The following is a 60,948-nucleotide window of genomic DNA, read 5'->3' on the forward strand; positions in this document are numbered from 1 at the left end:
ATAGTGCTGTCCTTAAGGGCGTAGCGTGGGTGATGACAGGGGAAACTGGCAGGGGACACCAATCCCAGCAACCTCCACAAACCCCCAGCATCTATTACCGCTCTCAAGTCTCCCCCACTCCTGCTGGATCCCAAAGAGATAAGGAAAAGCATATGCGAAGATCAGTTTCAAATGAAGACCATTGAATTTGTCCAACCCAACGTCCCTATTGACCTTCGGAGGATATAATTTTGCAGGTTAATGAAAACGGAGTAAGTGGTGAATCCAAGGAAGGAATAAATGTTGAATAATCATTTGAGATGTTCAGCTATGCGTGAGAAAAAGAGAGATGGGTTGGTGCGGTGGTATTGAACAAATATGTTTTCCACATTGGAGGGTCCTGGTTGTATTGAAAGGAGGAGAGGAAAGAGCCAATGGAAAGAGCTAGGGGATAATTTTGGAAAAAGAAGAGATGACCGAGGTCCTTAACGTCCCTGTCTAGGATGGAAGGGAGAGAAGGCTGAATGCCACGGAGGGGATAGTTTTCCCATGTGGAGGAATATTCGCTCTGAATTTCTAAGAGGCTCTGAGAATGATGACAGTGTTGGTAGTGTGTGTGTTAGGAGGGTGGGCGTCTTTGATCTGATGGAAGGAATGTCTGTATGGAGGATTATTAAGTAATGATCAGCCTGAAGTTGACTGTAAAGGAAAAAAGTACCAAAATTTGTTCAACTGTCTTTCCTCTTAAATGACTTGAAGTTTCAAGGAAATTGCCTGGAAAAGCAGTCCTTCTCCTCTCCCATTGAATATATTGTACTTTACTTTAAAAATCCAACAAAAAAGATGCACCATTTCTTTTATGAAGAATCTCCATGGAAAAAGGAAAGATAAGTGACTGTTTTCTTGGTCCATTTCCCTGCATATTTATTTATTTATTTATTTTTGGCTGCGTCGGGTGTTCGTTGCTGTGCGTGGTCTTTCTCTAGTTGTGGCGAGCGGGGGCTACTGTTTGTTGCAGTGCACAGGCTTCTCATTGCGGTGGCTTCACTTGTTGCAGAGCACAGGCTCTAGGCATGCAGGCTTCAGTAGTTGTGGCACATGGGCTCAGGAGTTGTGGCCCGCGGGCTCTGGAGCGCAGGCTCAGTAGTTGTGGCGCACGGGCTTAGTTGCTCCGCGGCATGCGGGATCTTCCCGGACCAGGGCTCGAACCCGTGTCCCCTGCATTGGCAGGCGGATTCTTAACCACTGCGCCTCCAGGGAAGCCCTCCCTGCATATTTCTTGATAAGGCTTTTCCTTGATGCTCAGCATCTGCACTGCCAAGAACTTTAAGATAAATGCACTTCTTGGATGTGTGTGTTCTACGGCAATTGCCAACATTTGCCGCTTCTAATCACTGGCCACAAGTGCCCAGTGGCTATCAGGGATAGAACTGATGGTATGAGGAGGAGACCTGTGTGTGAGACTGTGCGTGTGGGCAGATTGTGGGTCGAAGAGGCGCTTACTTACCAGGGACTGGAGTTCGGTAGGTAACTGACTGATAGGAGGCCTGAAGGGAGGAGTGGGTGTGGACATGGCCTGCATTTGCTATCAGGAGTGGTAAACATTTAATAAATAGGCAGAATTGACAAGGAAGAAATTCTCTCCTATCTTCACCCTCTTCCTTCTTTTGGCCACCCCGTCTTCAGATGCCCGATGGTGTCATTAAAATTTACTTGGAAAAAAGAACACCTCTGAATATTTGAATTTACTGCAAGTTAATATACATCAGCTTTGGAGCTAAAAAGGTTAGTGGCATGTCAGGCTGCATTGCAGTAATAGAGCAGCAGAAGAAAGGAGATGGTAATCCTACCTTCCATCTAGAGGACTAGATACTGTCCCAGGCGTCCCATTTTTAGAGGGATACTGACCAACTTGGATCACAAGCAGAGAAGAATAGCTGGGGCCACCATGTTCTCCGAGGAATGACTAAAGGCCTGGAAAACGGAGACCCAGGGAGTATCTTCAGATACTTGAAGGGTTGTCTGCCATGTAGAAGAACAAAGTAGTTATTATTCAGTGTTGTTCTGAAGGACAGAACTAGGAGAAATGGGAGGACGTGACCAGGAAATATATACTGGATTAAAATAAAGGAATTTCAGCTAATGAGAGGTGGTCAAAAGTGGAACGGGAGAAAGTCTGCAGAACAGCATTAGCCATGGATCCCATTTTAGTTTGCAATTGTACATGAAGTCTTTGAGCAGCGCAGGGACAGAAAAACCACACCGGCAGCAGATTAGAAGGTGCGTGAGAGAAGTAGGCAAGGATGGCCAGTTAACAGACCCCTGAAATAACCCAGAGCCTTATTTCAGTAGCAGCGGGCCTTCCGAGTCACAGATGACCCAGCCATCCACTGACGGATGAACGGATCAGTAAAATGTGGTTTAGGCATACAGTGGGATATTATGCAGCCTAAAGAAGGAAGGCAGTTTTGACACATGCTACAACATGGAGAACCTTAAAGACTTCATGCTTAGTGAAATAAAGCAGTCACCAAAGGGCAAATACTGTCAGACTCCACTTACATGAATTACCTAGAGTAGTCAAATTCATAGAGACAGGAAGTAGAATGCTGGTTACCAGGGGCTGGGGGAGGAGGATAATGAGGAATTGGTGTTTAACGGGGACAGAGGTTCAGTTTTCGAAGATGAAAACGTTTTGGAGATGGATGGTGGTGATGCTTGCACAGCAATGTGAATGTACTTAATGCTATTGAGCTGTACACATAGAAATGGTTAAAATGGGGCTTCCCTGGTGGCACAGTGGTTGAGAGTCCGCCTGCCGATGCAGGGGACTCGGGTTCGTGCCCCAGTCCGGGAAGATCCCACATGCCGCGGAGCGGCTGGGCCCGTGAGCCATGGCCGCTGAGCCTGAGCGTCCGGAGCCTGTGCTCCGCAACGGGAGAGGCCTCGACAGTGAGAGGCCCGCGTACCGCAAAAAAAAAAAAAAAAGGTTAAAATGGTAAATTTCATGCTGTGTATGTTTTACCATAATTTTTAAAATACACTTCTGAATTTTTTAAAAAGGGAGAGAGAGAAATTTGAGAAGGTTTAAAGGTGTGAAGAAGGAGGGCTGAAGGTAGTTACGAAGCTATTTAGCTTAGCTGATCAGGTAGATGATGAGGCCATCAACCAAGAAAGAGAACATTAACCAAAGAGAGAAACAGGCTTGGGAGGGGAAGATTATGAGCTCAGTTTAGAAACGTGAAGTTTGAGTGGCCTGAAGAACATTCAGGTGGAGATTTTGTAAATAACAACTTTATTGAATTTTACACAATAAGTTGCATCTGCTTAAAGTCTACAATTGAAAAAGTTCTGAGAGCCACATGTACCCATGAATCCGTCACAGCCAAGATACCGAACATTTCCATCATCCCATCCCTCCCCCAGACAAGGACTGGTATGATTTCTGCCACTTACAGGTTAGTTTGCATTTTCTAGAGTTTTATACGATGGAATTATATGGTATGTGGTTTTTCTGTATCTGACTTATTTCACACAGCATAGTGATTCTGAGAACCACCCACGTTGTTGTCTGCATCAGTAGGTATTCCTTTTTATTACTAACTGATGCTCCACTGTATGGGTATTTCACAGCTTGTTTATCCATTTATTAGTTATTGGGCATTTGGTTTGTTTCTAGTTTGGGGCTATTACAAATAAAGCTACTATGAACATTCCAGTGAAGTCTTTGTGTAGACACCTGTTTTCATTTCTCTTGGGTGAATACCTTGGAGTTGAATGACAGGGTTGCATGTTTACCGTTTTAAGAAACTCTTAGTAGGACTTCCCTGGTGGTGCAGTGGTTAAGAATCTGCCTGCCAATGCAGGGATCACGGGTTCAATCCCTGGTCCCGGAAGATCCCACATGCCGCGGAGCAACTAAGTCCGTGCGCCACAACTAGTGAGCCTGCACTCTAGAGCCTGCAAGCCACAACTAGTGAGCCCACACGCCACAGCTACTGAAGCCCTCGCACCTAGAGCCCGTGCACCACAACAAGAGAAGCCACCACAATGAGAAGCCCGTGCACCGCAATGAAGAGTAGCCCCACTCGCAGCAACTAGAGAAAGCCCACACGCAGCAGCGAAGACCCAACACAGCCAAATAATAAAAATAAATAAATAAATAAATTTGAAAAAAATTTCTGGTTTTGGACTTCCCTGGTGACGCAGTGGTTAAGAATGTGCCTGCCAATGCAGGGGACACGGTTTCGAGCCCTGGTCCAGGAAGATCCCACATGCCGCAGAGCAGCTAAGCCCCCGCGCCACAACTACTGAGCCTGTGCTCTAGAGCCCACGAGCCACAACTGCTGAAGCCTGCGTGCCACAACTACTGAAGCCTGCGTGCCACAACTACTGAAGCCTGCATGCCTAGAGCCTGTGCTCTGCAACAAGAGAAGCCACCACAATGAGAAACCCGTGCACCACAATGAAGAGTAGCCCCCACTAGCCGCAAGTAGAGAAAGCCCGCGTGCAGCAACGAAGACCCGACACAGCCAAAACTACATACATAGATACATTTTTTTTTTTAATTTCTGGTTTAAAAAAAAAAAAGAAACTCTTAGTTTTCCAAAGTGATTGTACCATTTACATTCTTATCCGCCGTTCAGCATCTTCCTCAACACTTGGTATTATCAACTTTTTAACCTTAGCCTTTCTAATTGGTGTGTAGTGGTATCTCATTGTGGTTTTGATTTGCACTTTCCTGTTGCCTAATGATGTTGACCACTTTTTCATGTGCGTATCAGACATTGATGTAATTTCTTTTGTGACGTGTCTGTTCAAATCTTTGCCCGTTTAAAATATTGCCTTGGTTGTCTTCTTGCTGAGCCATAATAGTTCTTTATATATTCTGGATACCAGCCTTTTATCAGATTTATGTATTGTAAATATTTTCCATTCTATGCTTTATCTTTTCTTTTTCTTAACAATATCTTTCTAAGAGCAAATTTAAAATTTTGATAAAGTTCAGTTTATCAATTTTCTTTTGCATGAAATTTTGTTTTTGTGTCCCTTGTAAGACACTTTTGCCTTCTTCAATATTGAGTAGATTTTTTTCCCTCTGATTAACTCTAGGCCTTTTCTAGTTTTACGTTTCGCATTTAGGTTTATCACTCTTTTTGAGTTAATTCTTGTGTATTATGTGAAGTAAGGGTCACTGTTCATTTTTTCCCCAGTGGGTCTGTAGTTGTTTCAGCAGAATTTGTTGAAAAGATTTTCCTTTCTGCCACTGAACTGTCTTACTACCCTTGTTGAAAATCAGTGACCATATACATGTGGGTCTCTTTCTGGAGTCTCTGTTCTGTTCCAGGTGGAGGTATCTAATAAGATGTTTGAAATAGGATATTGGAGCTTTTTTTTTTCTTTTTTTTTTTTTTTTTTGCTGAATATCAGCAATATATCTTTGCCCAGCCCACGGAGAAAAGCATCTCTCTTCAGGAAAGCCTACCTACCGCCATCGAGTTTGCTCTTCAATTCTTAAATTCTGGATTGAAATACATATTTCTTATGGGCTAGAATTAGAGCCAAGACCTACAATTATAAGGCAAAGGAAAATATGAAAACTTGGGTTTAGACTTGGTCAAATGCACAATGGCACCAAGTATTTGGGCTCCCTAATTGTTTACTAAACTTATTCATGTGTTATTTCTGTGGGAAAACTTACAGGAGAAAGAAATGAAGATGCCTGGAAAACACCTTAAGGATCTGGGAGCTGTCTCTGCAAAGACACTGAGGAATCCGGACATTAGCAGACTACTCAGCTTTTTCTTGGTCCTATTCATGCCACATAAAGTCATCTTCCAGGGCACCAGGATCACCGGCCGGGTTTCCCTGGCACTGGTGTAGGTGTGTGGGCCTTTCTGTCTCTAGACTCCGAGAAAAGCAAATCCTTCACAGACATGGATTCAACCACCATCTGAGAATAGGGCTTCTCCCACCTCACAGAGGTTCAAGAAATACTTTCGGTTACCACAGAGGTTCTGTCTTATTTCCCTCCATTTATCTAGGTATCAAGACCTGAGGAAAGAAGGAAACTGGTCCAAGATATTAAATTTATTATAAACAAGAATTTTAAATAAATATGAGGGCAATTTTGAAGACATAATAGAAGAGACTATGAAATTCAGTTTTAGTGGATCATTTAAAAGGAGAGAAAGATGGCTGAAGAACATGGATTCAGAAGTATGTGACCCAGTGGACCCAGGGGATCTAAGTTCGTATTCTGATTTCCGCACACATCTTAGAAATGGTCACCTCTGTCCCGTATCTTAATGAGAGCTACACGTGCTATTAGGAGAACTGCATGATGTCTGCTTACCTATGCTTATGTAATAACAAGTAAATTTAAAATTATATTCTAGACAAATCCTTTCCCACTTACATATGCAGTGTTTTGGGTTTTTTGTTTTTGTTTTTTGTTTTTTTTGCTTTTACAGCTTAAATTGGTAAGAAAAATAAAGTCAGTCAACTCAAGAATCAATCTTACGTCCTCCAACAAGAGTTTCTGAAAGTGCCTGGAAATTAAAGTTATAGGGTTTTGAACTGCTGAGTTAATGAGCTTCCTGAAAAAAAAGTGTCAAGTTCACCAGTTGCTAAACCTGCCCCTAAAGTCACTTAAAAATGTATTTAGAAAAAAAAAATGTATTTAGATTCCACGGCAATAAACAGAAAGGGAAAAAAAAATTTCCCCAACGTTTGTGATTTTGAGTGTTTGCCGTGGCGTATATTTGCACTGAATATTCATGTTTAACCTTTTGTCTAATTATTTGAATTCAGGTTCTCAAGGTATTATCTATAAATCTATATCTATAGATGTGTGTGAGTGAGTGTGTGTGTGTGTAAGACAGTATAAGACGTTTTCTATAATTTCTATAATTAGAAAAGTTGTTAGCTGTCTGAAATCATGTTAAGGTAATGGATGCATTTTGAACACTGTCTATCCACTACTAGTTCTTGATTTACTTCTTTGGACCTTTTGAGTCTGAAACTTTTTATAGTTACCTCCATAGCAGCAATTCTGATCCATTTCTTGATGATGCTGCAATTACTAGCTTAGCATCTAAATTAGAAAATTAAAATAAGAGTTTGTTTTGTTTAGAGTGATAGTTTCCAATTTTATTGCGTTTTTATTATTTAGTTTATCAGCAGTAGATATAACTACTTCCATCTAATATATAAACATAAAGTTTGCACAACCACCTGGTATATTTGCTTGTGTCCAAAGGTTACACAACAATTCTGTAACTCTTTAAAGACTTTGGCAAAGTGCCTTCCCTCTTGATTTTAAAGCATTATTTTGTAAGGAAAATTTAATTAGAAAAAAGATGTTTCTTTTCTAAGTGCAGGCCAGTCTATTGAGCCAATAAAGAATTTGTTTGAAAATAATTCCCAGCTTCTAGGATTACTAAGAGAATAATTTTTTTTTCCTTTAATTAGTATTTTAGAATTTTTTTTAACGAATGCCAAATGCAATGTGGGCTCAAGTTTTTTAGTTCAGTTCTAAACTTAGAACCCGTGATTTTCAAGTGGGTTCTAAATTTGGCAAAAATGTCTTCTCTCTGCCATAGTAGCTGGTGTTTTCCCATTCTTAAGGGTTCATACATCTTATTTTCTAAGCAAGCAGTCCTGTTTTTCTTCATTTTTTAATAATTTTTTCCGTTTCCTCTTTGTGGAATACCAAATGTGATACAACTGTTTTTAGACCATAAAATAAAATAGATATGGTAGCTTTTGCAAAGAAAATGGGGGGGGGGGAGGGAATGGTAAGAAGGAAAAAAAATCATTTAGCTTCTTTCTTACAATGAAAAGATAAGTACCTTATGTCTTAGATATTGAGTTACACAAAGTTTATATATAGGTTGTTAGAAATCACCAAGTCAGAATTCAATTTGAATACTTATTTTTTCTGCAAATTTCTGCATAAATGCACATGAATCCCAGCCCCTCCCTGAGAAAAATGTGGGGGAAAGAGCATCCCTTTTGGTCATCACCTCTAGAAGTGTGTCCAACAAAGCCATCTCCTGTGGTCTGCTCTTTGCTGAATGTTTAATCCCACTCCTTGCAGGTGAAGACACAAAGGTAAAATGATAAACTCAAAACTCACTGAGTGGGCTTCCCTGGTGGCACAGTGGTTGAGAGTCCGCCTGCCGATGCAGGGGACACAGGTTCGTGTCTCGGTCCAGGAAGATCCCACATGCCGCGGAGCGGCTGAGCCTGCGCGTCCGGAGCCTGTGCTCGGCAACGGGAGAGGCCACAACAGTGAGAGGCCCGCGTACCGCAAAAAAAAAAAACACAAAAAACCTCACTGAGTGCAGAACTCAGGCCTGGTGAGCCGGGGACACAGGCCTCTTCAGGGTAGAGGTTATTAGTGGACAGATGTTCTACATAGTTGAAAACAGCCACTTCCTAATTCTGCAGGTTGTCAGAGGAAAGGATACCGAGATCTCTCCCCAAAACGGGCACCCACACGTCTCTCACTCATCTGCATTTCTGTCCTTCAGCCCCGCACTCATATCTTTCTCTGTCCTCTTCCTCGTATCCCATTTTTCCCATTAGAACCATCTTTTCATTAACATAAAATGACCCAGAGGAAAGAAGACCAGCATTTCAAAAGGTGAAATGTTTGTGTTCTTTCTTTCCCCCCGAGACAAACTTTTGGAATCTGATCCTCAGTTGCACATCTCTGCCGAAGTATTTCTCTCTCTGTTCGAGCTGCTTCCTTTTCTCCCCACGACGATGTTGTTTGGGCACTTGTACGGGTCACCCCAGCCCGGAAGGACCAGGCTCAAGCTTGGTCTCTCACAGCGAGCATCGCCCAAGCGCTTCCCTACACATCTTGGCGAATCGGCATCGCGCTCCCTTGCTCGGGTCTCTCTGGTCCTCACTCTCTTCTCCGCTCAGAAGGAAGAACCATCAGGCCCCTTCTAGCAGGTGGTGGCCGCCAACAACAAGCCAGCGGCCTTGATGGTCTAGTCCAACAGGTTCCCCTGCTTTATTTTCTCTTGCTTCTGCAGTGCCAAGAGGGGAGAACTGGAATACTTCAGATATTTCCCGCTCCCAGGCTTACTAAGGAGCGGGTACTAAGCATTCTGACCACCAGGCTCCCAGCAGAGGCAGCAGTCGGCTTTTCTGGGATGTTTGGCCCTCCCGTCCTCCATACCACTTCCACTGGCAGCTGTCTCCCCTCCCCACCCTGCAAGTGTTGGTAGAATTCCACTGACCTCAACATTCCTAGAGGGGCTGGGATTGGCATGGACATCCAACCTTGAAGGGAATGCAACAGAGTGAACCATCTTGGGCACTGCCCCTGTGGGCAGTGTGCATCATCAGAGTTCAGAGAATACGTGGTCTGAGTAAGCAAGTCAGATGGGTTTAGCTCAGCAGATCAGCCAGGCCAGTCTCCTGCCTCTGACAGTGGCACAAAGGGCTACTTTGTGAGAAAACATGGTTGCCCTCTACCGCGTCAACCTCAAACGTTGAGGGTTACTGCACACGCCATTCTGGTTTTCCTTAACAGTATGTTTATCTGGCATTGTCTCCAATTTCTCTATTTTGGGCCTCAATCATCCGTCGCAGAGTTTTCGTATTAAATAATCTAAAGGAAAGAATTAATTAGGCTCGGAGTCAGGAGTCGTGGGTTCTTTCTGTAGCTCTGTCATATGGTAAGGTATGACCTTGGGCATTTACCTTCTCTGGGCCTTCCTTTAAAACATTGGGGTCTGGATTGGATTACAACCGTGTTCTAAAACACCATGAGTCTTCTTTAAACTCTACTGAATAGTACAGTAAATAGAAAATAGTATTTAAAATAATATCATATGACACAACTAAGGAGCCCGTGAGCTGCAACTAAGGAGCCTACCTGCCGCAACTAAGACCCAGCACAACAAAGTAAATAATAAATAAATAAATAGTAAAATAATATTGTATGATACTATTTCCCCCACAATTGCCCCTGCATTACTTTGGTTCAACTTTAAGGAAATACCTCTATTTCTACTCTTGTAGGTTTACCCCATGATTACAGATCTATTGTCTTTTTTTTTCTTTAATCTTTCTTTCTTTGGCTGTATTCGGTCTTTGTTGCGGCTCTCTAGTTGTGGCCTGTGGGCTTCGTTGCCCCGAGGCATGTGGGATCTTAATTCCCCGACCAGGGACCCCTGCATTGGAAGGCAGATTCTTAACCACTGGACCACCAGGGAAGTCCCTTTTTCTTCTCTTTATAAATCTACATTTGTAAACTTTCCAACAAGGTCTGAAGATGCTCTTATTTTTGTTACCTATCTTTAAGAGAGAACTCAGCCCTGAAGGAAGTAATCCGAACTCAAGGCAGGATAACGGTGTTTACTGTTTACCCCACAGTCGGGTGGCTTTGTGCCGGCAGCAGCATACTGAGTTTGTGTCTTTGGGGGGCTGCCACAATCCCTCCCAAGATGCCTTTCCTGTGTTATAAATAGGAATTCAGAGTCCATCATCTTATAAACATTTGAAACTTTCCCCCCAATATTTTACTGTTTGCCACGTGAGTACATATCTCCCACTTTTTGCACATTCACAGAGCTTTGTGAGATCTTTTGGTTGTTTATCCCCTTGAATATCACCTGGAAGAAGAATCAGCTACAGAATTGAACGTTGTATCACATATTTCCACTTCCATTTTATTTAAACATTTTTTTTTATATCTATTTAGTTGGTTACACCAGGTCTTAGTTGCAGCTAGCCAGCTCCTTAGCTGTGGCATGCATGCAGGATCTAGTTCCCTGACCAGGGATCGAACCCAGGCTCCCTGCATTGGGAGTGCAGAGTCCTGTCCACAGCGCCACCAGGAAAGTCCTTATGTTATTTTTCCAAATGTTGAAAAAAAACCTCTCATACTCATCCTACTCCCTGGGAGAGGGTAGCAGTTGGTGGGGGACGGTGGGTGAGGAATGAGATGCAGATCCTACCTGAAGGATGGGAAAACTTAGCATTTTGTGTGTGTGTGTGACTCAAAATTTTTATAGATTATACTCCATTTATAGTTATTATAAAATATTGGCTATATTCCACGTGCTCTACAATATATCCTTGTGGCTTATTTATTTTATACAGAGTAGTTCGTACCATTAGCATTTTGTTTTAACGTGAATTTTAGTGGCAGGTTATACAGGAGTTGGTAGCAAAGTCATGATTAGACTCACATCTCTTCATTACTTTCCCCACTCCGTCACATTTAAGCATTTACTCATGGATTGAGTGGCTCCTATAGGCCAAGCACTAGGCTAGATGCCAAGAAAAATGGTGAGTAAAGCTCACCCTGCCCTTGAGAGATTTGCAGACGAGATGGCTACACACATGGGCAGCTGCAGGCCTGGGTGAGGATGCTAGGGGAGGAGTGGGCTCAGAGTAGGGCGGTCAGGGGAGGCTTCTCAGAGCGGAGACGTTTAAGCTGAAAGACAGGCAGGAGGCAGGTCAGCGGAGAATTATCCTGATTGAAGGAATAAGTACCTGAAGAAGCACACAGTCTAGGACCTCCCGATGGCTCAAGACAGTGGGAGCTCAGAGTGTGGGGCTGGATCTATCAGCAGATGCTGAACACGATGTTTGAACGTTCTCTTGAAGGCAGTGGGAAGTCATAGAAGGATTTTTAAAGTAGGGGAATATCATGATCATATTATCTTATTTACTTTAGAAAAATCACTTGGCGTTTTCTAAGGCTAAGGCCCAGAGACGTTAGGTACGTTGTTGAAGTAAACCAAGCAGGAGACCATAGGTTCAGCTAAGATGGTGCTCTTCGAAAGGAGGGAAGTGGGTGGATCAGAGACATAAATGAAAGAGGTAGAGACCACAGGACTCGATGATTTGTTGATTTGGCAGTTAGGGAAAGGGAGGAATCAATGATGCAATTCAGGTTTCTGGGCCAGGCTGCTGAGCTAGAGAGGGCCAGGAGAGGTTTCTACTGATGAGTGCAAAGCTGGATGAAGCCTTGATTCTCAGGGCCACCTTAACGCAGTGCTGAGTTTCCCGATCCTGGAGGACTCAGAATGATGAGGGACTATTTTAAGAATGAAGTGGGTTTTCTGTGCCTACGTGGCCCACTCACCTTTGGGTCAAGAGTGCTGGGGCGGACTTCCCTGGTGGCGCAGTCGTTGAGAGTCCGCCTGCCTGTGCAGGGGACACAGGTCTGAGCCCCGGTCCGGGAGGATCCCACATGCGTGGAGCAACTAAGCCCGTACGCCACAACTGCTGAGCCTGCGCTCTGGAGCCCGCAAGCCACAACTACTGAGCCCCTGCGCCACAACTACTGAAGCCCGCTCACCACAACTACTGAAGCCCGTGTGCCTAGAGCCCGTGCACCGCAACAAGAGAAGCCACTGCAGTGAGAAGCCCGCACACCACAAGGAAGAGTAGCCCCCGCTCGCCGCAACTAGAGAAAGCCTGCGCGCAGCAACGAAGACCCAACGCAGCCAAAAATAAATAAATGAATAAATACATTTATTTAAAAAAAAAAAAGAGTTCTGGGGCGCTACCCCTTGAGGAGATTCTCTGACCTCTCAAATGTTCCGTTGAAATTTCTCAATAATCGGTAAAGAACATGAGTTTTCTCACTTCCCACACAGACCCTAGAAGGAAGCAGTACTGCACAATTTTGGCTACAGCTGTCATTTTGCTCCCTTTGGAATGTATCTTTTTGAGATTGTTGGTTTTTAGCGCCAAAGCAGAGACCATAAGGACACATCCACGCCGGACGTCATGTAAAGGGGTTGGGCTTTGGAGTCAGAGAGACTAAGTGGGTCAGCCTAGGCGACCTTAATTTCCTGCTCCGTAAAATAAGAAAAGTAGCACCCACGCCAAGGACTTGCTGCGAGAATTACAAGGAGGTAAAAGCATTTTCGGTGCCCAGCACGTGTAAATGCCCGGTAAGTATTAGCTTCTGCCCTCCGCCCCACCCCCATCCATGGACACTGACCCCTGAACATCATTGCCTTCTCACTCTGATGGGAGAAGCCCCGCGCTGCCCTTCCCTTTACTGGCTCGCTAACAAATGCGAGGGTTTGGGAGCTTCCCCGGCGGTCCAGCGGGTAAGATTCGGCGCTTCCCATGCGAGGAGCGAGGAGGGGGCAGGTCCGATCCCTGGTCGGAAAACTAGCATCCCACGTGCTGCGCAGCCAAAAAACAAATAAATAAATACATACTTTTAAATGGGTGGGGTTTTTTTGTTGTTGTTTTTTAAAATTTCTTAGGCAACAGAGAGAAAGGAAGAGGAAAGGCAAGAAGAGAGGAGGGGGAAGGGATCCGAATTAAACTTGGGAACTTTTCTAAGTGTAAGTTTTGCCTAAAAGCTTTTTCAAGTGTCTAACATCGGTTCTTTCTCAACTACAAATGATAACCTATGGCTTGTGACAATCGTATGGGTCTTTGGTAGCACCGTTAAGAATAAGAATACTTGAACTGAGCGGGAATAGCAGGCTCATGAGTAAGACAGTGGCTTCCCTCCCTTCGTAGGCTGACTCGGCTCCACCTGTCTGTCCTTGAATCTTAGAGTTCCAAGCTATGATGCGATCGGCAGCTCACTGTAGAAAAATGTGGGTCTTCTGCCTTGAGTCCTCTTCAGATCTTTCTGCTTTGGGAGACATGCATGTACATTCTTTCTTACTACTCTTTCTGGTTTTAGATAGCATCTAAGCCCTGCGTTTAGGGCTCACAACCCGCCTCAGGCTAACTTTCTTAGATGTTGGATAGATTCAGGGAACATTTGTGAGTGGAACACTCTTTGACACTGGCTTCTACTTTGGTAGCCGTCCGCCTTCCTCTCTTTGGCATTCTTTCCTTCTGTGGCTCTAGCAGTTCCTCCTCTAATCTCATTTGTGTTCTTTTGCTCCATCAAAAAAAAAAAAAAAAAAAAAACCCTTTGAAAAAGATAGGAGGCTCGATTTTAGCCATTGAAGAATTTATAGCCACGTAAAGATATTCTTTGAGTCTTCTAATTATCTTTAGGAAACATGTAGCTTTTAAAGACACCTTGTTACCATATAATATTTAGGTCAGGATATAGTTTCTATCTGCAAAAAGATTACATTTCTTTAGGTAAGGTAAGAACACACAAGACGAAAAAAGATTCAAGAGACTAATATTACGCTTCTTTTAAAAGATGGGCAGGAAACCGTAGAGATAGCCTGACAAAAATCCATTCTTCTGCTTCAGATGAGATTATTGATTTTCTTAGTTACTGTTTTTCCCTGAAGTGTTGAAATAAGTGCCTTTTGATGCCTGGGCTTGAGAAAAACTTGTTCCTCACAGCCACTTGGCAAGTATAAATCCCAGGAACTAGGTGCTTTAAGTACTGTGTTTGTGAAGCAGGAACTGCTGTTAGTAGGGCGCGGGCGGGGAGGAATGAGGCTGGGGAGGGAGGGAGCGCGGAGCGCTGGGGCTAGAAACACTAGCAGCGGGTTACAGGAGAGCCGGTCCCTGCTGGGGCCTTGCAGGTCCGCCTTGCTAGACTTCCCCTGTCCCACCACTGCCAGCTCCACCCAGGGAATCCTTGTCACCCATACTGCTCCCAATAAATCTGGAGTGGTTTCAGGCAAATCTGAACTGGTTTTACCCAAATGTAAAACCTAGATTGAATTTGTTGAATTCTTCGATGGTGCCCATTTTGGTGCCAAAATGAATTTGCTGCACAAGAAGGAGTACCATTTTGGGGGAGTTTATGAATTTTTGTGATATCTGGTAATACGCAGGAAAAAAGTGTGTTAACCTCAAAATCTGCCACATGAATGCAACCGATTAGAAACCTGGTGTTACTGTTTTGACTTTAAGGACTTTTCATGAGATCCGGGAATTTAAAAAATAAATATATTTACAAGCTTCTGAACTATAGCAACCTTACACAGTAAAAAGCAAGAAAGAAAATCTGTTAAAACAGCAGTTCATCAAACCATTGCCCCAGATCATCAGGATAGGGGCCAACCTGAATAGAATTTAATAACTACATAAAGTTGCCAATATCCACTGATTTTGACCAACGAAGATGACAACACAACAATGGGTTTTGCTCCATGTCGCGCTAGGATGTAATTCAATCTATGAAGGGAAGGGAATAGTAGACATGGTTTATTAAAATTGAGTATCAACGGTGTGATAGGTGTGGACAGAAAATCGAACCTAACCTTGACATTCAGCTATCATTTACTGAGTACCTGTGATGGGCAAAGAGTGCTGGAGAAACAAAGATGCGTAAAACAACATAATATGTAATATATTTATATAGGTTATAAAATATATAATAATCTATTGTCATTATATTTATAACACTATAAAAGCCATTAGAAAGGTACAACCAAAAGTGACAGAACTCAGAAATGAAAGAAGGCTCATCAAGTTGAGAACTGGAAACGGTTGGGGAAGTTTTAAAGGACAGGTTGGTTTTAGCAGCACAGGTGGGGGAAGGACGCTACAAAGCAAAAGTGTGGCCAGAAGCTCGAAAGTAGGAAAGTACAAGGTCCAGTCTGATTGGAAATTAGGAGAGCAGTGGGAGGGAAAGCAAGGGAGACCTTCTGCCTGACTAGGGAAGGCCTTGAAGGCCAGGTGAAGATTTTGTAGTTAATTGGGGAGAAAATGTTGCAATTAAATGGAAAGTTTTTAAGCAGTGGTGGAGCTTTATGCATTAGGAAAATATTAATAATACCAGTTTTTAAAATAATCTAAAATAAACAGCCAACATCTGGTGCTCATTTACAGAACTCTAAGCAATTTGCATGCTAGGCTCAGCTCTTTATGTATATGAGCTAATTTAAACTCACAACTTCCCTTTGAAAGGGGTACTATCATTTTACAAAAGCAGCTGAGCCTCAGAGAAGTTAATTCACTCTGCCCAAGGTAACACAGCTAGCTAGTGCAAAGGCCAGGATTTTAACCTAGTAGTGTCTGGTTCCAAAGCCACTATTCTTAACCACAAAATAACAAAGGCCAGAACTAGAGTTGGGGGCAATAGAAATGAAAATAAAGGTGTGGGGCCTTGATTCAAAAGTACTGTGACATAGATGTTACAGAATTTGATGTGAGGGAAGAGGAAGAAGGGGAATTAGACTCCTAGAATTGGAGCTGGTGTGGGAAGTCGGCAAGTAGGGAAATCAGAAAGGGGTCTGGCTTAGAGAGCAAACCTGTGAGCTTTGAGAAACTGGTACATGGTGGGGTCCAGGATAGAGCCTAAGGCTGGAAGGGAAACTTAAGAGTCATTTACATAGAAATGGAGGTTAAAACTCCACATGGAGTTGGTCACGGGGGTCTCTAAGAGAGCAGAGAAGCAGAGAGAAGATGACTCAGGACTGAATTACGGGAAAAGAAGGAATAGTGATTAAAGAAGATACAGCAGTAGTGATGAGAGGTAACAAGGTTTTCATGTAAACACTGATACTTTTCCTCCTAGCACATACCTGATTTTGATTTGTGTTAACAGGGTGGTTGTATTTGGATGACAGTGGAGACGCCTTAACTTTAGGGCCATGGTAAATGTGCATGTTTTTATATATAGTGTATATCTCTTTACAGGGAAGAATTTCTAGAGTAACGACGAGGTCTGAATTTCTTTAAATGATCTAAATCTTTCAGTCTTCTATTAGCAAATTTCTTCTCTTAAAAAATTGGAGTTGGGCTTCCCTGGTGGCGCAGTGGTTGAGAGTCCGCCTGCCGATGCAGGGAACGCGGGTTCGTGGCCCGGTCCGGGAAGATCCCACATGCCACGGAGCGACTGGGCCCGTGAGCCATGGCCGCTGAGCCTGCGTGTCCGGAGCCTGTGCTCCGCAACAGGAGAGGCCCGCATACCGCAAAAAGAAAAAAAATTGGACTTTTTGTTTCTAATTTTAGAAGTAGCATAAATTGTAGAAAACTAAGGAAATATTGAAGAGTCTAAGGAGAAAACCAAGCCTACCTTTCACCTGAAATAAACACTATTAACGTTTTTTAGTATATTCTTCCAATCTCTGCTGCATTCACATACACACCTTTCTTTCAAACCAGGGATCCTTCTGAAAATAGTTTTTGTCATGATAAGGTAATATGAATATTTTTACGTGGCATTAAATTTAGTATTCATAACAATTTGATAGTGGCATAATCCGTCATGAGGATGGACCCAAACTTATTAAACCAAGCCACTCTCATTGAACATCTGGGTTGTTGACACATTATAGATAATTCTGCAATTAATATTCTTATTCACATCTTTGTGCCTTTTACTTATTTCTGATTATTTTCTTAGCATTTTTTGAAGCAAAATCACTGGTCAAATGCCATGAATGTTTCCAAGGCAGAGTTCTGTTCCTCAATGTGACTATCAATTTGCTGGTAGTACTTTTGTTAGAGTATACTAAATCATGCTATCTCCTTCCTACTTCCTTATTTCCGTTCTTGGAAAGCAAAAGGAAACCTTAAAACAAGGATCAACAGCAACCTTTCAAAATAAGCATACAGGTTTTTCATTGTTGTTGATTTTTTTTTAACACCTTCATGAACAACAGGTATGGGTTGGCAGTCACCTTCTGTTTAGCCCACAAGCCATTTTGGGTGCTGTGTTTTAAACAAAAAGGCTGTCTTTTGGGGAGCTGAGGCCATCTTCCCATCGATGCAGCTTCCCCTGGCAGAGAGACTCCTGCTGTCTGGCCTCTGACAAAGACAAATCCAAGGTGGTGAACCCCACCCAGGTGAGGAAGGTGTTTATCAGGTCTGCTAGGATTTCTCTCCTAGGCCTCGGGGGATTTTCAGATGTCTTCTTTGCATTTCCTGGAGGCCAGGAGCGCCTGATTTTGTCTTGGTCTCCCAGGCAGAGCAAGGCACTCCCCTCTCCTGCCTCCAGACTGTTTCTCTGGACTTGGGATGGTCCACAGCTTTGGCACCAACCTCCTTGAGTGTGCTCGGGAGCTCTGGCTGCAGGTCCTGGATTCCAGGTATCTGTCCTGGCCTTTCCTCCCTTCAGTCCCATCCCATCAGCTGGCAGCACCCACACTTGTCACTTAGGGCTGAAGTTACCCTTGATGGGAAACGGGGCTTCTTTACTCGGGCTTTAATGCAATGTTTTGCAAACTGCAGAGCCCATTGGCAGGTTGGAAAGTAAACTTAGGATTTTAAGAAAAAAAAATGTCAGACTCCATCACAATGGTAGGTATTGTTTCATGAAACTGTTTTCAAGTTTGTTTGTTGTTTTTGCCACACTACTCAGCTTGTGGGATCTTAGTTCCCTGACCAGGAGTCGAACCCGCGCCCCCTGCAGTGGAAGCGTGAAGTCTTAACCACTGGACCGCCAGGGAAGTCCCATAAATTTGTTTTGTTTTGTGTTGGCCACAGCGCGCGGCTTGTAGGATCTTAGTTCCCTGACCAGGGATCGAACCCGGGCCCTTGGCAGTGAGAGCTCGGAGTCCTAACCACTGGACCACCAGGGAATTCCCATAAATTTTTTCAAGTTTTATATATGCAAATGTGTGTGTCCTATTCAGAAATCTTGAGAGTTGAGGCTGTAAACTCACGTCAGATTCCCTTGAGGATATGGGTTATATTTAGGTGGGAAAATGTGATCATTTTTTATTTTATTAGCTAGGCTAATAACTGCAAGGTCATGCGGCTTCGTGGAGAAAACTTCAGCTTTAGAGTCAGAACTGGGTTTACTATTACTCTCTCACTAGCAGTGTGACCTTGGACAACTTAAGGGATCTCTCTGAGCCTCCTTAGAATTATTTGTAGAAGAGAGGTAAGCATCCTGGCCTATAGGATCACTGTGAGGACCAAAAAAATTATCTGTGTACAGTGCTCAGCATATAGGAGAGACATGATAAATAAAGATTACTTTTGTCTGCAGCACAGCCAGACTCTCTGTTTCACATCAGGAGTACATGCTACCTGTGACAGCACCAAAAATGCTCTGTTCCTCACCTGAGGGATCCCTCTAGTTCAGTTTCCCACTCTGTGTTCTGTGTGATGATAATAAGAGTTTCCTACGAAAAGAGTCTCTGAGGAAGAACGTTTCAGAATCGCAGGTCGTAGTCCTGAAATTCTAAGGACCCAACTCAGGACTGGCAAAACTCAGATGTCCACAGGAGGCAGGCAGGCAAGACGGCAGGCCAGATGCTTAGGGAACAGTGGGGCTGCGCAGAAGACAGAACACACCTCCGCTGAGGGAGGCGGCCCCTGTTCACTCAACAGCGTCGTCACCCTGCCCAGCCATGGAGCCAAGGTTATCGGATCTCTGATTTTTCAAAAGAAGCCAAATATCTGGATTTTTTTTAATGTGAAAAAAAAAATCCAACTTTTTAAAAACACCATGTTAACCAAATGGCACATCTGAGGGTCACGTAAGCCAGAGGCCTGCCAGTTTGCACCGTCTGACCTAACACTTCATGGCTCAGCCAACAGTACAGTCACCTCAGGCGCTCGTGGAAACCTCCCAAGGTACACTTGGAGAGTGCTCTTTTAACATAATTTTGTAGCAAAAACACACTTTAAGCACAGAATATATAACTCCACTAATAGAAGAAATTTCCACCGAATGAAGAGGAAGAGCATCGTTTTCAGGAGGTGTTAAACACCAGAGGCAACAGGAAAGTACGGGGCAAAATTAGCAAGTGGGTAGCGATCCGTCATCCCTTTCTGTGTTTGTTTCATAAAACATTAATTCGTTTTTTAAAAGACAGCTTTGTCGAGAGATAATTCACATACGTACGAGCTGATGATTTTTGGTGTCTTCAGAGTTGCGCAACCATGACTATGATCTAATTTTAAATCATTTTCATCTTCTTAAAACAAGCTCCACACCCACCAGCAGTTACCCCCCCTTCCCCCCATCCTCCACCCCTGGCTACCCCTAATCTACTTTCCGTCTTTATAAATTTCCTCTTCTGGACATTTCATATAAATGGAATCTTACAATGTGTGGGGTTTTTTGTGTGTGTCTGGCTTCTTTCACTTATCCTAATGTTTTCAAGGTTCATCCATGTTGTACCATGTGTCACTACTTCATTCCAGTCTATCGACGAATAATATTCAATCACAAAGATACACTACATTTTATTCATCCCCTCAACAGTTGATGAACATTTGGGTTGCTTTCTGACTATTACAAATAATACTGCTATGAACATTTATGTGCAGGTTTTTGTGTGGACATGTTTTTATTTCTCTTGGGTACATACCTAGGAGTGGAATTGCTGGGTCACGTGGTAACTCTATGTTTAACCTTGGGAGGAACTGGCGGACTGTTTTCCAAATCGGCTGCCCCATTTTACATTCCCACCAGCAGTGTATGATGCCACCAATTTCTCCATTTTTCACTCATGCTCCCCATGTCTGTCTTTTCGATCGTAGCCATCCTAGCAGGTGAGCTAAGACATTTGTTTTTAAGGTTTATGGCACCTGAATTTGGCCTGTTGACGTGGCTCTTGAGATCAAGACGTAAAACACTGATCTTTTCTGAATTTAGATCACCATTTTATAAAAGCTTTTACTAATGAGTGTCCCCCTCTTCATGTGTACCATTCTTTGGTTAACCAGAGAACAGGAACCTTATTAAGAAAAGGTAATTTTTCTTCCTTACTCACCAGTGAAATATTACAATTCTAGAGATATTATTGGTATAAATTTGCTTCCGGGAATTCCCTGGTGGTCCAGTGGTTAGGACTCTGTGCTTTCACTGTGGAGAGCTGGGGTTCAATCCCTGGTCAGGGAACCGGGATCCCGCAAGCTGCAGAGCGCAGCCCAGAAAAAAAAAAAAAAAATCACTCCCATACCGTTTTCTTTGCCTCAGCCATCAGTGCTGCCCACAGCTGAAGCCACTGATTTCCCCACCTGCAAGCCACATTGGCACAGAAGACTCAGGCCCAGGCAGAAGTACTTAAGCAGCCCAGGACAAGGTTCCCCTTCCCCACGCCCTGACAGATATAATAACACCACCTCTCTGCCTTCCTCGGGTCTCTCTTTGTGCCCGTCTGTTTAATCCTGTGACGTCCTTGCAAGTGAGATGAAGCATCGCTACCTCTAAGCAAGAGTTGGGGAAATGAGCACAGACCTTAGTGGCTACCCGAGGGCACACGTGGTAGATTGAGGGGTGGGACTCAGTGTCCTAGGTCACAACCTGTACACTTTTCTCTACCTGAATTCCTCTCCTTTATTGTCAGCATCCAAAAAAGAAAGAAAGAAGAAGAAGGTTTTAAGTGTACAGGACCCTTAGTGTGGTTGGCCTCGTCAGACATTTCGGTTTACAATTTCTATTCCTTTTCAGAAACTGGCCCTTTTTAGGAAGGAGAGACAACAGAGAATTCATATAACTTGACTTTAGGCTTCATTGCATGAGGAGGAATCAATATCCTCCAGCCAAAGACTTACAGCCCCCTGTCTGCTTTTTGTATTTTTTTACGTTAGAGTTGTTTCACAGGCCCACTGGAAACAACCTTTGGGCAGACATTTTTGCAGTTTTCTGTGATAAATTCTTATTTGGCTTGCCGTAGTTCACTGTATCCAACTAGGAATAACCTTGGCCTAGTTGGGAGCTGGTAAATAACTACAAATATATGCGTTTGTCTTTCTTTGCGATTGCCCCTAGCCCCCAACTCCATCTTCCTCTTTTTAAGTTATAAGAATGAGGTGCAGTTGACATCTTTCCTCAATATTAATCCTAACATTTACTTATTGTTCTATTTTCATGCCTTCTGATTTAGAAATACCCCAATGTTTATCGCCAAAGATGGAAGAGGAAGATTAAAACAATAATTTGCAGTAAGTACTCTTTCAGCTGTTAAATCATTTATTCAACAGACTTTATTTACTGCTTGCTGTATGCCAGGCACCCTGCTAGGTGCTTGGGTTGCAAAGATAGGATTCCTGCCTTTAAGGGGTGCATTGCCGTGGGACAAACAGACATATAACTGGATAATTACAATTGTGAGCACAGTAATTAACGTACAGAATATTTTGAGATTCCAGAAGAGAGGCGCTTCTCCTATCCTAGAGGCAGGCTCCAGGAGGGGTATAACCCATATTCATGACGATCTGTAATTTAGTCGGCTAAATTGGGCATGGGAGAGAGTGTTCAGGCTTTTTGAATTAGATAACTTCGTAAGTTGGGATTAAAACACCCAATAACCCTAAAGTAAAATATATGCCAATTTGTGGCTAATGATTCATGTTGAAGAAGGAGAGGGTCTAATATAATAAAATAAGTGAACGTAGGTTCAGGGTTGGGTTAAGGTTGCAGGTTAGGTTAAGGTTGCAGGGTTAGAGCTAGAAGTTGTAGAGTTTACTTAAAAAGTTTCTCTCCTTTTTATGTTCCTCCCTTTGTATCACAAAAGGCAAATAAGAGAAATGTGCCTAGAAGTGCAGGTTTTAATGGTCTGTGACAGGGCCTCTGTTATACTTGGGAATAACTGAAGGCACCATCACTAGACCGGATGAGGATTTAGTGCTGTCTGAGGCTAAAATTAAAAAAAAAAAAAAAAAAAACTTAATTTGCAACCACTGCCCTCATATAAAATTAAAATATGAAGAAAAACTCAAGGCTAACTAACTGCACTTGATGTTTTCTAAGTCATGGGTTTGAAGAGGTCTGCATAACATAATTTTAAACCTTTGAAGAAAAAGTTTAATCTTTACAACAAGCCCGTGATCACTTCCATTTTATAGCTGAGAGATTGGAAGCACAAAGGAGTAAAAACAAAAAAAAAAACCTTGCCAGAGATCATACAGCTAGTAAGTAGCAGAGCTGGGATTTGAACCCAGGTCTATTTAAATCCGGTGCCTGTAATTCACCATACCATCCTGCTGAAATAGACACCTGTGTGGACCCATTGCTCTTGAGTTGTTCTGTGACCATAAACTTACCCTAGCAGGAGTAAGCTATTAGAGACAACTGGTAAAAGAACCTAAAAAAGTGGTTGTACCAGGGCAAACCCAACACTGCTCCTGGAAAATACCGATTAGTGCTATCTTCAGATAATATTCAAATTTGGATATCACGGATGCCATCTAAAGTGTGGATAATTCTCATGAATATTTTGTAATATAGTCATCGAGAAGATAAAACAATTGAAATAAATACCTAGATTTAAAGTAAGCATAAAATTTGATTAATAGAGGGAAGTAAAGGAGAGTAAATATGTGTGAAGGTAACAATATAACAGTTAACTTTAGATGTTTGCTTTTTAAACGCCGAGTGTACATTATACTAGTTTATATAGTCTTAATATCATACTTTTTCATGTTCATATGACATGCATTGTCCATTCACCAAGACTATAATCCTTGAGACCAATTATGTATTTTTTTAATAAAAGGAATAAACATTAACATCAAAGGTCAGGAGAGGTTATCTCTAAGTCTATTCTCAAATAGCTTAATAAATTTGAGCAAATACATTATGTTATGGATGCTTAGACTGGATATATGAAATAAAATTAACATAATAAAATGAGTGATTTTAACTTTGGTGTGTTACATTTGGAGGAATTGGCTGGTGGGTTTAGAAGTGTATAAACATACCATCAGAGAGTGAAAAAAAGGGAAGTCTGTTATAACTGAATAGGGGTGTGGTCTGCTCAGGCTACAGAGGAATAGATAATAGTTTCATAAAGGGCTGATATAACCGTAGAGTCTTCAGAACTGGCTATTATAGCTAGCAGATTTTTCTTTACAGACATAATAAGTATGGCTGTTAATACCGCCAGCTTGGTGAGTTAGAGAAACACACTCTCTGCCTCTATCTAATCCTCCGGGTAACAATATACCTACAACTCCTGTAATCCTAGAGCAGTTACATGGATGCACTAAGTGGTGTGATGGGAGGGAAAGATAGCATCACAAGGATTCGTTTGATTATAACAGTAATCCACACCGAGTCAAATAAAACAGCCCAACAGTTAAAAAGGTGGTCTCTAATGAATTTGCTAATTCTAGCAGGCCCTCGCGAACATTTCCTGCTAGAGTACCCCATATCAAAACGAAGTGGCTGTGTGCTTTAATTACATGGAATAATCATTTGATTTCCAGGAAGTTGAGACCGTGCTTTGTATTTAAATAAAAAGTTCTAGACGAGCTGTGAAACTCGATCAAACCAAGAAAAAGGGTGAAACTAAATGCCTGTTCGGTGAGTCAAGGTTTCAGCTGCTCAGCAAGCCTGACGGTACGGGTTTAGGAGCCCAGAAAAGGGGTGTTTTAAAGCCGGCTGACTGGATCGTGTCACTTTCTTATAGGAAAAGCCCTGCCTTCCCAGAGATCTAGAGTGTAATGCAACCATATGTTGCTGAGGAGCTCGAATCTTGGCTGCCTTCGCCCCTCTGCACGAGCAGAAACCCCGGTTTTCAGGGGCCGTGATCTCATCGTGTCGCTCTCACTTTTGAAGGTCTGTTAAAAAGTCTGGGGCCTCTTATCTTAACGGCTTTGGAAGTGAGTTTGGGGTGAGAAGGGGGGGAGGCCTGTGGGTGTCTCTTTTGCCTGAGGAGCTGGAGACACTTGTGGAAAAGTCAGGCCCTTTTCGCTCGGGCGGCCGCTCGGGCGTGGGGCTGGCTTGGGTTAGACACATGCACACATACACCATAGAGCTCTGCTTTCCCGTAGCAGCTGCTGCCTCTGCCTCTGCCTCTCCCGCCTCAGCCTCTTTGCCCGGCATACACACACATTCAGATTTGCGCGCTGTTTCAATCCTTGATGACGTGTCCCCGGAGACAGCCAATAGCAAACGGGCTCTGGTCAGGACAATGGGAGGTATCGGGCCAATGAGCGAGCCCCGTGAGTTGGCGGTAGCCAATAGGAGCCGCGCTGGCTGGAGAGTAATGTTACAGAGCGGAGAGAGTGAGGAGGCTGCGTCTGGCTCCCGCTCTCACAGCCATTGCAGTACATTGAGCTCCATAGAGACAGCGCCGGGGCAAGTGAGAGCCGGACGGGCACTGGGCGACTCTGTGCCTCGCGGAGGGTGAGTCTGGGGCAGCGCCGCGGCGGGGAGAGCGCCTCCGGCAGCTCCCCAGCCCGCGCGGCGGCCGGATCCCCGCGGCCGGGAGCCGGCGGGTCAGGATCCACACAAAGGCAAATGAGGGGGGACCGTGGGGGGAACTGCGCACGGAGCGAGCCTCCCCTCGGGCGCCGGGAGCCCGGCCGCGCGCCGGAGCCCCGGCCCCCGGGCCGCCGGAGGCGCCGCGAGCCCCGAGCCCCGCGAGTTTCCACCCCCGGCGGCGTCCGCGCTGACTGGCGCAAAAAATTTTTTTTTCATTAAAAAAATTTTTTAACGTGTTTTCGGCCCCCGGGCCGAGCGTTCGGGCGGCCGGCGTGCGCGGGGGGCGGCGGGCCGCCGGGCGGGCGGGCGGCGCTTCACGGCTGCATTGGCCGCCGCAGAGCCGGGCGCCGGCGGCGGGCAAGCGCGGGCGGCGGGCGCTGCGGGCGGGCGGGCGGCGGCGGCGCGGGGCCGGGGCCGGGGGCGGCGGCGCGGGGCCGGGCCCGCCGGCCTGAGCCCGAGCCCGAGCCAGTGCCCGGGCGCGGCGGCGGCGGCGGCCCGGCGGCGGGGGGAGCGGCGCCGCGGCGCTCGCTGGAACATGGCTGACTCGGCCCGGCGCTGCTGGCTGGAGAGAAAACAAGGCGGGCGGGCGCGGGCGGGGGAGCTGGGCGCAGCAGTTCCGAGGCAACTTTTTTTTTCGTCTTCTCACAGCCCCGCGTCGCCCGTGCGGGGGCGGCGGGGCGCGCGGCCCGCGCGGAGGTAGAAGGGGAGCGGCGGGCCGGGGGCGCCTCCCGGGGCGGCCCCCCCGCGGGCGGCGGGCGGGGGGAGGGTCCGGCTGCGCGCCCCCCGCCCCTCCCCCCGGCCGTCATGGCCGAGTGTGTGCGCCAGAGCGCGGCGCGCACCCCGCCCGCCTGCGCTCGCACTCACACTCTCACACACTCACTCGCGCACACACACACACAGACAGACACACACACATACACACACACACAAAGGGAAGGAGCCATATTCTCGCTCGCGCTCGCCCTCGCGGCGGCGGCGGCGGCGCAGGCGGGGAAGACGCGCAGCGGCCATTCCGTGCGCGCCGGCCCCGGCGGCCGCGGGCGGAGCCAGCCCCCATTTCGAGCGGGGCTGCTCCCTCCGCCGAGCCGACAAAATGGGGGAGGCCGGCAGGCCTGCGCGAGCGGCGGGCGGCCGGGCGCACGTGGCGGCGCCGCGCGGGGCGGGGAGCCGAGCCCGGAGGCCGGGCCGCGGCCCCGCCGTCCCGGGCGGCCTCCCCTCGCGGCCCCGCAGTGGGCGGGCGGCCCGGGGGGGGCCGGTGGCGGGAAGGTGTGCGGAGCCCGCCCCGCGCGTCGCCCCGATTTCCACGGCTCGGAAAAAAAAATACTGCCCTGGTGGGGGCGGGGGGCAGCCCGAGCAGCGAGCAGGAGTGGCTTTTGTCCCTCATCCTTGTTTACTCGAAGAAACTTCAGACCGGACGTGTTTAGTCAGAACCGAAATGCGTCTCGGGGCCAAGCCGATAGCAAAGGAAGCTGCCTGGCGGTGGCAGCCGCGCAGATAGCGCCGCCATCCCCCAGCCCGGGCCCGAGCGGGCCTCCCGCTCCCTCCCCCCGGCAAACTTTTATGCCGAGAGTATTTACAGTGATCCCTGGGACAGCTTTAGGTGAGCCGCGGACTTGGCCCGCGATCCGGAGAGGTCTGCCCGCTTTGGCTCTCACCTATTTGTTCCTTACGTAGCGCAGAGCCGTGAATCGGCAGCGTCGCTTTTCTGACCTTTGGTTTTGTTGATTGAAAACGGGTTTTTTTGCATTTAATTCTTCGTTTCTTTTAAATGACCGGTTGGGTATTCACCCAGAACAGATACAGGCAGCGAAGTAACAAGCGCCGTGTGAGTATACCACTGTGTGTCCACTTTTTGGAGATCACACTCAAGGACCGGTTTTCGCCTGGTGTAGCCTTTCCTAGGAATTGACTATCACTGCCATTTTCTCTGGTATTATGAGGGGTTAATGCCACTGCCGGGTTAAACAACCAGTGCCTTGCTTTTCATTCCCTCCCCAAGGAGTTAGAGTGCTCTTAAATGCCGTGAATTGCATTGTTAACATTACACTTTCATTTATTTTTTAGAAAAATAATTAAGCATGGGCAAAGGAGATCCTAAGAAGCCGAGAGGCAAAATGTCATCATATGCATTCTTTGTGCAAACTTGCCGGGAGGAGCACAAGAAGAAGCACCCAGATGCTTCTGTCAACTTCTCAGAGTTTTCTAAGAAGTGCTCAGAGAGGTGGAAGGTAAGAGGGCTTAACACAAATACTAAGGAGGTACTAAAGGGTGAAGTCCAAATGGGGATTTTTAAAAAGCCTCGGTGCAATTTGCATCATGCGAGTGGTGGTGTTGGAACAGGCTGCTAAATGTTCAGCAAAGGACACTGGTTTTGTTCATTTTAATACTTAAGAGTACAACTTGTTAAAACTTCGTTGTCGAGTTAAGTTTACGAGTTATTATTTTATAGACCATGTCTGCTAAAGAGAAAGGAAAGTTTGAAGACATGGCAAAGGCGGACAAGGCCCGTTATGAAAGAGAAATGAAAACTTATATCCCTCCTAAAGGGGAGACAAAAAAGAAGTTCAAGGATCCCAATGCACCCAAGAGGCCTCCGTAAGTATCTTGCCCGTTTTTATTTTCAAGGAGTGTTTTGCAGTAGAATCAGACAAATTTAGCAAGCCACCTTGTGGAGTCCGTAATCAGAGTTTCTTCGCTAACTCACATTGGTATGTTTAAATTTTGTAAATAAAATTCCTGTTGGATGGCAGTTTTAGTTAGAGCAGTGGAATTGGATTCTGGCCTCCTTCACCCAATATATCTCCTAAGTGTAATTTTAATTCTTTTCTTTCCTGAGAAATACCATCAGTCTGAGAGTAATTTGCAGAATGTTCTTTTGGAACGCTAATAAATAGTGTATGTTCCGCTAGTGGTGTCATAAGTTAGATCATTGTGTAAATTAAGTTTAATGAGGGATATTTAGCGTTTCATAATATTTATATCCTGTGAAATATGTGGTAGAAATTAGAAGCAGCTTTTATGCAGCAATACAACATAGTTGTTAGTAAACCTACAATTCTAAAATTAAATCTCTCTTTTTAGTTCGGCCTTTTTCTTGTTTTGTTCTGAGTATCGTCCAAAAATCAAAGGAGAACATCCTGGCCTATCCATTGGTGATGTTGCAAAGAAACTGGGAGAGATGTGGAATAACACTGCTGCAGATGACAAGCAGCCTTATGAGAAGAAGGCTGCTAAACTGAAGGAAAAGTACGAAAAGGTAAGTATGGATTGGCTTGGTGTCCTGATGAAAGGGTGTGCCAGGTGTTAGATGGATGACTGTCCTTGGTACTGCATCTTAATCTCCTATTATGATTCCTAAGAGTTGGAGGTGTAATGCAGTTTTAAGTATAACAGCTATTCAGCGTGCCATTGGCTGTACTCTTAAGTCCCTTTCCATGTTTTAAAGAATGTAGAAGATCAAATAAATTGTTAGTGTTGTTTGACTTAACATTATTTGACTCGGGTGGTTTTGTTATTCTCCGGTATCCAGATTTATGAAGATTTTGGTAGTCACTTTGAGTCAAATGATTTAAGTATTTTAAATGATCAGGCACACAACATAAAAATAGGCTGGACCAAGTAACGTAACCTGTATTGTTCATAAACACCCTGAAACATTTATGTTTTCCCTCCCTTAGATTTAAAAAAAAAAAAAAAAACTTAGAAAGTTATGAGTTTGTTGATCTGTATAGTAAATTGATATAATAAAATAAGAAAAAGCTGTAGCCTCTATACTTTGAATTGAAATATTAAAAGTAAAGTTAGAGTTTAGCGTATTTAGTCATTTTGGAGAAATGTATCTATTTCTAGATGTTTCTTAACCTAATTGCATGCTCAGTGGCAAATAACTTTTTTTTTTTTAAGACAAGATTTTCTACTATGGATTAGGGTCTGACAGTATAAACCTGTAGAATGCGTTTTTGCATTCAGAAGGTGGCAGTGTCTACCCTTTAATCAGTCTCTACATTCTAGTTTTAATAAACTGAACTTGGGATGTGGTATATGGTTGTACTTCAGTGAGGCATAACAATGCTAATGTCAAACCGTGTCATTCCATGAGTTACGGATTATTTACAATTATAATATTTTTACGTGTGTTTCTGAAAGTCCACAGATGTGAGTGCAGATAATGTGTTATTTTAGTGTATCTGAGTCCTTGTTTTTTCATAAAGTTTTGCCATGTTACTTTTATTTCTCTCCTTAACTGTTTTGTCTTTCCAACCACTTTCTTCCTGCCTTTATTTTGGAAGGATATTGCTGCATACCGAGCTAAAGGGAAGCCTGATGCAGCAAAAAAGGGAGTCGTCAAGGCTGAAAAAAGCAAGAAAAAGAAGGAAGAGGAGGAAGATGAGGAAGATGAAGAGGATGAGGAGGAGGAGGAGGATGAAGAGGATGAAGAGGAAGAAGAAGATGATGATGATGAATAAGTTGGTTCTAGCGCAGTTTTTTTTTTCTTGTCTATAAAGCATTTAACCCCCCTGTACACAACTCACTCCTTTTAAAGAAAAAAATTGAAATGTAAGGCTGTGTAAGATTTGTTTTTAAACTGTACAGTGTCTTTTTTTGTATAGTTAACACACTACCGAATGTGTCTTTAGATAGCCCTGTCCTGGTGGTATTTTCAATAGCCACTAACCTTGCCTGGTACAGTATGGGGGTTGTAAATTGGCATGGAAATTTAAAGCAGGTTCTTGTTGGTGCACAGCACAAATTAGTTATATATGGGGATGGTAGTTTTTTCATCTTCAGTTGTCTCTGATGCAGCTTATACGAAATAATTGTTGTTCTGTTAACTGAATACCACTCTGTAATTGCAAAAAAAAAAGAAAAGTTGCAGCTGTTTTGTTGACATTCTGAATGCTTCTAAGTAAATACAATTTTTTTTATTAGTATTGTTGTCCTTTTCATAGGTCTGAAAATTTTCTTCCTAAGGGGAAGCTAGTCTTTTGCTTTTGCCCATTTTGGATCACACGAATTATTACAGTGTTTATCTTTCGTATAGTTAGCTGATAAAAAGCTTTTGTGTACACACCCTGCATACTCATGATGAGGGTAATAAAAGTTTAATTGAGACAGTTTTCATCCATAACTGAAACTCAAATCTTGATCGGTTGATATCAGATTTCACATAGCCCAGGTTCATTTACAAAGTGAAGAGTAACCAATCTACTCACAGCACGGGATTATTAGAATCAAACATTTTGAAAGTCTGTCCTTGAAGGACTAATAGAAAAGTATGTTCTGATCTTTACATGAGGACTCTACATCCTTTAACTCCCATTACCATGTAATGGCAGTTATATTTGCAGTTCCCACGTTTAAGACTGAGAATGTATCCCCAAAAGCGTGAGCTTAAAATACAAGACTGCCATATTACGTTTTTTTGTTGTTGTTGATAATTAGTCCCAACAAAGGCTCTGGAGAAAAAGTGCTGGCTGTAAATGTCTTCTCCTATTTATCTAAATATGGATTGTTTAGGAAACTTGAGATCCTCCATTAAAGGTATTTTTAATGGGCCAACTTTTAAAATTGTATACCACATTTTAAATTGGGTATATTTTCCTATATTGTGGTTTGCCCCTTTATAAATGAAGTAGACATGAGGGAGGAAGACAAGCTTTGTATTTCAGTGTGAATTACCTGATTTATTTGAATTTGATTTTTCTCTACAAAACTCAAGCTCATTCATCAGGGTCATATGTTTATCTGCTTAACAGTTTAGGGAACAATTTGGCAATTTTGTGGTTTTTGAGATTATCGTTCTCTTAAAGTGCCAGTGTTTTAAAATAGCGTTCTTGTAATTTTACACGCTTTTGTGATGGAGTGCTGTTTTGTTATATAATTTTGACTTGGATTCTTTCCATTTGCATTTGTTTTATGTAATTTCAGGAGGAATACTGAACATCTGAGTCCTGGATGATACTAATAAACTAATAATTGCAGAGGTTTTAAATATTAGTTAAATGGCTTTCACTTAAGATTTTAAGGTTTTGTTATATACATATTTTAATCTTATTCTCAGTTAATACCTCTTAGCAACATCATTTAAATAAGTGTAAGGGCGGGCAAAGTTTATCCCTTAAAAAATACTCACTTTACCCTTGTAAATAGGTTAATGGGCTGATAAAAAAAGATTTTTGTGAAACATTCCATGTGTTCTCATAGGCTGCTGTTTACATAAATCAGGAAAAACTAATTTTGCTTTCAGAGTATTGGATTAAACAAGATCGTTTTCTAAAGCAAGGCACATGTAAGTAAAAAGCAGGAATAGTGATTATAAATCTAAACTTAAGTTTTCTAAGCTAAAGGAGAGGACCGCAGTAGAGGGGCTGAAAGTGTGTCAAAATTTATCAGGTTTTTTAGTCAAGGGGAACAAGTAGTTATCTCTCATTTACATGGAAGTTTGCTGTAGCTAAAGAATCATTGTTTATTGCTAGTAGGTGATCCAGTTAAAATGAATTCTGCCTCAAGGAACTTCAGTGGGTGTCTTGTGACAGCTACCGTTGAGATGTTGAGAGCGGGAACAGGTTTTTTTGGGTTAACCGGATTCAGATCTTGACAGGAAGACATGGACAAAACCCCTTTTCAATCTGAAAATATACTAGCTCTGTTTACTATTTCAACAGTATACCCTGAAACTTGGATGTTCAAAACTCAAGTAAATGGAGGTGGGAGGCATAACAGATTTTTTTTTAAGTTAATGCATAGGAACTATTTTAATGTCTAGAAATAGTTACAGCACTATGGGGTATAAAGATTTTCTTAACATCAAAAGATTAAACAGTATAAACTTTAGTATTAAGTCATCTGCATTTTAAAACTTGATATAAAATCGGCATACTGATTAACACTTAACCAAAGTAATTGTCTCCTAAAGGTTGGGAGCTGTTGCTGGTTAGTGCCTGTAATCGTTCTCATGATCTTCCATCAGGTGTTGATACTTGCTCTGTTTTCATTAATTTTCTAAGAGTGAAATCTGAAAAAAAATCTTTTGTGTGTGCTGTGCACCACAGGGGTAAGACTTAAATGATAATGATGGAAAGTGCCTGTGTGACAGAAGCTGTTCAAATACTTCCCTCGCTGCCTGGGGGATTGTAAGTACTGCTTAGACGGTAGGGTAGTATCTGGCTATGTTGAAAACTGCACTGGGAAGACAAGATGGAAATTTTTGAATGGAAAGTGTGGCCAACTCCCTTGCTTGGCATCACAAACTGTGACAGAAGTTCAAATCTAGGTCTGCTTGGTACAACAGGCCTTCTGAAAGGGCCTGAAATAGCTCTTTTTCAGTACCAGCCAGCTACTTTTTGCGAACGATGGTATCACTGTAAATTTGCACAAATTCAATACAGCTTAAATCAGGATTAACTGCTGCTCAAGTGTGAACCATTGGCCAGTAATTAGCTTGCTTAATAAGTTGTGGTAGGTTTATTTTTAAATTTTTTCATATTTGTGCTTTGTCATTTTAAAATGACTCTTGAAATGCTTTTAAAACAACGTAAAAGCCAGGAAACGGTTTGGATACCTGTGCAACAAAAGATGCAAGCTGGTTCATTTCTTGTCCCCCTCATAGCAAAGACGTGAACAGCAGTGCTAACACTCGCCGGAACCTGGGAAGTTCCCTGGGTCTAAGCCAAGTTGCTCCCTGCAGTAATAAGGCAAAATGTGGCCCTGTTCTAGGAATGCTGCTATTTAACGATACACCGTGGCACAGGACAAAGAATGACAAGCATAACTTAACAAGCCACACTCCAGAATATATAGCCCCACCTTCCAGTGGGTTTCAGTCTGAAATCATATCTACCAGCAGGAAATTTAATCACTTAGGTCTCTAGGCATGTCCATTGGTTTGAACCTTCTGTATTTATCGGTCACCTGCTGAAAAAGGAAGTGGTAATATAGATCTGGAATAAGATGAGGGATAATGATAGACCTTTAAGTTGTGGTGTGAGGTATGTGGAGACTGAAAGTAGTGGTGAGAAAATCAGTGAAAAGAGATTAAAGAGATTCTTGTAAATTTTTATGATGTACTTTTTTTTTCTCTTTAGTCACACAATTCAAACATAAGTGACATTTCATGGGATGATAGATACCCCATGATATATTTGATCATACTTTTACTGACGGTCATTCATGTTGCTTCCTATTTTTTGCTATTCCTAACAATACTGCAATGAACGTCTGCATACATTTTTGTTAGGCTTATGTAGGTCTAGATACCTTGAAGTAGAATTGCTGAGTCAACAGATAGGTGCATTTAAAATTTTAGCAGATATTGAAAAATTGACCCCTCCCCCAAGACTATCCTTATTGTGAAACGTTTTAACAATGATTTTTAAGATATAATAAATCAGGTTTTTAATGGCTATTTCTTTGGCTCCATGAAAGAAGTGTCCATTTTTAAAAGATAAATTAAAATACTGAAATACTGCCATTTATTCAGAGCCACCCAAACACAAGAAGGTAGAATTAGAACTGAAAGACCCTTGGGTTGACTATTGACTATTTAAACTACTCTAACAAATTATTTCTCTATAAACTTACTGCAGTAACTAAATGTTTAAGTAATCCATTGTGTGAAAATGAGGAACTTCCTATTTTGGCATCTTCAATCCAGTAGCTTTATCTGGGGAGGGCTTTTTCTAGCAGAGATTGTGTGTCAGTCTTTACAGAAGCTACAGCCAACGGTTTTGGAAACTAGTCAAGGATTGTGTGGGCTGGATTCTGGGCATTAGGAGATAGTTATTTGTAAAAAAGGAATGGATGCAGAGGATCTGCCTTAAATGGAATAAAACTGACCACTGCTTCACCTCCTTGCTGGAGATGGTACTTTAGGTAAAGGGCATACCCCAAACGCATTTATAACTGCAACTGTATTAATAGGCTTTAAAGTGGAATTAAACTTAGTTCCTTAGAGGTACATAGAATCTCTAGTTTCAGTCTTTACCATATTTTTGTTCACTGGGTTTCAACTACGGATCATCCTATAAAGTGTTCTGAACATAACCAGGTAAGTAAATTGAAAGTCCTAAAGCAAAAGAATTATCGGTTGAGGGTAAGAGAGTACTCAGTGTAATGCCCGCAAAGGCGTGAAGGGTAAGAACTTGCAGGCTACTCAGAGCAAGGACTCTCGGCAGCCTCTTCCCCACTCCCCAGCCTAAATTTCAGGGAAGCTCAGGTCTTGCTCTGCCGTCTGGAGTCTGCCTGGCTGGGACTTGGGCATAGGGAGTGGGCTAGGCGCACTCAGGCTGAGAAGGACCAGACAGACTTTGTTTGTTTTTACAAGAGGAACAAGAGGTACCATTGCTTTGGGGACTGACAACAGAATAAAGTAAGGCACCAGTGTAGGGTCCTAGCGCATTAGAGGTAAAAGGCTCTAGGCTCTAAGGCAGTCCCGCCTATGCATTTTCACAGAGCAGTGGGCAAAGGCCCATCAAGACTCAGAGGCTCACTCAAAGACCAAAAGCAGCATCACAACGATCTAGCAGTGCCAGGCTCACAGCAGGTGCAGAAAACTTTCGAGTTCCTTCCCCTTCTCTGTAAGGACAGTAACAAGGGGCTGGAAGGCTTCCTCCCTAGCCCTCACCTTCCTGCCTGGGTCCTCCTGCCTCGGCTACAATTGTGGATATTCGAGCAGGTCAGCACACTCCGCCATCACTGATTCCTCTCTGGCCTTCCTCCTTAGGTTTACTTGGACTCAGGACACTTGCTGACAAAACAAAACTAAAATACTGCCAATCATTTAGAAAGTGATAAGCTACCTGATTCTAACAGGCTGGGAAGCGCCAGAAGAATGTGTACTGCTTGTGTGTCCTTAGAATTGCAGCATGAACTTCCAGAAATGGAAGGATAGCAATACACTACAATCACTTTTGAAAAACTTGTTTACCATTATTGTGAATGAAATTTGCGTTCATTGAAAGAAAACAAATAAGCAGGGAAACAAAAATCTACAATTCTATTAGTCAGGAAAACTATTAACATATTGTGTGCTCTTCTCGTTTTATATATATAATATGATATATATATACAGATATATATTTGATTAATATATAAATTATGTGTATATAGATATAATTTTTTAATCTGAGGTGAGAGTCACATAACAAAAAACCATTTTAAAATTAACAATTCAATGGCATTTAGTACATTCACAGTGTTGTGCAACCACCGCCTCTAGTTCCAAACATTTTCATCACCCCAAAAGGAAGTCCTATACCCATTAATTCTGCCCTTCCCCCTTAGCCCTTGGCAACAACCAATCTGCATCATCTCCATGGATTTACCTACTGTGGCTATTTCGCATAAATGGAATCATACAGTATGTGACCTTTTGCGTCTGGCTTCTTTCACTTAGCATAATGTTTTCAAGGTTCATTCACACTGTGGTATGTATCATACTTCATTCCTTTTCGTGGCTGAGTAATATTCCAGTGTGTGTGTGTGTGTGTGTGTGTGTATATCACAATTCACTTATTCATTCATTGATGGACACTTGACTAGTGCTGCTATGAACGTGCATGTACAAGTATTTGACTCCCTATTTTCAGTTCTTTGGGGTACATATCTAGGAATGGAATTACTGGATCATATGGTAATTCTGTTTAACTTTTTGAGGGACCACAATGGCTAAGATGACCCTTCCACAGCAACTGAATCATTTTACATTCCCTCTAGCAATGTATAAGCATTCCAATTTTTCCACAACCTCGCCAGCACTTCCTATTTCCCCTTTTTTTTAAAAAAAAAATAATAGCCATTGCAGTGGGTGGGTGTGAAGTAGTATCTCGCTGTGGTTTGGGTTTGCATTACCCTAATGACTAATGATACTGAGCCTCTTTTCATGTGCTCATTGGCCATTTGTATACCTTTTTGGAGAGCTAACTCAAGTCCTTTGCTGATTTTTAAGTTAGATTGTCTTTTGGTTGTTGTATATACATGTCCGCTTTACAAAAAATGGCAATATATTTACAAACACTCTACTTGAAAACTACTTTTACTGCTAACAGTCTATCTTAAACAAAACTTTATGTCATCATATATTCTTATTCTGCTCTGCACTGAATCGTTTTTACTGCCTGCATGTTAGTCCACTGAATAAATGTAAAATACCATAAATTATCTTGTCGATCCCATCTTATTAGACATTTGTGTAGTTTCTGATTTTTTAATTAGTTTTATTGAAGCATAGTTGATTTACAATGTTGTGGTAATTTCTGCTGTACAGCAAAGTGATTCAGTTATACATATATATACATTCTTTTTCATATTCTTTTCCATTATGGTTTATCACAGGATATTGAAATATCATTCCCTGTGCTATACAGTAGGACCTTGTTGTTGTTTATGGATTTTTTTTTTTAATATTATGAACAAGGCTAAGATGACTAGACTTTCCTTATACCCATACTTCTGTGTCCATGATTATTTTGTTAGGTTATAAATATATTCCTCAAAGTGAAATGGCCAAAATTGAAGTCAGTTTTTTTTTTTTTTTTGCTGTACGCAGGCCTCTCACTGTTGTGGCCTTTCCCGTTGCAGAGCACAGGCTCCGGACGCGCAGGCTCAGCGGCCATGGCTCACGGGCCCAGCCGCTCCACGCCATGTGGGATCTTCCCGGACCGGGACACGAACCCGTGTCCCCTGCATCGGCAGGCGGACTCTCAACCACTGCGCCACCAGGGAAGCCCTGAAGTCAGTTTTTGATTGAAGTGAAACGATGAATTTGGTGAGTGCTACCAAGCTGCCTTCAGCAAGTTTTCATCCAAATGTAGTAACTTTTTAAAAGGCTATTGAGACAATTTTACATATAAGGGATATGTAGGGTCATGATTTCTAAGATTTCATAAAGGTTTGAGCCTATAGCAGTGGGGGAAATCGTGAAAGGGATAAACCTTCAAAAGAGAGCAGATGAAAAGCTTGAAAAAACTGGAGAGCCATTGGGTTGAAATGTCCATTCCCCTTTATGCTTGTTATTTTACTACTTTTCAGGTTGAAGATTAACGGAAAGAGCTTTTATATACAAGTAATTGCAGCACTGCAAAAAGAGAACGTGTAGATGAATTGGAATGGGTGAAAAAACTTTGAAACTTTTGCAAAAGCAATAGAGCTTTCTTGCTTTTCATTTCATTGTATTATTGTTCTTCATAATAATCTACATGATTTCCAAAACTTATTAGTCATTTGTATCAGAATTTTTTTCTTTAAATAAGGTTAACTGTGTTTTCGTATATGATTTAAGACCAAGATAGTCTACAGTTCTGGGGAGTACATGTCTTATCAAATGGTGGCCAACAGGTCAACATGAAATTGGATTAATTATAAAAAAACTTATCTTCTAGTCAGTCCCATAGGGACCTATTTCATACACTGATGAGTACTGGATTTTACACTATATAGATCAAACCTGAAAAGCAGTGTAAATTTCTCTTTTTTTTTAAGGACCTAAATTTTAGAGGTCAACATTGCAAAACTTTATGTCATGAATTTATATACACTGAGATTTTACAGATCATTATAATGAACCATTAGAAATAATACTGATTTTATTTTTTTTAATTAGGTAAGAGATATGTTATTATAAATATAATACTTGAAGTTTTCTTTAAATGTTAAGGTCTTGAGGGTTTTTAAAGAATTATAGTTAAGAATCAAACTGACTTGAAAAAAACAACAACAGAGGTGCAGTTTTATTGTTATTGTTTTTTGCTATGTCTTCATTTTTAGGCCAAATCTAACTTTTTCTCACCTTTAAGACCAAGGAGTCTTAGTAGGCTATTATTAATAGTAATGTTTAAAACCTCACTTAAAAAATCATAGAAACATTTCTATTTTGTTTTATTATAAATCTCTCTTTTTAAATGGGAAAATTATTAAGAAACTGCTAGTGCAAACAGAAGTTAACCTCAAAATATATCTTTACTAGCTTTCATGCCTCCACCATCAAATAGGACAAAAGGATGACCAAAAAAATGAATAAATGCTGATGTCAGAGCTTAATACATGCTTTACTTCTTTTTATTTAAATCTGTAGACCAAGAGTAAAGCATATGATAAATGAGTGGACTTACCCAGGAGCCTGGGATACTGTTTGGGAGTTTGATGATGTTCCAGTCATGCTTTGGCAAGTTAGTGGACAACACCTGGGCCAAGGATGGCAGCTAGCATGGATGGCAGGGTAACTGACCCAAAGCTTCAGCAGGAGCTCCCAGGTGACTGGGTATGGAGGACCTGTTCTAGGGAACTCTGTTTACAGCGGTTGACATTGCCTTATTGAGGGACCTACTGAGCACCCAATCAAAGCACCTCCTTTGAAATGGAACAGCCTCTCTGGAGCCACATTCCAGGGAAAGGAAATCTGGAAGCTTTTTTTTCTAGAGATAGGCAGCTGGCTGTGATTTCACTGCAATAGACTTACAAGGAGTAGCTATTACTAATTTTCAGAAACACAAAGGAATTCCTAAAACTGTTATTCTTCCTCCCAAGGGTTTGGGAATGTGGGTCTCCATAAAGTTTCTGGTCTCTTTAATTCCAGGGAGAAAGGCAGTTAGGTAGGTAATGGAAATTGTCAGTTGACAGTCATCTTCCTATCATCTACTCTAGATTCATTCTTTCCCAGGATCCAATTTTAGCTAAAAACATAAAATAAAACCCATCTGGTATCACTTCAGAGAGTGAAGAGGAGAGACTCTGAGAAGGATTTTTAAGGAATAAACTAGGAAAATGTATTCGTGATAAAGCTGATCAAAATTAGGTTTGAAATCTAAGTTTTCACCCAGTACAAAGAAGTCTTTCAATTTTTTTTTCTAATTAATTATTTATTTATTTTTGGCTGCGTTGGGTCTTCGTTGCTGCGTGCGGGCTTCCTCTAGTTGCAGCGAGCGGGGGCTACTCTTCGTTGTGGTGCGTGGACTTCTCGTGGTGGTGGCTTGTCTTGCTGTGGAGCACAGGCTCTAGGCACACGGGCTTCAGTAGTTGTGGCGCGCGGGCTTCAGTAGTTGTGGCGCGCGGGCTTCAGTAGTTGTGGCGCAGGGGCTCAGTAGTTGTGGCTCGCCGGCTTAGTTGCTCCGCGGCATGTGGGATCTTCCAAAACCAGGGATCAAAGCCCCGTCCCCTACATTGGCAGGTGGATTCTTAACCACTGCGCCACCAGGGAAGTCCCCAGCAGATTTTCTTGAGTATAAAATATTTAGGTTTAGAGAACATTTGCTTTTAGAGTTGACTCCTTCAGTTCCATTAATACATAAAGCTAATTTCATTAATGTCATTAAATCTCCCTTTATGGGCTGAATTCTTATTAAATACAACAGACTACGTTGGATCTGTCGCAAAGTCAAATTTGTTGAATGAATTGAACTGCGTCTTTCTCCAATTTATTTTAACCAAGTTTTAGGGGGAAATCTTCCTCTGAATGATTGTGCTTAAGATTATATTATTGTCGCTTTCTATACCCTATAACTTAACCTTTAAATGACATAAGATTACATTAAACAGTGACAAGTGGTATACATCACATAAAGAAACTAAAGACCACTAATATTTAGCCGATCCGACACTGCGGGTTGGAAAATATATAAAGCCAGGGAGAATGAATTTCCTTACCCCCCAGATAAATCCGGTTTCTCTCCACAGGTTGATGACAACGCCGCCTAAGAACGGAAAGCTGAGAAATCCAGCTCCTTCACTGATTAGGAGGCAGCTTCTCCTTCAGGGTCCGTTCATTCACTTGCAAAGGAGCCAGGCACCCTGCTTGGCACTGGAGACCCAGCGATCAACAGAACAGACCCAGGGCTGCCCGGACGAGTGTCTAGGAGCCCACATGTTCCTGGAGGAGGCAAACATGAACAAGTAAACAAACACAGAAGAAAGAGCATTGCGGGGCTTCCCTGGTGGCACAGTGGTTAAGAATCCACTTGCCAGTGCAGGGGACATGGGTTCGAGCCCTGGTCCGGGAAAATCCCACATGCCGCGGAGCAGCTAAGCCCGTGCGCCATAACTGCTGAACCTGGGCTCTAGAGCCCATGAGCCACAACTACTGATTTCGTGCTCCGCAACAAGAGAAGCCACCGCAATGAGAAGCCCGCGCACCGCAACGAAGGCCCAACGCAGCCAAAAATAAAATAAATGAATTTATTTTTTAAAAAATGCTGCTCAGGGTAATGTGGTAAAGGCTGAGTGATGGAGGTGGGCGACACGGGGGGCCGTCTGGAAAGATCTCTTTCCAGGAGATGTAGCAAAAAAGTTCGCTCATTTTCCAGCTCGGTTAGTTGCCTGCCTGCTCGCCCTCTTTCCGGGGCCCTGAAGCTCAGCACCCCCCAACCCCGGGCAGCCCGAACTCCTCGGGACCCTGCAGGCCGCTCTTTCCCAACTTCCCGGCCTCTCCCCGATCCGGGAAGGCCCTGCCGGGCCTCGCGTTTTCCCAGTTGCTCCAGGGAGAGGCCTGGTCTCGGCTCTCAGGATGTGGACGATGCAAATAGCACGGCCAGCTGCGGCCGGGAGCCGCCGGGAAGCGCGCCAGCCGCCGCCTCGCGAGCCCGGCCTCCCCGCGCCCGCAGCCGCCGAGCAGAACCCGCGCCCACTGAGGCCCCGTGGCCGGCGCGGAGGGTGCCCTCTACCGCCTCGCTGGTGCGCCCGGGGTGAGGGACGAACAACGATCGCGTGCCCGTGCAACGTTTGTTACTTCTCTCCACGGCGGCGGCGGGAGCGGCCCGCACCACTGATCCCCTCCTCCGCGCGAGGTGAGAGGGGACGGGCCCCGATGAGCAGGGCCGATTCCCGGGGGCCGGGAAGCCAGTCCAGGCCCTCCGGGAACTCAGTGCCTGGCCTTCCCCTCGGGTTTGTTCAGTCTTTTGACATCATCGCCTTAAAATATTTTTCTCCTGAGTTTCCTGCTAGTTACAAGACTCACATTCTCCTCTGGCCACACTCCTGAACTTGCAAACATAGGTCTTATTTAGAAAGCACCATGGCAAGTTCGTCTTTATCCTTCCCCCCCACCACGCCCCCGCCGTGGCTTTCGGGGATCTTAGCTCCCGTACCAGGCACCGAACCCCGGGCCCACACGCAGTGAAAGCGCAGAGTCCTAACCACTGGACCGCCAGGGAAGTCCTGCAAGTTCGTCTTGAAAGAAGGAAGCCTAAAAGGAAGTTAAAACGGACCCCTTGCTTTGCCCACACTCAGAAAGGGGAAGAGGTCCTGGTGGCCCCCAGCCCCGCGCAGTTCTCCCCAAAGGCAAGTGGGAGGTGATATCAGGGAAGCAGAGCGCAGTTGGTGCCCAGGGCACTCACCCTTCTCGAAGGTGGGCGCACGTTTGACGGGGGTGCAGCTGGCAGCAGGGGGCTGCTGGGATCCGGCCTTCCACGGGGACAGGGGGTCACTTCCCCCCAGCCCCTGCCTGGTGGTGGAGGGGAGTTCCGGTCCCTTCCCAGGCCCAGGTGTCCTAGCAGGGTGGCTGGAGCCTGGCTGGTGTCGCAGGCCCGGTCCCACCCGGGCAGTGGCCTGGAGGCTGCAACCAGAGCCCCACCCGGGGCCGGAGGTGCTGGGGTCAGGGAGTCTTCGGATGGAGAAAACCTGCTCTCCCGAGGTAAGTGGGCTGAAAAAACTAAAACTAAAACACACACACAGCTGCTGAGACTGGCCCAGATTCTGCTCTGACGGTCGGCCTCGGTCCTGGGGGAGCTTCTCGGGGCAGTTTTAGCTTTATTCTCAGCAAAGGAGAGACAAGACACAGTTCAGAAATGAGTGTACGGCACCCTAACTGTCACAGGAAACGGCTGCAAATGACCGTGACATTATATCGTATTTTCATCTTTCTTTCTTCTTTTTATGTTGTTTTTCATTGTGCAACCAAAAATGTTAAGATTTCAGCTGGTACTAAATACATGTTACTTGGGAGGACTACCTCCAAAAAACAAAAACAAAAACCCAAAAAACTTTTAAACCAAACCCATACAGGATGACAGGTCAACGCTGAAGATTTTGTGAAGTAACCAGATGTGCCGTGAATGGGAAGCCCCATTATATTCTTACCCTTTTTCAATTAACTTTTAAACATGCTGTAGCAAATATGTCTGTTCCCCTCAGGTGGGCGTTTTGTTTCAGGGCTCCTTTCTGCTGCCTGAGAGTGCTTTAGTCTGCCAGAGTCTCCCCTGAGAGAGAAGGAGCTCTTAATGTGGAATATTAACTCCTCTGCCTATTATATGCGTCAACCCAGGCCTACCTCTCTCCCAGGGGCATCAGAAATTGCTTTTGTGTACCGTTTGGTGAGGCCTTTGCATCCAGAAACAGAGAAAAGTGGAAGAAGAAAACAAAAACAATGCCCCAAAGAAATAAGAGCGTGACGTCCAACGACCTATAAAGCACTGAGTTTCCAGTCACTGATTTTCAAAAATAGTTCAAGCACAGACTTTAGACTCACGCTGCTTTGTGCCAGCCCTCACCTGACCACTTGCTACATGCGTGTCCTTGGACAGATATTTAACCTCTGGTGCCTTGATTTACCCATTTGTAAAATGGGCACAATAATTGACTTCATAAGGCTTCAGGGCAATGTGTGAGAATTTAATAAAATAATCCATGTAAAATGTGACACAACGCTTGGCACTTGGTTAGAACTCAATAAATAGTAAGCTGTTACTTTTTACGTAACAGTAACAAATTACATGATAAATTATTAGCTTATTATAATTACTATTATGTTATTACAAAGTCTCATTCTTTTCTCCTCCAATTTGGGTTTCCACCTTAATGCAAAACATACTAGAAGTGGCTTTATTCCTAATTATTTGAATTTGCTGCCAGTGGTTCCCAATCACCTGGGGAGATTACAAAGGGACTGATGCCTGGGTCTCACCCACAGGGATTCTGATTTAACTGATCTGGGGTGTGGCCTGGGCTTTGGAAATTTTGAAAGCTCCCCAGGTGATTCTAATGTACAGCCAAATTTTTGGTGGTGTCCTAATCAGAAAGGCAAGCAGATGTTTATAGTTCAAATAAAATTAAAGCAGTCTGTATTCTGAGCTAATAATTTGACTCATTTTGCTGCATTAGACATTCAAATCAGCCAATCGACTGACTTATATATTCACGGAATTTATAAGCTTTGACCGAGTTGACCAATTAATTTGGTTAAAAAGTTTGATTCATTAAAATCACATGGCCACAGCCTCAAGTAAATTGAATTTGTTGGAAATCAGCTATGATTGTGTAGGTATTTGGAAGTTTTTAGATTGTACATTACCACAGAAGTTCACCTTATTTAATTCCATTCTGTACCTTTGCTAAGAAACTGGATATTAAATAAAAATGCTGATAGTTTTGGACTGATCTGACCAATTCATTCAGTAAAACATTTGATTTCTCAAAGTCCTATAGCTACAGGCTAATGGAAATTGAATTTGTTGGGGACCAACTAGGATTTTAAGTTTTAATTGGGAATATAAACTACTACAGGAGTACACATTATTTAATTCCATCCTGCACACTTGCTAACCAACGGGTTATTAAATCAAAATGCTGATAGTTCGGATGAGATTAATGTTCTCTTGTCCCTTTGATCTTGTCCTGGGGACATTTTTTTTCTTCTTTTTTTTTTTTTGTGGTACGCGGGCCTCACCGTTGTGGCCTCTCCCGTTGCAGAGCACAGGCTCCGGACGCGCAGGCTCAGCGGCCATGGCTCACGGGCCCAGCCGCTCCGCGGCATGTAGGATCCTCCCGGACCGAGACACGAACCCGTGTCCCCTACATCGGCAGGCGGACTCTCAACCACTGCGCCACCAGGGAAGCCCTGTCCTGGGGACTTTTGACAGCATGTAGGTTGCTATCAGATTTGGACACCACTGTCTGTGTATAATTAGCCTCTTTAAAAAATTAATGCGCGTGTTCGTCCATGTAGCGCTTCGGTCATAGTGATCCATCAGATGAATCATGAGTGAGGTAGCACTGACAGCCTCTGGCAACTTCCTGTCAATATTTTCTGTCGGAGGCACAAAATGCTAGATTAGAAAAAGTCCCTGAACCTTGTTCCCCAGAGGTTCTGGATCTGGTCATGGACCTGAGGCATCACAAGCTACTTTTTTGGCTGCGCCGAGAGGCTTGCGGGATCTTAGTTCCTGGACCAGGGATTTGAACCCGGGCCCCGCAGTGAAAGCACCCAGTCCTAACCACTGGACCGCCAGGGAAGTCCTATCACAAGCTACTTGAAGTAGCTGGAGACAGCAGACCTTCCTGGGATGTATCCCTAACTGGACAAAACAAAATTCAACCACCACTTGTCTCCAAGTGTTTATGTTTAAAACATAAAACAGTTATCAAGTTGAAAATCAGGCAATTTTACGTGGATGGGCTACTTCCCCCACTGCAATACAAGTTATTTATTAATTTGGGTATTTATTTGTAAGGGGCAAAGAAATAGCATCATTAGAAAATACAGGGGATAAGAACAGTATTTGAGGGACTTCCCTGGTGGCACAGAGGATAAGACTGCACGCTCCCGATGCAGGGGGCTGGGGTTCGATCCCTGGTCAGGGAACTAGATCCCACATGCATGCTGCAAGTAAGAGTTCACATGCCACAACTAAGGAGCCCACGTGCTGCAACTAAGACCCGGAGCAACCAATTAAATAAATTTTTTTGGTTTAAAAAAGAATGGTATTTTAAAGTTTCCCTTCTGATTATTTTATGAAAAAAAGGAATTTTGACTAAAGATTGGATAAGAAAATTAGCTTATAATGGTCTAAAGTGTAGGAAGGGAATGAATATTTAGTAAGTGCCTATTCTGTGCTAGGCTCTTTCTATGCATAATTTCCTTTAATCCTTACAATATCTCCTCAAAATAGAATCGATCCCAATTCACAGATAGGGTAATTGATGAAGTAACTTAAGGCTGCACAGTGGGAAGTCATAAAAATGGGGTTTGAACCTAAGTCAGTCTGCCCCAGACCCCATAAGCTATTCACTACATGTCAGGGTGGTCAACTGTCCTGGTTTGCCCAGAACATGGGACTCAGTTTTAAAACCATGACAGTCCCCAGAAAACCAGGACAAGTTGGTTACTCTACTTGGTAACCAGAGGTTACTGCTCCCTTAGCCAGCCAACCAGATTCCAGGCCCCAGGCCCCAGGTCTGCCCCTGGTGGGAAGGATGGGCACATCCGACCAAATTACTATATCCTTTGATCATGTAGGTCCAGCACTGGCAAACTTTTCCCCTGAAGGGCCATTTTTTATTTTGCGGGTCACAGGGTCTCTGTCACAACTACTCAACTGGGTCCTTATAGTGGGATGCAGCCATGGACAATACAAAAATGAAGGGGTGGGCTGTGTTCCAAGAAAATTTTAGTTACCAAAACTGGAGGTGGGCTGGATTTGGCCCATGGATAGTTTGCCAAACCCTGATGTAGTTTATTAATAATGAATCCTTTGCATAGATAATTCAATTTGAAGAAGAATTTATTTCTAGAAGTTACTTTAATTGGGGGTAGGGCCGGTGGGCAGTTGGAAGCTGTCTTTTGGACTAACCTATTCATCAGTTAGTCGTGCCTACTATTTGGGGGCCATGGAATTTGACTTTTCTGATCCTACTCAAAAGTCACACAGTGTGTGGGTGTGTGAAGGTGGCAGTATGGTATCTCCCATCACAAATTTATATCCCCTTCCTTGTCTGTTGGGAGATATTTGTCGCGTTCATTTCTCCACTATCTTTTCAGCTTCTTCTACTTCCAAACATCATTTAAAAAGTAATTCCTACTGCACTCTCCATCATATGGAGATATATTCATTTGCTTCAATGCAGCATTTTCTTTATTGTGTGCTGGAAAAATAGTCCTAGCTTTTTCTATACTGAAAAGCAATGCCACTTTAGCACTGGCGCAGCCTCTACCATCCCAACGTTCATTCACACATGCCTTTATCCACTCACTGGGTACCTACTCTTCGAGGGGGAGGGGGAGGGGCCCCTCAAGACCTTGTGCCCATAAACTGGGAGATTGGGATCGACACATACACACTACTATATATAAAATAGAGAACTACTAAGGTCCTACTGTATAGCACAGGGAACCCTACTCAATACTCTGTAATGGCCTACAAGGGAAAAGAATCTAAAAGAGAGAGGGTATATGGATTTGTATAACAGATTCACATTGCTGTATACCTTAAATGAACAGAAGATGGTAAATCAATTACACCCCAATAACAATTAAAAAAAAAAAAACCTTATGCCCCCATCACAGATATGCCCCCAAGAGAAGATACAAAGCAACACAGTCTTAAATGCAAAAGGAACAGTGGGCGTGGCTTAAGGGGATGGGGGAGGTGGGAGGGGAAGGAAATGCAAATTTGGAAGGAAACTAGCAAATGGTAAGGCTTGGGCTCAGGATTTATAAGCCAAGCACAGAGGGAGATAATAAATAGATTAGCTCAGGAATAGAAGAGGTGCTCAGCAGTTGGAGAGAGCAAGGGGTCATAGGGAGGGCACAGTTGCTGAAGCAGCAGAAGCCACTGTATGTTCTGAAGCAGGAGACGGGCAGGGTTAAAACCAGCGACGTAGCAGAGTGTGCTGCTGGTTTCCAGGGCTGTTGGAGTTGGGAGGCTGGGTCAGAGTGTGGCCGTTGAAATGGACAGTAACGGACAGGGTCCACAAAAATTCCACAGGAATCAAGAGGATGACATTAGTGTCTCTAATTCCAGAAAACACGGGAAGAGGTGATCCTCATGTAATGACGACGACTTCAGGTTTCAGCTGAAAAACTTCAGGTATTTCCATAGTCCTTGAATCAAGATGCTCCCTGGGCAAGCAGGTGAGAAATCAGGGTTACCTGTGCAGACTTTATGTGGAATGCCCTACAGAGGTGATAACTGAACCAGGCAAGGCGTCTCCTATGCTTTTTTGTTGTTATTCATTTGCTTCATGATCTCTGCCTAAACCCTTTCATGTTTGGCCAAAGAGAAGCATATTAGAACCAGTGTTTCTTCCAACTTACTCTGAATACCCAACGCACAAACTCCCAGACAACATGCACGTGGGACACGTCTCTACTAACCATAGGTTTTGAGTTAACCTGTAAACTGCCCAGATTACCAGCTCTGGCAAGGTGGGGTTCTGACCACTGGTTTTCATTACTGGGGGCACTGCTCATCTTGGCTGTCTTGCCCACCCCACAGTAGTCACTGAATTTGTGATGGCTAAGCTCGCACTTGACTTAGGAGAACTGAATCAAACTGCGTATGACTCTCAAAGCGAATCATTTAAAAAAGGTATTACAGCAATTAAGAATACATCAACACGTATTAGATAAATATTTAGATAATGCGTGCAAGAAATGAGGCACTATTTTGGTTGGATGATGAAATCAACTATTCACCTGAACACATTTCATAATTTTATAATTGACCAATTCAACCCACTGACTTCAATTTCCTAACCTTACACTTGTAAGGAAGGCATTAATATTGAAGATTATCATGATATCAGGGAGAGGAAAATACTGTAATAAATAATTGAGTTTCTTTATGCTTCAGTCGCTTTCCTAAGTTACTTATGAAACAGCAACAAATACTAGTGGTGCTATTGGGAAAGTTGACATTATCCATTTCTTATTTAACAACGGAGTCATTAAAAAAGAGAGAGAGAGGGAGAGGGAGGCTGGGAGTGAGAAACATTATTGTATTAAATACAGATTCTGGTATCTTGAGAAGCTGCATGTTTGGTTTGGCTGAAGGATATCAAAAGCCACTAAGCAAGAGAATGACATTTGTTGTAGCCAAAGTAAACAATTTTTATTTCTGTTTTCCATATGCAAGCATATGAGTAGAACATAGCACATTTCATATTTGTACATTTTGGGAAAACATGTAACATTATAATCATCATAATATAAAACACATCCCTTATGCTACTGAATGTTTCATCACTGCTTTGGGAACGCTGCATGGGCAGATAGTATAGAAATTCGTGATCCCGTGAAGTTTCAGTACTACTATGGACTGTGTATGGGCCGGACAGAAAGACCTGCACCGGAACTGTCTCAGTTCTGTGAAAATTTATTTTATAACCTGTTTCCAGAAGCTGTGATTCAAATATCATAGTAACTTATCAAATATAACCCTCATTGCCAGGAAAAGTTCCCTTGAGCCTCACTGAGATTTTTTTTTCTGATCTCACTAGGGATGCAAATGTTTTCCACTCTCCATAAACTCCAAGATTTTCCCTCTCTCTCCAAAAGAGAGTCATTTCGAGGCAGAATCCCCACCCCCAGACATAAAAGTGATCAAATGCGTGCCTTTCCAGCGAGGCTTCGCCCAAAAGTTCAGACAAATTGGAGTCCTTTTTATGAAATATCATTTCTTTACACCCTAACAGTTATGCCTGCCAGACAAGATGTTTGCAATAACCTTCACAAACTTCCATATTTTGAGAAATCAATTGTGGGTGTTAAGACTGAAAACAGAAGAAATTAATGAAAAGAAGTTATTGACAATGTAAATGGGGAATTCCCTGGCAGTCCAGCAGTTAAGGCTCGGCGCTTTCAATGCCAGGGCACGGGTTCAATACCTGGTCAGAGAACTAAGATCCCGCGAGCAGCACGGTGTAGCCAAAATAAATTAAAAATGTAAATAAAGTCTTCAACAGTGCTCAGCCTATGGGATGTGCTCAATGAATATTAGTTATATAATTTTATTATTCGGGAATATGCACATTTAATGACAAATGGTAGCATATACATACACACTTAAAATGTATACACCAGGCTTCCTTGGTGGTGCAGTGGTTGGGAGTCCGCCTGCCAATGCAGGGGACACGGGTTCAAGCCCTGGTCTAGGAGGATCCCACATGCAGAGCAACTAAGCCCGTGCGCCACAACGACTGAGCCTGTGCTCTAGAGCCCCCGAGCTACAACTACTGAGCCCGCGTGCCACAACTACTGAAGCCTGCGCGCCTACAGCCTGTGCTCCACGATAAGAGAAGCCACTGCAATGAGAAGCCCGCGCACCGCAACCACGAGTAGCCCCTGCTCGCCACAACTAGAGAAAGCCTGCGCACAGCAACGAAGACACAATGCAGCCAAAAATAAAAATAAATAAATAAATTCATTTAAAAAAATGTATATACCTATTTATGTATATAAGGGGTATGTATAAACAGAGAAGTGTCCAACTTTTCTAATTGCCAGAAATAATCTTAGCTTGTGAATTAATTCATTGCTGTTTGCTGTTTATTTGTTCTTTTGTTGAGAGTTGGAAAGGAGAGCACTGGCAGAGGTGTGAATGGCTCCGTTATTTTAGTTAATTATTAACCCTGAAGCCTCACCATAATTATTCTAATCTCAGCATTGAAGCAACTTTGGCCATTGATGAAATGCCTAATCAATGAATTAAAATCACAAAACACACTGCACGGTGCCACCTTTATCACAGATCATAGGAGGTTAGAATGGGAAGGGCAGTCAGGTGTCATCCAGCACAGTGCCCTCGTTTTACAAGTGAGGACACTGCAGCCCAGAGATGTAAGGTGACTGCCCAGAGCCCAAGGCAAATATCAGAGGGGTCATTTCAAGACTGGACTTTTACCTCCACATCCAGGCTGTGTCCAGTCTCATTATCTGGAAGGCTTTTTCTCCTCTGAAAAAACAAGTCTGTCTGATTACACCGTGTGAAGCCATTACAGCTGGATTTGCTTCCTTGGCCTCTCGTGGGTGATGGCCTCCTAAGCCTCTCAAATGCAGAGAAGAGGGATTACGATTCTAAGATGATGAACTGAAGCGGCCCCAGCAGGCCTCCACTCAACCTCCCCTTTCCTGCTCTGCTGTTGTAAATACACAAACACATACAGGTGCCAAGTAACACCACCTCATTTTAGAGTTAAAAAGTCTGCTGTTTTGTTTTCCAAGTATATTTTTAAATGAAATCTTTGAAAATAAGTCACAGGAATCTCTTGTATGTAGACAGCATTGTTGGTGAGAATTGGTTATTGATGAGTTCAAGAAATCCCTTGTCTCTGATTCTGATGTTCAGAATGGAGGGTCCAGTTAGGCAAATTTGCCTGAAACCACACCTGCAGAACCTGGAGAACAGGCTGGAGGCTCCTGAACTCGGGTTCTGGTCTCCTCTGTGCTGTATCTCCCACACTAAATGCAGTGCCTTTGGACATCGTAGGCGCTCCGTGAAGTTTGCTGGATAAATTCATGAAAGAATAATAAGCAAATTAAATGTCTGTTTCTCCGAAGTTTCCATGGGAATCGAAGAGAACCTTAATCTGGAGAAAGGCATTGGCGCTTTCTAAATTATGTCTCCCAAATGATCTGGCTACACTGGCGAGGCCAAAAAACCAACCAACCCAACAGAAACCCAAACGCCCTTTAAACTTTTCCATTCACCTCTGGTAGCCACTGCAATGCAGCCAAAAATAAATAAATAAATTAATTAATTAAAGGAAAAAAAAACAACAAAAAAACTTCCACCGTGTCATGCCACCTTCCGTTTTGAATTCTAGAAAGACGGATCTGTGTGTTCCCAAGCCAGGAAGACAGTGAGCCCTGGGTCTCTTACACGGCAGCTGCATTGCACAAAGGACAAGTGCCTTTCACCTAGTTTTGCCGGTGGCATTTACAAATCTGCCCTGGACTTTGCCACATCCAGTTTTCTATCCCCAAAGCACCGCTGTGAGTTGATGGGAGGGAAAAACATGAACTTCACTTCAGCCTGAAGAGAGGTCAGCGACAGTCCGGAGTCACACGGGGACCCAGAGTGCCTGCCTGGGTGGTTCCTGAATCAGTTTGCAGGTTGGCTATTTAAACAGCAGGAGCTATGTATTCATTTTGGAAGTCTCTTGGTCTGTGCTTCTAAATGGTCGACATGTAGATGAAGGGGGGAGATCATTTAGTGTCTACTCACTGCTCCCAAGACCACGAAGTGAAAATAAAACTATTCAGAAAAGTTTGTAGAAAACTTATCTCATGATAAATCTACAGTTGGGTTATTAGGAAGCTAGAAGAGTCTATTTGAAAAATAGCTTCAGCTTTTGAAGTGGATTTCATGGAGCAGGTGAGGGCCTTCATGACTGTCCCACCCCCATCCCAACTGCGAGAAAAATGCCCCCGAGTGGCAAGACCAACATCTAAGCCCACTTGACATTTTAAAATTTTTCTTGGGACTTCCCTGGTGGCACAGTGGTTAAGAATCTGCCTGCCAATGCAGGGGACACAGATTCGATCCCTAGTCTGGGAAGATCCCACATGCCGTGGAGCAACTAAGCCTGTGTGCCACAACTACTGAGCCTGTGCTCTACAGCCCGCGAGCCACAACTACTGAGCCCACGTGCCACAACTACCGAAGCCCGCGTGCCTAGAGCCCGTGCTCCGCAACAAGAGAAGCCACCACAATGAGAAGCCAGCGCACTGCAATGAAGAGTAGCCTCCGCTCACTGCAACTAGAGAAAGCCCGTGCACAGCAATGAAGACCCAACGCGGCCAAAAAATAAATTAACTAATTAATTTTTAAAAATTTAAAATAAAATAAAACACTTAAAAAATTTCGTATGTTTGGGTGAAAGCTGACTTTCCAAATAGCCACTTTTTTCTGTCTTTACCTAGATGCTTGTACTGGAGACAAAATGGTAGAGTCTGAAGGGAGTACAGTGGGTGACCGAACAAGCTTCTTCCACGCTACCCTTACGCCAGCTAATGTTATTAATCAACGCATGGCAATGATTGGTGCTAAACGAAAAGTTTCCCCTTTTTAGGTTCAGCTGTGGTTGAAGCTCATATTTTCTCCGATTCAATAGAATAATCGTAGAAGTTGGTTGGAACCACCTTGGTTCTTCCAGTTCTCTTGCCCCTGCCTCATGCTTTGCATGTGAAACAATTCTAGTTCCTTTAACAATCCGATCTCCTTCTAGTTCCCTTTTCATCCAGTTGTGTGACTCCTCTCCGTGCCTGCTGTGTGTTTTCTGATTATGTTCTCTTGGGGAGTTTGGAAATTTACCCACACCAGTAGCCCTCACCCTCCAAAACAAAAACAAAACAGCTCACACACACATCCCCAGAGTAACAGGAGGACTGGCCCACCTACCCCAGTCAGCCTGTATCGTTGATTTCATATGTATTTGTACATGTGGTCATCTGTAGGTTCCTTTGGCCACTTTAATGAGCTAATTAAATTCTAAGATAGTCTAAAGTTTACCAAATTGACCAGAAAACTCTTAGCCACCTAATGTGGCAATGAAATGAAGATACATCTTTCAAGAAGACATTGGCTGTGACAATGACTAGAGAAGAAAGAAAATCCCTAGAATTCTTGACAACTTGGCGATTTCATGTTGCCCACTGTGGTATATCGCTTTCTGCTGACGACAATCACAAGAGCTGGTCCCACTGGATGTAAAAAAGGGAACTTAAGAAGAAGGAGAGGGACTTCCCTGGTGGTGCAGTGGTTAAGAATCCGCCTGCAAATGCAGGGGGCACGGGTTCAATCCCTGGTCCGGGAAGATCCCACATGCCACAGGAGCAACTAAGCCCGTGCGCCACAACTGCTGAGCCTGCGCTCTAGAGCTCACAAGCCACAACTATTGACCCCTCGTGCCTAAAGCCTGTGCTCCGCAACAAGAGAAGCCACCGCAATGAGAAGCCCGTGCACCACAACGAAGAGTAGCCCCCGCTCGCCGCAACTAGAGGAAGCCCGCGCACAGCAACGAAGACCCAACGCAGCCAAAAATAAACAAATAAAGTAAATAAATTTTAAAAAAAGAAGAAGGAAAACTTTCTTTACGAGTTGAAAGTAAAAGAAGCTAGGCTGATATCAGCATCTATAGATTTTAGATATGAAAAATTATAGACAGTGGTTTCAGTTATTAAAAAGCATGAACTTAAGCCTTTTGATCCCTTAGTTAGAGTGCTGATTCAAAAAGTGTTCAAACACAACATTTGACAGCTCAATTTCTAAAATAACATCATAAAAGCAGGAGAGTGAACAAATCTGTGTGTATCTATACTACAGGAGAAATCCTACCACCAATTACTAAACGGAAGTGCAGGGGTCCCTGTGCGCTTGTTAAAGATCTTACTGAAAGGCTGACGGGGAGCACGTGACAGTGTCACGGAGGGGAACGAAGGCCTAGGCTTGATGAAAGATGCTGCACTTTAGAGCAGCCCAGCACGGCCTAGAGTTGGAGAAGCTACCTCTTTTGCCTGTGAAATTTGCATTTGTTTTTTCCCTTTACCAATTTCATCTGACCCCTGTGCCCTACCTTCTGCTGTCTGCACCTTGAGCCTAAAGTAAAGACACCCAAGTTATGGTGTGCATTCCAGATATTTCAATCACTAAATGTCAGTTCAGTGAGGGGAAACGTCAATTAAAACAAAAGTGGACTTCTCACAATTATTATTGTTGCTTGCGTAGGCCCGTGTTCCAAATTTTCACCCTTATCCCACCTTCCCTCTCAACCCTCACTCCTGGTTGGGGAAAAAAGGACTAGAAAGGCATGGAGCATATCATTTCTTTCCTTTCAGTTTCTCTAAGTAAACGGTTCTGGTCCAACTGTGTGTTAATATCCTGATATTAACACACAGTCTGAATTCTGAGTAGCCAGATCTCATGGCTTTAAAACTCCAACAGCTCTGATGGGTAGTTGCATCTCTTTTTTTTTTTTTTTTTTGCGGTCCACGGGCCTCTCACTGCTGTGGCCTCTCCCATTGTGGAGCACAGGCTCCGGACACTCAGGCTCAGCGGCCATGGCTCACGGGCCCAGCCGCTCTGCAGCATGTGGGATCTTCCTGGACCAGGGCACGAACCCGTGTCCCCTGCATCGGCAGGCAGACTCTCAACCACTGCACCACCAGGGAAGCCCGTAGTTGCATCTCTTAATGCCCACTTTCTTTTAAGATTTTTTTTTTTCATTTGGAACGTTTTTAAAGTCTTTATTGAATTTGTTACAATATGGCTTCTGTTTTATGTTTTGTTTTTTGGGCATGAGGCATGTGGGATCTTAGCTCCCCAACCAGGGATCAAACCTGCACCCCCTGCATTGGAAGGCCAAGTCTTAACCACTGGACCACCAGGGACGTCCCTAATGGCCACTTTCAATAGTGCATATACACAGACTCTCAACTGAAGTTCTGACGGAGCAGTCTGAAATTGTGCGAAGCACAGCAACTGGCCCACTCGCTAGCGTGACCATCCATGGTCCAGCATGTTTTAATTCTACCTGCTTATTCATCAGTTGCCTGACTAAAGAATGATATTATGTCCAAATCAAATTGCTTATCTTGCATTTCACAGGACAAAGGGGAATCCTGGGTGTCTGAGTTTGTTTCCCAAAGACTTTCCATTGACCCAGTTCATATTTCTCAACAGGAAGTCATATAGACTCAGGAAATGATCGAACGTATGCAACTGAGAGCCAAAGATGATCATAGTGTGAGGTCAGATATAAAAATATACACATGCAAAGAGACAGAAATAATACATTTAGGGGCATTTTCACGAAAAGTTACCCCTTTAGAGAAGAAGTTAAAATTATACTTCCTTAGGGCTTCCCTGGTGGCGCAGTGGTTGAGAGTCCGCCTGCCGATGCAGGGGACACGGGTTCGTGCCCCGGTCCGGGAAGATCCCACGTGCCGCGGAGCGGCTGGGCCCGTGAGCCATGGCCGCTGAGCCTGCACGTCCAGAGCCTGTGCTCCGCGACGGGAGAGGCCACAGCAGTGAGAGGCCCGCGTACCGCAAAAAAAAAAAAAAAATTATACTTCTTTACCTGAATTTTCAGGTGTAACTCACTTTGTAGACTACTTGGAATACTGAAATCCTCTCTCATTTTTATAACACAATTGGTCTTGTATTTCTCTATAACAAGTATTAGACCCAGAAAAATACAAAGCGCTCAGTAAGAACGCAGCAGAATGTACCCCACAAAATCACATATTTAAAGGTAAGATTATATTACTGATAAATTATTAGAAGTCTACTCAAATGAAGCTACAGGGTATGAGTGCAAAGTAGTCAGAGTTACTTTTATATTTGGCTTAATAGCTAAGAAGCTTAAAAAGAAAAGCAGTATTATAACAGGACCGAACAGTGGGACAGCAGAGTCACTCGGTTCCTATCAAGTCTTCTCCCTAATATTCTGTACGAGAATCTACAAGTTGCATTTATTGTGGAAGCTTCTGGCATTTGGAAATGAATGGCTGATCTTGGTTAAAGCCTAGAGGAGATATGCAGACACTGGTTCAAGATGCAATAAGATAACTGGTTTGCTCTTTGGCCTCAGATAGAATCGCCGCTGAGTAAGGGTTGTGTAGACCAGGGTTGGGAAAGAAGGCCATTTGGCAGGTAACTGAGGTAGCAGTCAGAGCAAACAAGATTGCAGCAAATGTCCGGGTAGAGATAACAACCCAATATACAAGAATTCAGAGTAGGTTGTTGATATGGCCTTTCTTCCCCAACTGGAATAGAAGTTCCACGTGGGCAGAGATTTTTACATTTTGTTCATGACAGTTATCCCCAGCTTCTGGAACAGTTCCTGGCTTATAAATATTTGATGAGTGAATGAACATAAACTAAGTTTCAGAAGACATATTTGTCCAAGGAAATTAAATTCCACATATATCTAATGAGCACCTAAGCAGTGCTATGCTAAGTGTCCTTGTGTAATGCAGAAGTCGCTGCAGTGTGACTTGGGAAAGCATGGTTCCGGGTGGGGGGATGGGGGGAGAGAGGCGCTGATGAGATCAAGGAGTGTCTTTGGGAATACAGCCATTTGGGACGGTATTAAATGCTGGATGGTAGGAAAGGCAGAAACTGGGACCCAAATGCCAGGCCTGACCTTGCGTGCTTGGTGCCCGCTCAGGGCACTTTCCAGCAGGTGCTCAGTAAATGCCTGTGGATCCAGGAGCCGGCCATGGGGATCCAGGGAGGCATCCAATCCAGCCTCGGGATCAGCAAGCTGCCAGGACCAGCCTGGGACTCGGCTCAGGCCTTCCTCTGTCTCCACCTCACTCCCTTGAATGACCAGGGCCAAGTCCAGAACGGGGACTGTCAGAGTGAGGGCTGAGGACTCGTGCCCCAGAATTCAATGTTAAAATGTCAACCCCCAGGGCCCTACTTGAGACTTCCTATACCTTAGAAGAGGGACCCAGAAACTAGCACTGTAATCGAGTATCCAGGTAAGTCTCTTACACACACCGAAGTTTGGATTCTACTAAAGCAGGGTTTCGCAGACAAGAAAAAAGATCTAGTAAGAATTCTCTCTCAGATATCCGCATTAGTAACTGAAATCCCAAGGGCATGAGAAATTAATATTTTGGGTGGTTCCTGTGGACCAGCGACTGTTTAACATGCTTTTCACATATAACTACTTAATATTCAATAATTCAAAGGGGTAGTTTTATTATATCTATTTTTAAGGAAACAAGCTCAAGGATAGTAAATAACTTGCCTAACACTGCACAGTACCTAGTGGGAATCCAAACCAGGTCTGCTTAATTCCTGAGACCACAGGCACCCCTATGTCTTGCTGCATCTTGGGCAAATTTAGAATGGAGGGAATCCGGACATTCCATAGCGCCTGTCTTTAGGGAATGTACGCAGACTCAGTTTCTCACTGGTTGAATCTGTCAAGGTGAATTTCTGGAAATCAAGATTTGAGGTTTTAATTATACATGCATTAGGTCTAGACAGAGAGTGTCTAAACCACCTGTGACTTTAATAATCCTTATAAAAAGGCCAAACACCAGATGAAGTGATTTGTCTGGGGCAGAAAACTTGCGCATAGGACAGACAAATACCTTAAGAGGACAACAGGGGAGGTGTAGACCGTTACAACTGACACTGCCGCTCTGCTCCAAGTCTTCTCAGGTTTCAAAGAGAGCCCAAGGGACTTGCCTGGTGGTGCAGTGGTTAAGAATCCGCCTGCCAGTGCAGGAGACCATGTTCGATCCCTGGTCCGGGAAGATCCCACATGCCACGGAGCAACTAAGCCCATGCGCCACAACTACTGAGCCTGTGCTCTAGAGCCCAGAAGCCAGAACTACTGAAGCCCGCGTGCCTAGAGCCCGTGCTCCGCAACGAGAAAAGCCACCGCAATGAGAAGCGGGCGCACCGCAATGAAGAGTAGGCCCCGCTCGCCGCAACTAGAGAAAGCCCGTGAGCAGCAACAAAGACCCAATGCAGCCAAAGAAGAGAAGCCAAAAGTCCAGCTTTCCCTGTGAAATATCCTGATTTTTATTTTTCATTTTATTTATTTTTAAAAATTTGTTTACTGTTGGCTGCGTTGGGTCTTAATTGCTGAGCATGGGCTTTCTGTAGTTGCTGTGAGCAGGGGCTACTCTTCGTTGCGGTGCACGGGCTTCTCACTGTGGTAGCTTCTCTAGTTGCGGAGCACAGGCTCTAGGTGCCCGGGCTTCAGTCGTTGCGACGCGAGGGTCAGTAGTTGTGGCTCGTGGGCTTAGTTGCTCCGCGGCATGTGGGATCTTCCCGGCCCAGGGCTCGAACCCGTGTCTCCTGCATTGGCAGGCAGATTCTTAAGCACTGCACCACCAGGGAAGTCGCCTGGTTTTTAAATATAGATAACGAATTCAAAAGTTTAAAACACACTTCAAAGGGCAAACAAACAGGTCTGGAAAACAAGGACGGGCCCATGCAGCGCCAGTCTACAACCTCTGGTCTGGAGCTCCCTCCCAGAGACTTAAGCTACATGGAGTAACTGGGATATTAATAGTTCCGTGAAACGTGCGTCTGTGCATCCTGTTTACGTGAAGGTACACCCTATCACTGCTGCTGGTTTAATGTGGTAAAATGTGCATCACATCGTCTTTGACTTCATGCAGGTGTACGAGACACAGCCTGAAGGCCAAATTTTTGTAAACTGAATTGGGTCTTTCTATTTACTTACCACTGTTGGGATGCCTCATTCTGGTTTTGGCGTGATCTTCCATTGGCATTGGCCAATTTAAAATTAATGATTCGCTGGCTCATTTTTAAGGAAAATGGAGTAAATTCTCCGGGGGGAAGAGCCTTCAGTTTTAGTATGCACCCCCTACTGCATCTGCTTTATTTTTTTAATTTAATTTTATTTTTTAATATTTATTTATTTGCCTGTGCCGGGTCTTAGTTGCGGCATGCGGGATTTAGTTCCCTGACCAGGGATCGAACCCTGGCCCCCTGCATTGGGAGCGGGTAGTCTTTACTGGACCACCAGGGAAGTCCCTGCATCTGTTTAATATTAATTGACTGCATTTGGAGAGTTCCTAAGAAGAACTTATTGGTACTTAAGCATTAAAACTGCTCTGTTTCAGAGCAGAAATTCTCTCTCACTTACCGAGCTGATAATGCGATTCGCTTCGTATGATGTAATGATACACGTTCGGAAACAGGAAGTTTAGAACAACTAATAGGGGTTTTACCCCTATTATTTAATGATTTAAAATGTTAAGTTACATAGGACTATGAACCAGCCAATGAATTATTGTTGTTTCTAACACTTCCACGGTCTAAATAACACTTCACTCTTTTGGTATTGGCAGCGCCTTAGGGAATATTTTCATCTCTATTTTAAGACAGGGTTTCTTTTTGCAACGTGTATGCATTTATGTCGTGTTATCAAGTGAGGCAACGTCAACCGACCAAAGCAGAAATCATCAAATCAACTGAACACAATGTCACAGCGTCACCCGTCTAATAATGGATGTTAAACGCAGTATAGACGCACAAGCATCAGTGTGAACGGATTAAAAAGGCACTTACAAGGATGACCCGCAAAGACTCCTAGTTTCAAGACCCAACAAAAAGCCTCCAGGAAGTGAAGCCGGCAGGTTTTAATCTCACTTATTTTCATGGCTATGTTTTTTTAATTGTAGTTTTCCACTGTAAAACAAAAGCGCATCAAAGGAGTCTGGTGGATTTTGGAGAAGAAAAACCTCCTCTCTCCCGGAAGTGTGACGGAGCCCAGATCCCGGACTGAGCGGCCGCGGCCACGGGGAGCGCCCCTCGCGCCCCGCGCCCACCGGCCGGCGTGCTGCTGCCCCCGCCGCCGCTGCTGCCCAGGCCAGGGCGGGGCGGGCTGCGCTTGTTTTTTTCTTTTTTAGGGGGGTGGGGGGGGGTGTGTTTCAGGAAAGCTCCGCGGTGCTGACCTCATCTTCCAAAGCAGCGCGTCCGCTGCCCGAGAGCGGTGGTCGCAGTCAGCGCCCGCCGGTCCTCCGGCCGCCGGCAGGGCTCCGCGCCCTCCCCCTCCTCTTGCCCCGCACTTCCTCCTTCCTCCGCCCTCCCCTCCCCTCCCCCACCCTCTGCCCCGCCCCTCCCCATCCCCCCACCTCCTCCTCCTCTCGTCCCCTCCTCCCCTCTCTCCCTCTCACCCACCCACCCACCAATTCCTTCTCCCACCTCCTCCTTGCCCCACCCCGCCCCTCCCCCACTCCTCCTACCTCCCTGTCTCCAACTTCCCCCCACTCTTCCCTTCCCCCGCCTCCTCTCACCTCCCACCTCCTCCTTCCTCCGCCTCCTCCCACCCCATCCCTTTCCCCTTCTCTCCCCTCCCCCGGCCCCCAGGGCTGCGGGCGGCTCCCTGGTTTCGGCGTCGCACACACGTCTGGGCAGAGTGTGGTTCCCAGGCTCTAGATCTGGAATTCAGACGGGAAAGTTTGCTGGCAGCTCCAGCGCCCGGGCCGCCCTCGGGCCCGGCCCGTCAGCGCCCGTCAGCGCGGCATTCACATAGGGGCGGGTGGCAGCGCCCTCCGCTTGTCTGCTCACTTTCACGACGATTCTGCCCTTGAAGTTCAGCACGGATTAACGAGCGGCAGTACTTTTTGTTTTAGAGAAGAGAATGAGGGAGCCGAATGGGACCGAGAGGGAGAGAGGCGAGGGGGAGGCGCGAGAGCCGGGGAGCAAGTTGGCGCCGGTGGGCTGGGGATGGAGGGTCCTTTAGGGCGGAACTGCATCGTCGGATTCCGCGCAGAGGTAGGTGGGTGCAAAGACAAGGGGCCGGACAACGGAGTCCCAGGCAAAGAAGTGTGTGGTATTTCTGCTGCCCGAAATGAGGCCACACAGTCTTGTTTCCCACTTCTTCAGACTCAGTAGATCCAGATCGGATCGCGTGAGTCTGTTTTATTCCCATTTGCACATGAGGGCACTGAGGCAGGGACAGGCTAAGTGACTCGGCCACCGCCACACAGCTCTTAGTGGCCGACCCGGGACTCAAGCCTACATCTCTCTGACTCCAATCCCCTATTCTACTGTGACCTAGTATTTGCTGGTTCAGACAAATGGCTCCGCTTTAGCACCGATTGAATCCATGCCTTGTGTGGAGCACAGGCAGGTAGATTTGCAGGTAGGTATGTGCTCAGAATTCCTCCAGACTTGTATTTCACAAGGGACATAATCAGTGCATCTCTACCCCTCAGGACGTTGAGGAGGCCTTTCATTAGCAGGAATCTGAATTCCTAGACTTTCTCCAGAGGGAGTGTGCTTAAGGAGCTGTTGTTTCCAGTTAACCCGAGCCTCCTTGTGGCTCATTAGGGAGATTCCCTGGGCCCTAGGCCCATATCCCCGGTGCAAAATTGCTGGACTATCTAAGAAGAGTTTTTAAATCCCCCAATTCCCATTCTTCTACAAAGGAAATCTACGATAGTGAGGGCGGGGAGACCAGCAAGTGAAGTTAAACTTGAAGGTTTAATGGCACTGTTGCAACATACCCAGAAAGTTCTGCTGGGCCATGAAGAAGCCCTGGGAAAAACTGGGATTTTGGCCCCTTTGGTATTTTACAAACTGTTTACTCTGGAGACTAAGGAGATGGGTAGTGATGGTGATGGGACATTTGTGGTCCCCCAAGTATGTGTGCCCCTTTCCTGTTTATCCCCAACAAATACAAAACACACCTGGTTCATTTAGGTTCTTGGATAGTAGTTTCTTTTCAGA

General features: G+C 44.2%; 1 protein-coding gene and 2 long non-coding RNA genes across 6 annotated transcripts; 1 reads left to right on the top strand and 2 right to left on the bottom strand.

Moving 5' to 3' along the window:
* The first annotated feature begins 24,232 nt into the window (after positions 1-24,232).
* Positions 24,233-29,946, top strand: HMGB1 (high mobility group box 1). Of its 3 annotated transcripts, none has more exons than XM_067713530.1 (5): positions 24,233-24,370; positions 27,083-27,246; positions 27,468-27,613; positions 28,100-28,274; positions 29,308-29,946. In XM_067713530.1, exons 2-5 carry the CDS (start codon positions 27,097-27,099, stop codon positions 29,482-29,484), a joined length of 648 nt encoding a protein of 215 aa, XP_067569631.1. In that variant the 5' UTR covers positions 24,233-24,370; positions 27,083-27,096; the 3' UTR covers positions 29,485-29,946. The 3 variants fall into 3 exon arrangements, with proteins under 3 accessions (XP_067569631.1, XP_067569629.1, XP_067569630.1); XM_067713528.1 differs by lacking the exon at positions 24,233-24,370 and adding an exon at positions 24,783-24,940; XM_067713529.1 differs by lacking the exon at positions 24,233-24,370 and adding an exon at positions 26,665-26,843.
* A 6,236-nt stretch (positions 29,947-36,182) lies between these two features.
* Positions 36,183-40,871, bottom strand: LOC137211253 (uncharacterized). The gene is made up of 3 exons (XR_010936978.1): positions 40,669-40,871; positions 39,656-39,878; positions 36,183-39,167 (listed from the first exon to the last, which is right to left on the bottom strand). It is a non-coding gene; the product is annotated as an uncharacterized lncRNA (long non-coding RNA).
* A 15,588-nt stretch (positions 40,872-56,459) lies between these two features.
* LOC137211087 (uncharacterized) lies at positions 56,460-59,269 on the bottom strand. Of its 2 annotated transcripts, none has more exons than XR_010936878.1 (3): positions 59,169-59,269; positions 58,783-58,902; positions 56,460-56,667 (listed from the first exon to the last, which is right to left on the bottom strand). It is a non-coding gene; the product is annotated as an uncharacterized lncRNA (long non-coding RNA). The 2 variants fall into 2 exon arrangements; XR_010936877.1 differs by lacking the exon at positions 56,460-56,667 and adding an exon at positions 57,253-57,588.
* Between the last annotated feature and the right edge of the window lie 1,679 nt (positions 59,270-60,948).

This window comes from Pseudorca crassidens, chromosome 18, assembly GCF_039906515.1.
Source record: "Pseudorca crassidens isolate mPseCra1 chromosome 18, mPseCra1.hap1, whole genome shotgun sequence".
NCBI classification, from domain to species: domain Eukaryota; kingdom Metazoa; phylum Chordata; class Mammalia; order Artiodactyla; family Delphinidae; genus Pseudorca; species Pseudorca crassidens.

What these genes read in the sequence shown, in the direction of transcription:
- HMGB1 (XM_067713530.1), top strand. Translation starts at nt 27,097, where the DNA reads ATGGGCAAAGGAGATCCTAAGAAGCCGAGAGGCAAAATGTCATCATAT. An exon ending in AGTGCTCAGAGAGGTGGAAG is followed by an intron (nt 27,247 to 27,467) that starts GTAAGAGGGCTT and finishes ATTATTTTATAG; the next exon opens with ACCATGTCTGCTAAAGAGAA. An exon ending in AATGCACCCAAGAGGCCTCC is followed by an intron (nt 27,614 to 28,099) that starts GTAAGTATCTTG and finishes CTCTCTTTTTAG; the next exon opens with TTCGGCCTTTTTCTTGTTTT.